This window comes from Andrena cerasifolii, chromosome 11 (genome assembly GCF_050908995.1).
Source record: "Andrena cerasifolii isolate SP2316 chromosome 11, iyAndCera1_principal, whole genome shotgun sequence".
Classification (NCBI taxonomy): Eukaryota; Metazoa; Arthropoda; class Insecta; order Hymenoptera; family Andrenidae; genus Andrena; species Andrena cerasifolii.
Genome location: NC_135128.1, coordinates 8,890,717 through 8,951,664, shown reverse-complemented (window position 1 = coordinate 8,951,664; position 60,948 = coordinate 8,890,717). Strand labels below are relative to the sequence as shown.

Here is a 60,948-nt window from a genome sequence, read left to right as displayed (position 1 = left end):
GTATCTATCACGCAATCGTTGCCCGGCGATAAAAATAAATCGTCCTCGATAGATGTTAATTATGAGCCTGTGCTTCTAATTAAGAGTTCCTTAAGCCGGGGTTAATTAAAATTAATAAACCTCTATCGCGAGGACTCTGCTAATTAATTTTATTTTCGTTTCTCTTTTTTTTTTTCTCTCTCTCTCCCTCTTCCCTTCGTTCCGCGCTGAATAAGACACCTGGGAGGAGGGAATATCTGATTTCGAGAACTCCCGTGGAACAAAGGGTCGAGTTCGATAACGCTTTATCTCGCGGCGATTCTACGAAGGTTACGATAAACTCGCGTATTTAATCGCCGTTCGAAAATCAGAAGCGTTATCTCTACGTGAGAAGAGGCATGTAGAGTTTGAAAGTTGTATGCGCTGTCAACACAGCAGGTGGTGGAATGCAGAGATGCTATCGACTTTGGGCTTTCGCAATGAAAAACACTGGGAGAGTCTTGGAAAGACTCACCAGGTGCCGGACTTACGAAGCTTTGAACGGAAAACAGGTTGTTTACTTGGACGAAACTGCTTCATTATTCAGAGTTCGTTATGCAAATTGGCCAGGCTCCTTATTCAAAGGGTTGATATGTGCTTTTACAAGGATCCCGGAGGTGCAGTTTATGGGCCAAATAAATGCGGATAGCTAAAAATTTACGTAATCCACAGAATTTTATAATTGAGATACTTCAGCTTCCTGGGCCGAAGAAGTAATTCAACGTTCGCCTTTGTGATCGCACAAAAGTGGTCGCAGGTATTCCACTGATCAAAGCTTTATTACTGTGCCGACAAAAGGAGCACAACTGAGTTTTCGTCATTAACAGTCCAGACAAAGGAGACCATTCGCCATGCATACAAATATTATAAATCTTACAAACGAGCCCCCGAAGAGCGAAAATAGGTGTAACTCGATTTCATCTCATTGTGGGCAATTAGTGCTCAAAGGGTGAAGTTTAATATCGCACATTCTTATCTATTCATAGCATTCTCATTTCCTGTGATTATTACGGACCCCCACTATCATTATATGAAAAAAAAATGGCCGTTCGAGGCGACGGTGCTTTGCAAATTAAAGCCCCATACGTTCGCAAATAACGAGTAGTTTTCAAGGGACACAGACACGAACGCGTCGAAATAAAATACCGCCCCCACAGCGGCGAATTAATTTATTCGTTATTCGGGCTCTTTCGCGAGCTCGTTTCCATTTTTCCCGGAAGCTGCGCCGGAATAATCTCGCCCCGTAATTAGCCCCATTATTGGTAAATAAATTATGCTGGGCTCCACTTTAATGCAAGCCAAAACCCTGACCGTTGATTAAATCAAAAGCAAATTGCTGGGTAAATAAAACGAACCCGTTTGTATATTCATCGGCTCCCATTAGAAATCAAACGGTTACGCTCGCTACCGGCGAACAGATACTCGTATTAATCTCGATTAAAAGTCCGCGCGTCCAACTTTTCATATAATCCCATTCGGGGCCGGATCGAATCTAAATTCAATAATCTGATTCTCCCGAAATTGCATTCCAATTTGCATGCGGAGTCTCGAGCGAGCCAGTGGACGAGCGCGCACCTGACGCGCTGGCGAACTTTTTTCGGGGGGGGGCAAATACGCGGGGATCGCTGGCGGCAGAGGAAAAAGGAATGACATCTGATTATCGGTGTCACGTACCCGGAGCTGTCTTTAATTAATGAGCGTCGGCGGTCACGTGGGCCCGACGCCTCGCGTTCCAATTATCTGCCTCGGTACTTCCGCGGGGAGAAAAAATAGAAACTGTTCGATATTGCGGCACAAGCGTGTTCCAGTCGATCGTGATTTCCTCAATTAGTATGACACTGATCGCGCTCTTGGATCATCATCGATGCTCGCTCCGCGACGATCCATCCGCGAGTCGTGCTGAATTATCGCGCCACTGTGCATTGTGCGTGCGTGGACACTGAAAAGGAGAGCGAGAAAAGTGTGCCTGTAATTTCGCGGAGGAGAACGAGCTGCTTTGGTGAGTCAACGAATCATTTAAAATTCCACGACGTTTTGATACTCTCGCGGCAAAGCTTCGCGGACAGACGAAGCCACCCTACATTTCGATATTAATTAAGCGCAATGCCTATTCGCTAGAGCAATTGCACGCGAAACATTTTCACCGAGAGTTAGACACGCGCGTAGAATGCATCTGACGATCTCGGGGAGGATTTTAGAGAGGAGGAAAGTCCAGACGAAGGAAGCGCGCTAACGAACGATATTGTGGACAAAATGAATCGAAATGAGCGTAACGTGGATGTGGCCCGCAGTTGCGCGACGTGTACCTACCCATCTTTCGGACGGGAGGGAAGTTGTTTATTTCTCTACCCGCTTCAATTTTCTCGAACAGATTATAACGACTGGGAAAGAAAATGTTCTGTTCACGGAGTGTCTTTTTTTTCCCCCCGGCAACATTTCCAGTTTCTCGCGGAGATGTACGGACCTCCGGCAGCGTAGGTCGCGCATCCTCCGACGGGATGATTCCTTGCGCAGAAATAAATCGAAATTGTGAACTAACTTTTTTTTTCCAAGCGAGTCCCCGCTGTCGAGGAAATCGGTTTCGAAAATCCCCTGGGTGCGGGTCCATTTGATTAAATAACATTTCCATATCTCCTATAGACTGGCATTTCTGCTCGATCTCGGGCACGGAAGTATTGGTGGTATCGATAGCAGGATACAGAAGAGCTCTATAAATCCTTTGTCGAATAGGGACACCAATTTACGGAGAAACATGGGGGGATCCTTCTCAAATTCTTCTTTAGTCGAGTGTAAGCGTGCTCGACGGATCCAGACTGTTTTTCTCGAAAACGAAGGAGAGCCGTCGGAGGAAAAGTTACTCTACGATTTCGATTTATTCCTCCACGAGGAATCACTCCGTTCCCGGTTGCACCGCCATCACCGTCGCGTGCTGTGTTACCGGGCAGGATCGAGACGACGGAGGTGCTCCTCGATCGGAGCGCACCGATATATCAATTATATACCGAACATTTCGAGCTCGAGCCCTTCCGCTCCCTTACGTCGCGCGATCTTCTTCGGGGCGCGGGATAGACGGACTCGTTCGCCGTTCCTTTCGATCAGCGGCCCCATTTTAAAGGGGTCAGTACCACTGTGCCATCCCAGATGTAATCACTCCGACACAAGCACCGAGGCGTGCTCCGCTTGTAATTCCCCTTATCGCCCCTTGTAATTACTATGGCAAAGCTGCTCTTTGGCCATTAACGGACCATTTCGATCTGTCGCCGAGAATCTTCCGTTTGATACGCGGCCGTTGAATTTATCGTATCTCGTACAGAGCCAGGGAAACCCGAGGCGAGATATTTTGGAGCGATACGGTGCCTCTTGTACCGATTAGAGATAGCTTCGAATATCGAGGCTCGTTGACGAACAACGATATCCAAGAATCACCGAGGCCAGCTTCGTTGAATAACGAATGACTAACGATCGTGTAATTGTTGCATGTTTGTAGAGGTTCCCCGGAAATGGAAGAAAGGCCGTCGATCCCGTTGAGGGGCGTGAAGGTGGACGTACCATCGACAAGTTCATCGAGCAGTGCCACAGATTTGGAGAATTCGCCTGCAAAACGGAGCATCTACAGTATATCCGTTACTGCGATGGATCTTGTTAACCATGTGCTCATCATCTGCGTGACAGTGTTCCTTTTGAGCTACTCGCTGCAGTCTTTCACCACGATGAATCTTCATGTTACCCTTTGCACTTTGGGGGTACGTATGTCGAACGTAATTGTAGAGTCCTTGTAGAAAACAGTAGTAAGTGCCAAAATTTAAAAGAAATAACATTCCACTTGCCCCGCTGTGGGGTAAATTGATACACTTTGCTTACATCCAATTTTTCATTTATTTTGTATGTATTTTCTCAAGCTTTCACTTACAATATGCTAATGAGGAAGGACCAAAGTATATTTTAGCCTATTTGTTATTAAGTAAGCCGTTCGAACAAAATGAAAAAATAAAAATCTGAATAACGTATCCACTTGCCCCGGACTCCCCTAATATTAGAGTATAGAATGTTAATGCAATTTCTCTTTGTAAATAAGTTGCCAATAGTGCTAAAAGATAAAAGAAAATAAGGCAAGAGCTAATTAGCTAAGGACAAACAGGATTGGCACTTACTGTGCTTGCAAATTTAAATAAATGGCAGATTCAGTTTTTTCCACAACTAAGAGGTAGCACACACAGGCTTTTCTACAAATGCAATTCTTTTTTCATGAATTTGGACTATATTAATGCAGAAAATAGAAGATTTTGTGATGCATTTGGGTTACTGTATACTTAAGCATATTTAGCAATCGAAACGAATCAAATTTCGTAAATAATTCAAAGTCAGGGAAGTTCCTTCTCTCCCCTGAAAAATTTGTTTTTTGGCACTCACACTGTTTTCTACAAGCCCTCTTCAATTGCGTGATATAAAGTGAAATATCTTTCAAAGTACACCGCGAGTTCCACGCACAGAACGGGAATGGGTAGCAGTCAAGATTTTCTATATAACCACTTAAAAAGTCAGGCCTTTATTTTACCAGAGGGGGTAGATTTTACTGTTCCCGTGCGCGCAATGCTATTGTTGGCCTTTGAACGTCCCAGGGTATGCACACGGAACACAGATACCTCTGAAAGCTCGGCACATGCGATGTGTCAATCGCAATATTTGTTCCCTTCCATCCAAACAATTTCATCTACCAGCATTCCTCCCCTGCCAGATAATATTCACCGGCGGACGCGGCGCTCCGCGTAAACTGCGAAATAAAATTTCTATTTTAGAAGGGAGGAGTTTTTCGCGTATTCATCGGTCGGTGGAGCTTCCTCGGCTGCCAAGAAAGGGAAAAGAAAGGAACAAGCTGATGGAGGTAGAAAGTTCGCGTAACCTTGCCCAAGAGCCTTCCCCGAAGTTGGAGGGGCGAGAGGGGCGATTTGCGCGCGATTCAAATTGCTCCATTTATTTTCCACTTGCACACTCTCGGGCCGAGGGGGTAGGGGTCGATCGCGAAATCGAAATCCAAGGATGACCGCGGGTCCCGCGCACTTCGCCCTCCGTTCTGGCCAGGGGGTGAGCCGAGGCTAACCACGGCGGCCAAAGAAGTTCTAACGACTTGGCCAAACGACCGCGGCTTCCACCCCTCTTCTGACGACTCGATCTTGCCCGTTTTCAGTACGTCCTGCTGATGTCGGAGGCCATTGTCGTGCTGGCGGGTGAAAGCATCCTGACGAACTTTCTTACGCGCCGTGCCAAGAGCCACGTCCACTGGGTCCTGCAGGTCCTGGGCCTGATCTGCACCGTAGCTGGCGTGGTGGTTATGTACCAGGTGAAATCTGTTCACTTCCGCTCGGTTCACGCGCTCCTAGGCATCGCCTCGGTCGTCATCATGGTCCTCCTGGCTGTCTGCGGCTACCCCGTCTTTATCGCCGCGAAACTTCGTAATCTGATTAGACCGGTGATCATCAAGTTCGGTCACAACTTGCTGGGTATATGCTGCTTCGTGCTCGGAATGACGTCGCAGTGCTACGGCTACAAAAAGGGCTGGCTGCCCAACGTCAGCAAGGTACCGAACGTCCAGTGCATTTGTATAATTCTCACCGCGGTGATTACGGTGCTGTCGTTGAGGGGAGCGCTGGCATCTCTCGTCAGACAATTAATCGCGATGCTTAGGTAAAATTAGAGAGTCGGTAGAGTCGCGTCGAAGTGTACCGGGGTAAAGTTAGCGTTTGTTAGGTCGCAGGGCGTGAAATGCGCACGGTCCTGGTTGGCTCGCGATTTACTTTTCGAATCTGCCCTTCGAGGTTTCCGACTTCAGCCGGACCAAGTAATCCTCGAGATCCCCTTCGCGATCTGACCCGGATCTGCAGTTAGAATTCTGAAATCTTCCCTGTCTAACTTCTCCGCGGGCTCCTCCTCCTTTTTTCGCTCTTCAAGAGTGGAACGCCTCGGCGGTACTTAACCTGCTGAAAGGCAAAGTAACGTTACAACTTCGCCTTCCTATTACAACTTCAGCATTTCTCCTGGAACGGGGACAGTGGAATCAAAAGGGGGCGAGTTGGTCCGCGATCTAACGCATAAAGAACCGTTCGCGGACAAACAGTGTCTTTAACCACCCTCGCGAGGATCAGGGAACTATCTTCAGGTACATTTCACGCGCTGCCGCCTCGGTGTTACGATTAGATTACGGCCTAGCGGCAAGTTAGAATACTACGACTCAAAGGCGTCTCTTCCATTACCACTTGCCCGGCGCGGAAACGCAGCGTACCGCTCCAGAAGCAAATATTGTTGTTCGTAGGGCATAGGTCGACTCTTATTACAGCATGCCGCGCTTATCTGTACACGGGGAAATCCAATTAGCAAGCGCTGGAAAATCCGCGCCGCGTTAACGAATGACGGGGGATCCGAGCGCGTAATCAAACTTCAATTATATAAAGTCATTACAGCCAGATATTCGGAATAACTCGTCGCCGTTTTAATCACGTGTCGCGCGGCGAGTCAAAGGCACGCGCCTCGCGTCGCGTCACACCGCCTCAGGGCAAAGGTGGCTGCAGGTAATTGTCACTATTGTTTCGTGCTTGACGCTGTAGCAATTAAATCGATTGTCGCGGAACAATGCAAAGATTTCCTCCACAGAGGAAATCGCTCGCGACGTGTATAGGGAACGGCTATCTCTATCGATGATAAAGCGTGACGCGATGTGGTAACGCGGTTTTAATTAGCGTGGCCTGTTTAATGTTAATCTCCCGAGTGGCAATCTTCTCGCTCGGGTGATTAATACGCATGTACGCTGACACCCGATAAATCGGATAAGACCGATCGCGGCGCTCGCCTAAGCCCGCTGCTTCGTATTTATTCGTTTATTTTCTGACGATCGAGGAGGAGCCTGAGACCGCCTGAAACTCGGGAAGATACAATATTTAGTCGCCATACACTACTGATTGCCACTGGCAAGTTCGAGACGCTCGGCGGACTTCTTATTCAAACACGCGCCTACATCTTCGCGGATCTGTAAACACGCGAGAGCGACGTTTACTCGAATCTAACGTGCAAGGATTATTTGAGTAATTCCCGAGTCCCCGGATTCTTCGGTTATACCGAATGCCTGGCTGTCTTTTTTTAACAAGTCGCGGGAAAGAATTGCTGGTAAATCGGATGGAGACTTTTCGAGTGGAACACATTCTATTTCTCGCGATTCCAGAGAAGCTTTCTTCCGGTAGATGTTTCTTTGCGACGCGGCTCAATGTCGAATTCCTTCGATCTTTCTTGCCTGATAAAGTTTCGAATTAAAGGCCCGTTATTCCGGGGAAACTTTTGTAAGTCGCGGTTCGCTAATGCTCGTTAAAAAATGTTTGCATTCTAGCGAATTTATCGACGCGCGAAACACTCTGCTTTATCCGACGGCAATTCTGCGTTTGCGTTTAATGCTCTCTGAAACTTCGTTTCGCCGTGGAAACACGCGTGTCGCTGGCGAGTATGAATTGGTCACGGCGTGGGATTCGGGAAACGTGATTCTAATTATCACGTTCAAGAATTCCACGCGGAGGTTTTCGCTGCTTCCAACTAGCACAGCCAGCGAAACATAAACGGAAATTTATTTTTTTTTCTCCGCCCGATTCAACGAGTTTATTAATTCTCATGGATTCCCACTTTTATCGCCGTTGTTTACATTTAATGATTGATCCTGAGGCTTAACTGCTCGCCGCGTAAAATCGTGGAGAGCATCCAGCGACAGAAATGGAACGATGAAAATTGTAACGCTTTTAATCTTTCGCGAATGGAAAATAATGAACTTTCTATTCAATGTTACGTATCCACTGTCTTTTTATTTACATATCGATGGCTTAGCGCACAAATATTTTATACCCACTTTTAGTAACGTAAGATTCGGGGACATGCAATGAATAAAAATATTATTTTTGACAAATTTATGAGGTGGATATAAATGTGATTTTTATACAACTAAAAAAAACAGTCAAAAACTATTTGTTGCATATAAAAACTCAAATGACACAAAAGAGGACATACCTACAATATTTCTGCACTAAGTCATCGACGTGTTCGAAGAAATAAAACAGTGTTTGCAGTGCTGTACCTGTACTTTTCTTGAAAAAAAAAAATAGAACGCTGTATCAAAAAGTAGAAATCGCAGGCTTCGCTTACACCCACGCTGAGCAGTGCACGGTGAAAGATGTAAAAATATAATTAGAATTACAGTACCTACAGGGTATACGCAACAACGAAGACAGAATAAATGCTTTCGCAATTACGACAGCACGTGCACCATCGTCGCGGAGCTATTATAAATATTAACGTTGCTCAAGCAACTGGAAGGTATGTATACGCGTATAGTTTAAACTCCGTTAACGGGGTTTCACGTATTGTATGAATAATTCACATCTTACCGCAAACTTATAACGCAATAAGTATTCAAAACGCGCCCATTAAATTCTTGGCGGACATTTGAATTTTTCATAGCACTAAATATTCCACCTGCCGTTCGCGGGAATTTTCGTCGATCAATGGAGACCGCCGGAGCACTGCGATTAAAATCACCTAGGAACGATAATATAGAATGATTCTTTTAGTAACTCCCAGACCTGAGGAATATTATAATTCACGAGGGGATGCAGGAATAATATGAATTTAAAGTAAAACCACCGTAAACTTAATGTAACTCCCGAAAGTCTGGACATTTCTGAAAACCAGACCCCGCGAGCCAGAATTCTTTAAGGTCCCCGCTCCACGGTCGCAAGATTCACTGCCCAGAGCGTACATATCCCGAAGCACCCTCGCGAAGACACACACATGTTCTGCTTTCCCTAAACCTGCGCTCAAGGGCCGGGGAGCCTTAAACGCTCCAGGCCGAGGGAATCTTAAATCGCACCCATCCCCAACGGGCCAGCTGACCACTAGCTAAACAAGTTCGAGGATACAAAGGACAATGTGATCCCGGTAACCGGTACGACGGACGTAGCGGAATGCTTGTACAAGAGTACCTACAAAAAGTTCCGCCGTAGCGGGACCGACGTGTAACCGCTGAAACGTGCCGAGCAAATTAATTACAAATTAACGGGCACAAAGGGTACTCTCGCGATGTCGCCCGGCGAGCGCGGGCCGAGGAGGTGGAGCAGAATTATTTCCACTTGGAAATGGGGTAAAACAAAACCTGGCGAGATAAAACGAGGGCAATTCGACGGGGCTTTTACGCGCGAATCTGAATGGTCCGGGGGTGTGCTACTATTACCACGACGCCCCGCGTTATAGCGGGCACGCAACGAGCCGACCGTCCCCCGCCTTAATCCACCGTTTCCCCCCGTGAAAAAATATTCACCTGCCTTTGTTCCGCGGCCATTCCTTTTTCACTGCTCGATGGCTCCATCGAATGGACGATTTATGCTGATGCATTTACGGCCGTCCGCCGACCGACCCATTGTTTAACGGCACGCACTGTACATCACCGTTCGACGGCCATGCCCGCGCCGCGTTGTATCTGAAATTGTAACGGGGGAGTTGATCACATTTTAATGCGTTCGATGCCATGTGAAATTTAAGGCTCTCGGCGGGGGCATCGAGGCCGGATGAAAAATTGCCTCCTTTCTCCCCAGCGTTGCTCGAATATCGTTTAATAATGTTCAGCTTTATTTAACAGTCCTTCGATTCTCGTATAGAGGGAGATATGTAGGAGAGTTTGTTTCGAATTATCCAGAAGGCAGCCTGAAAATCCGAAAGTGTATCCTTATAGGAACCACAGCGTGCGCGCGAGTAGTAACGCCCAGTATTGGTCAGACACAGCGCAGCAATCTTTGAATTTGATTTCCCAGTGAACGAAAGCCCCCACGAAAAAACTCCACTGTATATTTTCCACTCATTTTTACACAGAGAAGCTACCTCTTCCTCGACGCACCATAAATTCAAGCACGACTCTCTACACAGTGGGACAAAGTTCACGAGTCTGCGGGAACGATGAACATCGTACCCCAGCGATTTCTTTCGTCGAGAAGTATTCGTCCGCGGGCTAGGAGCCCGCGAAGCTCCCCGCGAAAGTTCGTCGCGGACAAACCGCGGTCATAAGTCACAGAAGTAGAAGGAGAAATAACTCTGCCCCATCGTCAAGGTGAGGAGAAACGCGGCTCTGAAGTTTGACCCATTTCTGCGAGCAGTCGGTGCGTCATGCACGGAGGACAGGGTGAGATCGAGACAGAAGGGTTTTATAATCAGTACGCGACAACGAAGTGGCGCGGTATCAGCCCCGAAACGAAGTCACTCTGCACGTACGACGGTCAAGCCGGGGGGTGGAGCGCGGCCGCGTAGAGAAATTCCGTGGTTCCGCTCTATCGAACGTAACTGCGTCCTGTCCCGCTTGTTCCTGCTCGCACCGCGACGGCGGTAACGATTCGGAAATTTCTCTGTACCGCGAGAACGGAATGTACATTGTTAATCCTAGAACGGACAAAATGGGAATTAACGGCAGGAAATTTCTCATCGGTTTTGGCTAGACGGTCCCTCCAATAAGTGCGGTTTCGGATATAGATAGCCACCGCGGGGTACACTGTATTTTAGGATATTCGTTTCGGCGGTGCTTCGAGGGCCGTGTAATCCTCGATGAAATATTTAAATTCCCGGGCAGCGCGGAGCCGCTCGAATGGGATTTAATTACACGCGAACAAGAAAGAAAGAAACACAGCGAAGGGAAAGTGGAGACCCTATGCGACGCATTATCGTGACTGGTTTCCAACGGATCGCGAGATTTGTTAATTAAACGAGCCTGTAATATATCGAGCCAGTGGTCTTTTAAGTCCCTCGTGCTGGACGATCATCAGTAACGATGTATTCGTTATCCTCTTAATTAACATACGTCGCGGCGCGTAATAAACGCGCTTTGCGCGGCCGCTGCAATATTGCAACCCCTGGTTGCCAAACGGATTCATTTTTTCCTCGTAAATCGCCCGCCCCCCTCGGTATCGAGCCTCCCTTTCCCTATACATATGCATGGGAGATCGAATCTCGTCATAGTTATCGTCCGTCCTGCCGCGGTATCGGGCCGGAATCAATTAATGTAAATCAAAAGCCGCGAACGAAAGCTGGGGCAATCGTTGCGCCCGCGAGAAGGGAGCCGCATCGGTTTGTATAGGCTGCCGACGTTCGCCACCGATATCTCGTGGACACGTACGCAAGATTACACGGCCGCTGGATTGGATTGCGTACGTGTGGCTGAATTATGTCCGCGAGGCCGCAAGTTGCCGGACGTAGGGACGATAGCGGAGCCACGGAACGGTTATGTTTCATTCGGCCACAGCCAGCCACTGCGGAACGCTCGCGGGAGGCCTATTCGGGGCCACGAGACGAGGAAATTCGTAGGAAGAGAGACGAGGAGGTGCAGAAGAGGCTGCGGAGAGATGAGAACAGATTCGATTGTTTTCATCGAAACGGAAAGGAATCGCGCGAAGCTGCTTTGAAGGGTTTCATCCGCGGATAGGGATCCTCAGCTGGCAGCCAGTGATACCTAGCGATCCGCGCGTGCGATTAATACGGTGGAAGGCGACAGAGGGATGATTCTGGGTCAGCGCCAGATTTTGAACTCGTTAAACACGCGCCGTTCCGGCAGACTCGAAACGCATATATCAGGTCGTTCCGCGTGTCTCGTATCGAGCGCTTTTCTGGGACATTCGTGCGGAATCACACAACACCCCGGTTATTTTCATTCGCCGCGATCTCTCTGTTCCCGCGTGACGGAATATTCGCCCTCCTCTTTCCGTTCTAACGCCGGAGGAATAGATTTAAACTACGGGAAATGGGGGGGTATAAATCATTTATACGAATATAATTCTTCTGCGGGGTAAAATACGGGCCTGTCCGTGTAACCATTGTCGCCTCGGGCGTTTCCTATCGTTTACAAAACCGCGGGGGAAAGAAAATTCTGCACTGAAATTATTTCTATCGTCAAGGTCATTACCTCTCCTCTTTGCCAACCGAGGCGTTTAATCAGCGCTGATATCGGGAAACGCGAGACTTCGGGGACACCCGGGGCATTAAGCGGGGCAGAGATTTTCCCATCGCGGAATCGTTATGTCCGCGGTATCAACAAGTAATATCTCGAGGAGGCAGTTAGAATTCACGGAACGCGCTCGACGGAGCTTCGATAACGACAGCGACGAAATAGCAGCGATTGCGATACAGGGGGAAAGTCCGGTCGGAGGAGAACCGGGGAAGCGCATTTTTACGAACGACCGGGGATTCCAGTTCCTCCGCGATCAGGCGCAGAGGTTCGGGGCGGAGGGGATGAAAAAAGGCACGATCCGATAAAGTTTCCGGAGCGATGTTCATTTACGTAAGAAGGAGGAACTTTTAGCTCCGACCAGTGTACCGTTTAAAATCAAACGCGCACGACGATCGAGTTCGCCAACTTCGACTGCGAGCCCGTGCTGGTCGACGGAACTTCACACGTGCAGCGAACAATTTTTCCTGCCAGTCTTAAGAGCCCAGCTCCCCTTTGCTCTCGAAACTTCGTTCCCCACCACCGAAATCCTGCCTTATGCAATCAATCCTGAATCGGGAACTTGCGGGAGGGGGCACGCTCGACTAGTGAGGAACGATAAAATCGAGGATTTTAACATTCCATCTCCCCTCTCTATTCGTGAGTTTACAGCTGCGATCTCTTAAGGCCGGCGAGCCTGGGGATTCAATGTTCTTTCGTGTTTATCGCTGGAGAGAAATGTGCGATTGAAAGATCTCGATGGTATTTGTGAAGTGGGGCTGCAAATGTCTCGGGGAGCGATAGCAGACGGGAGTTTGCCCCGATACGCGTGGTCAATAAAGCGTCGAGTGACTTACCCTTGCAGCAGCAGTTTTTCACGCAGCTCCAGCGATATTCCCGAGGTATCCTGGCATCGATCCGTGTTATCCCATTTCCCTTGCACGGCCAGAGCTTCGACTTTGAAAACTCTTCGTCGCGAACGACTACTTTAGGCGACGTAATGCTCGATAGGGAAGACAGTGGATGACAGACATCGTTGGTTCGAAGCGTTCATTCGTGATCGAGTTTCGCGGGGCGGCAGTCGTTCGAGAATATCGATCGATATTTTCGTGTGCGGTACAAGTAGGTTCTCGTGGAAGAAGGTAGGTAAGAAGCGAACGGGCTTAGCACGCGTCGAGCGGGAATTATCTTGTTCGGAAAAATAAATGCAGCTGTCTTAGACACGGTCAGATTGCCAATTGAAGGGGTGTTGAGAATTCAGCAGAGATTTTCTTCCCAGGAGGCATGGAGCGATCAAAACTGAATTGAAAAGCCGCGAGGATGTCTCGTTACGTCGTTTCTTCGGAATAGTTTGGAACAGTGAAGTGGAGCAGGGTTGTTGGAACCCTTAAAAACTTATACCTCCCCTCGATCATTCAGTTATAATCCCCGTTCCGCACAGTGGCACTAACAGCCCGGCTTCGGTCCGATACTGCTTCCCAGTTCCAGGCCAGCAGTGCAACGAAACTCTGTCGCGGCCCGAGTTAATTGTACTTCGCCGTGTCCGTGTACGGTACCATCCCCGCGATCCTATCCCCGATGGCAACACTCGTGCGACAGTCATCCATTACGATTAGCTGTTAAATATTCGTTAAGATAAGAGGCTCTCGTCCGTGCACGAACCTGCTCGTTGCACCTTTGTTCTCTCGATATCGGAGCGGCTCGGTGGAAACGTGCCGCCAGGCGCCGAGCCGGGGGAAAGAATTCTCAACGTTCGACGGCGGGGCTAAGTCTTTATTAAAAAGCTTCCATTTCCCGGGGAATATTCGCGCAGCTGGGAGCAAACACGATAGCATCACGGCCACGTATAATTTCCCGGATACATTTACAGGAAGACGTTTATTTAAAGGTATCTGCTTCCAGCGAGATTAGCTCGTCCTCGGCCGTGTGTATCCGGCCGCGCTCTAAGAGCGAAATAAAGTCGATGGCCGCGATAAAGTCGACGTGAAAGCAAACTTTCCCCTTAAATTTCAGCCGCGGTGCCGCCGCGCGGCGCAAAGCGGTGATAATGATGGCCGACACAAATAGCAGCCGCGGTGAAATCGAATTTCAAACCCGCCGACCCCTTCGCCCCGTTCCCTCTGTTGCAATTTTTGTAAGGCAGAAAATCCAATTTATCCGGCTTTCTCCGCGGGCGAAATTATTTCTGTACGGGGCCTCGATATAAGCATTAACGGGTCTCCCTATCGATCCTGGTCACTCCATTTTCGTTCCGCGCCACGATTTTTCAGCCGTTCTATAAAGAGCGCGCGCTCCGCGGCGAGCAAATACCGGCGTCTTCAGCGTGTACACGGTAATCCTACGAGTACATTCATGGAAGGGCATTTATTTAAGATGAAGCTGCCGACCGTACGTGAAGCCCTCCCCCCTTTCAAAGGAGTTCTCTTCTTTCTTTTTTTTTTCTGAGACTCGCAGAATGCATCCTGTCCCCGGCTACCTGTGCACGGGCGCACGTAGCCGTCGCATAAATTTTGGAAGGGAAATGGAACTCTGTTGACGTGCTGCAAATAAAGTACGGGACAATAAGCATCTTGGCCCGACGTCTGCTTCAACAATTTCTCTTGCAATCTTAAACTCTTGAAGAGTCATCGCATGTCGGTCAGATGAAAGATGCATCGTGTCGCGTAAAAATTGCAAGCTGTGTCTGATGCGATCCAGACGATTTCGACGGGAAACGGCGAGTTCCGAGGAGCCTTCTGCAAATAGCAAGTGCCGATGAAATTATAAAGCGATAAGTGATCCGGAATAAAAAATTCACCCTCGCTCGTAAAACTCTTCTCTTAATAATCCTTTATAGGGATTTACTTAAAGGTAAACTGTCGGCTGCGTCGCGGTCCCCTTTTAGAGGAATGTTTTCCGACGTTCAGCTGCATCCTGTCCCTTGAGTATATCACTGTTGCAGGGTTTACACGGCCCACGTACATACGTGCACACGTAACGGAGGCATAAATTTTTTGTTAAAATGCATTTTGCGTGGGCGAGACGGCGAGGGCATCACGTATGCATACGTGTATATTTCATACGGTGGATCATCCGACTGCTTCGTCAAAGTCGTTACGTCTCCTGCTGGATACACGGTATAATCCGGCGGCAACGGCGCGGAGAAGCTCGTGTTGTATGCATAACAGCGTGAACTTGTCAAGTAGAGGCGTCAAAACCATTTTATCCACCGGCTGCCGGCGAAATCTAATCAGCACGGAATGAATTTCCCTGGCGCGTGAAAGTATTCCTCCACGGGATCGAAACATGTGCGCGTTTCAATAATCCATGCCGCGTTGTCCCGTTTAAGGTACTGTCAATAATTAACGCTTCCATTTGACGGACGAATTGATCCGTTCCCGCTGTGCACTATCAATTTCAACGCTAATTGTAACGAGCACTATCAAACGGGAAGGGATTTCGGGCGACGCGTGTGTGTGCTTTAAAGAGAATTATCATTATGTTCCTTGATACTTCTCGCTTCGTGGCTAGCATAATTGTGATTATCGAGCGGTCTCTCCTTTAAGAATTTAAAGGGTTATACCTAGTCAGGCGAACGAAAAGAGGCGAGTGTTTGTGATTTTTTTTGAAAAAGCGGAAGCATATATATTTACAGAACTTTTTGCACTTAAAAGAGCAACATTTAAGGAACATTTGGTAATTTTTTTGAGGAAAAATGTTTAGGTTTATAAAAAACTAACAATCGACATCAAAGAAGCCTTTTTAAAAATTTGGTTTTGCGCCGCTGGGCGTCCGGAGATTTTTTCCAGGGAGAGGCAACTTTGGGATGACGGTGAAAAAAAATATACTCATCCTGCTTTTTTAACCCATTTTATAGTGCCAACTTAATTAAAAATTAAAAACTGAAATTTAAAAATATTCCCTTGTTTAGTATAAACTTAATTAAGATCAGTTTGGAAAAATAAGCGATTTTTTCTCAGAAGCCAGGGGGGGCAACTTCCCCTTTTGCCCCCTCCCCTGCGGACTTTTTAAATTTTTAAAAAGGCTTCTTGGATGTAGATTGTTACTTTATTATAAACGTAAAAATGTTTCTACGAAAAAATCAGCAAATGTTCTTTAAATGTTATTCTTTTAAATGCAACAAGTTCTGAAAATATAAATGCTTCCGCTTATTAAAAAAAAAATTCACAAACATTCGCCCCTTTTCGACAGCCTGGCTAGATATAACCCCTTAAATGACCCGTAATGTCGCGAGAACGGCAAGAAAAAATAACTTAAACGTTTGCAAATTATCCCCTTAGCTGTGAGCTTCAAAGCTGATGATACGTCATCGAAGAGCGCGAGAGGCATCCACGCAAGGGAACATCCCTCAACGTAGACCCGTTCACCAGGCTCGAGTGACAAAGCAAAGTAGATGAATAAATTTTGGAAACGCCTCTTTGAAGCTCGCCCGAAGAAAAACGACGTCCCCGGCGCAGCCGCCAGTCTAACGCGATGAAAATTCAAATGCTCGCCTATAGGCTCTCAGCACCCTGAAATATTCATCAAGAGGAGATCCAATATTTGAAGGCCTTTAAATACATGTTTTACCGCAATTACGTTACCCCATCTGAGTCCGGGCCTCGTGCAATTAGATACGTTTGCGCTGAAATTCCGCCCGCCTGTGTCCAACGAATCGGCAGCGGTGGTGGCCATTTACATTTTTCATAGAGCCCCCGGTGCTCCCGTCGACTGCCACGCTTCGCGATTACCCTCCTTTTTTTCCCCCGGTAACAACGAAAGGTTCCTGATTTTTAAAATATACGCCTCGGTTGAGGATGGAACGGGCGTGCATTCAGGAGCGGGGGCTATTTGCATGTTTCTCACGCCTCTTCCGCCTCCCTCCGTGCCTCCAGCCAGGGAACAGAGCCGCAAACAAATTTTTCTAAACCTCCGATCGATGCTCGGCTGCCTTAAGTGGATGGACGCGGCCGAAGCGGCATCCAAAACGAATTTGTCCTGGCCAGCCGTGGCAGGCCAGCCGCCTCGTTTGTCGTATATAACAATCAGGGCTTATCACGGCTCGTCAGTAAAAGGCTGACGAGGCGTGGGTCAATCCCAGGGCTGGTCGATAAGGTCATCGAGCCAGCGGCGGCAGAGTCATTCGCCCGACACTGGCCAGGTATACCGTGGAATTATCCACGGTGACGAGCAGGCCGAGATTAGTGGCCGCATTAGGGGCTCGAATTTCTTCCGGAAATTCCCGTAAGCTGCAGAGGAAACGCGTCTCCCCGGTGGAGGGCCAAGGAGCAGAGAGATAGTGGACGCTGTCAGCACTGGACTGGCCCAATTTCTGGCGACTCTGATTAAAATTTCCAGCGCCCGTCCACTGGGATGAATGATGCCGCCGGATCGAAAGCTGCTGCTGCCCTCTCTCTTCTATGACTTCTGCGAACGCATGTGACGGGATACGATGATAAAGAAGGCGATTCTATGACGGAGGGGAATGGCTCTCGGGACCGTTGAAATTAACGAATGAAAATGCTGCGAGAAGCTTCATGAATTTTCAATGCTCGTGGTTGGTGAATAATGGCGTGGTTATTCGTGAGGGTGGTTATGAAAGTGGTGTAAGTAAAAAAAAACCCTAAAAATTCAGATTCCCCTTGTTTTATGTTATAAAAATATGAAAATATCAGGAAAATTAGGAGGAATAGTGGCAAAGAATGTATTACCAAAAAAATGGTAAAGTTGTTAGTTGTTATATAAACAGCTTTTGTTCGAAAAAATGTTTGAATTTATGAGGTTGTGAAACATTGTCTGAAATAATAAAGAAATATTTTTCAGCACGCCCAAACGCAACAGTCTAAATATCTCGAAACAAAAAATACATGACGTACACCACCTTCGAAATCACCGGCACATTTGTCCCATTTACAAGTAGTTTTAAATATTTGCCACGCTCATCGCGCCATTGATTTGAGTGGCGTTAATTGGAGGACCGCTCTACGTGGCATTCAATAGTAGCAGAATTAATGCAGGGTGCCGCAAACTCTTGATATAAGCGGCTTATTAGTCCAGAGCATTAGTGGAGACTTGTTAGCAGAAACCTGGCACGAAACAATTTTATTCTATACCGGCGCTGCAGGTCCATCTCAATAGCGTCGATTTGGGCATTGCTGTTTGTGCAATTCAATTGTAGCGAAACCATGGAGGAAACCGCAAGCACCCGGCATAAACAGTTTACTGGGACACTCTACATTATTATGCAGCGGCGGGTTGGTCAAAATAGGAAGTTAAAGGCGGAATAAACAGGTGTAAGTAGGAATAATGAATTTGCGCACAAATAACTAGATTGCAACGTGCAATTAACGAAATTAAAATCGTTATCGTCATCTCTAACATTCATTGCCATCCGAATTGTTTGTTTCGTTAGAAATTCTATTGTCCCTCGGTAAACGTCACATTCATTTCTTTAAAAGGGAACATGTGGGTTACATCCAGGTCATTTTGGTCTTGTCGACAACGTTTGTTCTTAAATATCTGCACACTCTCCTTCTCGTGGACTGTTTACTTCCCCAGCGAAGCCGAGCAAGTAGAAGCACTCGGTACGTGGTCAGACACGAACCAATAATTCCCGCTACGAACGCTTCTGACGTTACAGTTCAAATTGACTTACAAATTCCCTCTGACTTCAACGCTAATTAGTGATTTATTATTCGAAAAATTCACTCCTCCCGTTCCGCAGCAAGCATCGCCTCGTTTTCGGTGTCCTGGGGAAAGGGAGCGAGTGCGTTTATGGTGGCGGATATGTGGATGCCAAGTGAATGACGAGCGGAGATAAAGTTTGAATAGCCCTTACCAGAATCGTCGTCTAAGTGCATTAAAACTTGAGGCAATTGCCAACTGGGATTACGATGGAATGTCCTCCACACCCACTGTGGCTTTCGATACCGGCAGCTTCTAATTCGTTAGATTTATTTGACGATCCCGCATCGATCTTAGTCCTCGCTCCCCTGTTTTCTTCGCCGCGCCACGGGATACGTGGAAAATGGGAGCACGTACGAACGACGCCGCGGCGGATTGCGCGGAGGAACATGCGAAATCGATGACGCCGCCGAGATAAAGGATGGGGGATAGGCATTACCAGAATTTCCATTTAATTTTATAGCAACTCCGAATAGGTTCCGGTCGAAGTCAGGCGGATGTACATTGACCCGAAGCTGCGGCTTCGCTCACCGACTGTCTCTCCGTTCTCGCTCATCATCGCTGAATGATTTCGCACCGTCTGTAAAATTTTTAGCAGATTGCGGATCGATGGTGACTTCTGTCGAAATATTTAAAACGACGAAATAAAGGCCCGTGCAGAAACGTAGCTTACTCGGAATTATTCCCCAGATTGGCTATGTTTCCCTCTAATTTAACTGGACTATAAAGGATACCCCGCGCAACAGCGGGGACGTGAAACGACGATGGCGTGAAACAAGAGTGCACCAGCGGCATAGAGACTCCGTTTCCGGAAAGTGAGAAGACTCATTCATGTCGTTAGTAAGCTCCCGCTAGGTCCAAGTGTCGCGTGGCGGGTTGTCTGTCGCGCTCGGAATTCATAAATTTAAGATGGCAGATGGAAGGGCACGTGACGTACGGGATAGCGGGAGGATGATACCCTCTCGCCGCTAATTCGAACGCCACAGAGCAAGTTTGTAATGCGGGGAATATTGCTGCGGATGCAGATGGAATCGGACCACCGTTGCACGGGTAACCGGGCGAAGTAATCCCTATCGAAGACACAAATCAGAAACGGTGCAGCGGGGTCTTGCATCGTTGACGAGGCGGGCGGGAATAGATTAGAGTCATCTTTCTGGAATAATGACGCCGGTCCGTTGGTACACGATATTAACGATTCAAATTTAGCACGAGCTCGACGGGGGCGCGCTGATTGCGGGCCAACGGCGGCTTCGAATCCCGAGGAGACCTCCGAACCGGGTCAACAGGAAACGGTTCCTTGAAAAAAAGGACGAAACAAACTTCTCCTCAGACGATTTCTTTGCGCTTCTAAGCTGAACTGGACTCAGCGCCCTGTTTCGCCCAGCCTCGGTCTCTGACGCAGTCCCAAGTGGAATTCCTATGCTAATTACGTATAACTTTCAGCATTCACAAATGCTGACCTCCTGTAGATAAGGCGAGCTTCCTGGAGCCTCTCCTTAAAATAGTGCAACTTTTTCGGGCAGCAAAAGCCAAGGCGGTGGAGAACGATGACTGGATGGAATTGAGGCATTTGATGGAAAAAGGGCACATACGTCCAAATGCCATTTCAAGAAAATCGAATTCAAAGTTTTCATTATGGTATAACTTAATAAAAAGTAATGGAATTAAATCCAATTTTTCTAAGGATGTAGTTACCGTCTCCTTCAAACGTTCTGAAAACAGAAATCATGATTTGAAAATGATACGTGTCTTTATTTATAAGTTTCAAGCAAGTGGTTTATGTGCCCTTTTTCCGTAGATGTGGTAAATTCGTAACAACATTGCTTCTTTGTTTAGTTATTTAAATATAATTTTGTTTACATACTTAGTTACACGTTTTTATACATTGTTTAAATAAAAAATACAAAACGAAGCATAAAAATAAACAAAAAATTTAATGTTTTGAGTAAATATTAGTTTCTTCGATTCTTTACAGCAAACTATCTTGCAACTTAATTTTTTCTTTCCCAAATTAGCTTCTTTCCTTGCGGATTCGATACTCGCCCCACTTTCCATATTTCCTCGCTTACAGAAAATCCTCTATGAAACAAAAGTACTTATTGCACGACAGCACGACCGCTCGGCGACTACGTAGCTGCGTGTCGATCTTTTACGTAACAAAACAGCATCCAGCTGATCTAAACGCGAGAGAAGTAATGTCCTTATTATATTAAATATATAACATATACCTGAGTCGATTTAAACGATTTAAGAAAAAAGGGCACAGTGGTCTACGTGCCATTTTTCCATCAAATACCTCAATTGCTTGGTATATTTTTCTGCACCCTCGTCGTCAAGTTTTGATAAAGCTTATATTCTTTCGAGTGTCTACAACAGCTGTCAAGAGTACAACGCGTATCCCCACGTTCCCTTTTCCTTTCATTTTGCATCGGCACCGCGACGCTGCGAATTCTACGATACCTCTGCCGTTTCTAATGGAGACAGGAATACCACAGGGAGTGAAGTAATCACAGCTGCGGGCGATAGGCCTTTTAAAAGCAGGCTCGCGCAAACACACCCGAAATTCCTGCTCCGAACGCGTTGCGAAACAGTAATTCCGGCTGAATGTAATTTTGCAACAAAGTCGAGCACCACCGAGGCGAAATCCCGACTCGGCCGCGTAACTCGCGATGCATTCCAGTTTAGCATTGAAGCACGCGATCAAGGGTGTTCGATGGGAGTACGTGGTGAACATAATAGAGTGTCGATTAAAACCGTCTCCGCGCGGAAGTGGCTTCCTAGCGGCGTCGCGAAATTTAGGTCCTGCGATATTCTAACCACGGGCGTATTTATATTCCCGTGCAGCCTCCTCCCGCGCTCTTGGCCGCGGCGAATAATTGCAGAAGCAATTACCGTGGAATAGAAACAGCGAGCCTTTCCCCTGGCAACTAGCGTTCAATTCGCCGGATGTACCTGTGACCGATTAATAGAATTGTAATCCTTGAATAGACCCGTTTACGGGCATAATAATCAATTAGTGCCGATCGAACGGGACGGTAATTTTAATGCGGCAAACAATGCCATTAGCATGCAGCCATTACCAGGGACTGAGGCTCGAACTGTGTCACGGCGAAATTATTCCCTCAAGAGAGATACGGATGAAAGTGCTTATGCGCCATGAACCCATCGCATTCCGCTGGTATTTTGCTTCAATGAAGGGAGCGGTACGCTGCGCTGTGCGGGGAATGAAAACAATGTTCATCGCCCCGTGGAAAAGCGTTCGGGGCCGTTTCGTTACTTACATTTTCCAGGCTGCAATCGTTTCTTTTTTTTCTCTTCTCCGCGCCGGAGAAACGCGAGTCATCACAGGTTCTGGACACTGAAATAGAATTTCGAGCGGAGAGATGATCGTGCTCGCTGTTTTTAGGAAATTATATTAGGGAGCAGCTCTGTATAGTGTTCTCCCTCGGCGGAGAATGGTCTGACGTAAAAGAAGGGTAAGGGGAAAAAACAGGGAATGTCGCAAAGTTTTTAAGGGGTAATGACACTGTAGAGCCAGGAAAGGCAGCCTGATTTTGAGAATTTTTTTAAGCGAGTATAGTGAATGGAATACGAAATCTGTTTGAAGGGCTTTATTGTACATACCTTGAGGTATGATCACAATTTTTTAACAAATTTTTTAATACGAAATGGCGACGCCACAGCTCAACAAATGAAGCTTCTTCTGAAAAACAGTGTTCCGCGGCCGGAAAGATTTCTCCTCTAATTTTTGACTTAGAACAAAAAGCCGAAAATTTTTTAGTTCTATATAAAATTATCTCGGGAAGTACACGCGGAAATTAAAAATACTGTTTTTTGTACGAATGGTGCGTGATTGAACAAAACGTTTCAACAATTTCGAGGTTGTGGCAGTTCCGCGTTTTGTTCAATCACGCACCATTCTTACAAAAGTCAGTATTTTTTAATTTCCTCGTGCACTTCCCGAGATAATCTTATATAGAACTCAACAATTTTCGGTTTTTTGTTCTAGGTCAAAAATTGAAGGAAAAATCTTACCGGCCACGGAACGCTGTTTTTCAGAAGAAGCTTCTTTTCATTATAATTTTCTTCTTAAATAATTTCTTGTTTTACCTCGACGACAGAAGCTTATCTAATGACAAAGAGCGGGGACATTCCATACTCTGTTCCAATCCAGAGTAGACGTTTCCTGTTTTTAACCAGCATACCAAATCTTTAACGTTATCTTACAGTTGCCACCAACAAAATATGCTATAAATCACAAAATCACGAAAAGTAGACATTCCTGGTTTTATCTCCTACGGCGATAGCGAAGGGCACGTGGTTAATGCTTCGGAAATGGTGACTGCGATGGTACATACCGAAAGCAGCAATCATTCGTGGATCTGAAAGGTATGTTTAATCATGGATACATCCATTACTACGCAGAGGCCGAGCCACGTGAATAATTAAATAGCACCGTTATGCCCGGCGTCAAAAGTCGAATGGAATTTATATGAAAACTTTATTCAACCGTAAATGAGATTAACATTGTGCGACGTTCGTAACATATATATATATACACGTACATGTAACAGACAGCGACGATATACTCATCGAACATCACATTAAATTATCCATCGTTCTCTATGTAACTTATTTAAATCGAGCCACTCGTCACGAGTGGCGTACGCACGGGAAGAAGTATCGTATATGTATAACCGTTTAAATTTACTATTACCACCGATCGAGCGCCCCCTCGCCCAATCCATCTCCAATTATTACCGGGATTTTCATTTAATCAGTATCTCCCGCGGGACCGTCGCGCCCGCTCTCGGCAACTTTTTCATTCACCGTCCCTCGTAAAACGCGGCCGCCGTCGCGTTTATTATTTCGGATCTGATTTATCATCGTCGACGGCGTGCGTACAATATGTGAAACGGCTGTCTACTATAGTGGATTAGCTTCGAAACATGCGACAATTCTAACGCTGCGATATATCGTGGTCCAGAAGATCGTACTCGCACTTACCCCCTCGAGCTCGGAACGGGAAACCCCCCCTTCAAACCCATCTACGATATACCTTACCGATAGCGATTAACCGTCGTAGAAAATATATGTACAGTAAAATGGAATCCAACGAACGATGGCAATCGGAAACACTCGTGGCACAAACGAGGACAATCTCACCCCCTCCTGATAAATCGACACCAGCGCGTTCCCCGTTCGTCCCACGTTCACCTTCTAAATATTAAAGCACGCTCGCCGGGAAACGTCCCCAGCGCGCGCGTCCAACGATTTTCCAAATCCCACTAAGCGCTGCTTCCTTTTACGAGTACACCTGAGCGTGGTCATTCTGCGGCGGTCGGATAGAACTAATTTTGGCATTATGAGCAAGGTCATCTGTGCGGAGCAAGGCAATAGAAGATAATGTCGTTAGGCTGTGCTGCATTACGCCGGGATTATCACGATTAATTACGCGCACCTGTACGTGTAGGCCGAGCACGGAATATTCTGTTATAATCTCGGGGAAAGTTTGTCGGTTTCGATGCTAAGCCCGACAACGATCGAGCTTGTCGAACATTGTAATCCTCGGATACGTATTTGCCCCTCGTTTCTCCCTCTGTCTTTTTCACCGGAATAATGAACGCGCCGCTGCAAAGCGCGACAGCTTTCGGGCGCGACGTGCTACCAATCGCGCGCGAGTAAAGTCATTAAAAGATGAAACGTCGCGAGAGTTTTTGGTCGGGCGGCGTGGAGGGGTGGAGCGCGTCGCATCGCGACAGGATTATCGCCATTAATCGTGTCACCCTTCGCAGACAGATTACACAATTACAGTTCTATTATCGCGGGAGTACACATAGCTTACGTTTACACATATCACAACGGTTAATACAGCGGCGTCGGTTCGAAGCGCCGGCTTGAGCAACGTGGATACCGAACAACGCCCGCGCCCGTCTCCGCCGCGAGCAAACGGTTCCAGCGGAGATGAAACACCTTGGTTTTTCCCGTCATTCGACGACGATTCACGTTACACGCGGGATAGAGGGTGTACGTGATGGTCGTTCGAAGTGGCTACTTGAGCATACGTGTGCGGCCCGAAAACCTCGCGCCACCCGTTCGCCTATTTACAGAGATATAATCGTACCGGCTCGTTACAGAATGTTTGATTACCGGCGCGTAGGGGGCGCGTTCATCCCGCTTATCGAAAGTTACGATCTCGCACCCTTAACGCTATAAATAACACGTGTCACGGTAACGTCCCTCACCTTTCGACGATGCTATCAAAGTCCCCGCGATATCCCACGTACGATTCATCTGGCGAATCCCGTCGGTCGACCGTCTCTCCCCCTTTCCTCCACGAATTACTAGCTCGCCATCGCAGCCGTGCCCCCCTAGTGCGCCCGGGCGGCGCGGGTGGCGGCGCACGATGGTCAGTTGGCGGTGGTGGAGTGTAGGACCAGCTTGAGCGTGGTGAACATCATCAATAGCGCGCTGCACGCCATGACGGATGGGGAGGATGCGATGCTGTGCTGCATAGCCGCCGGATTATCTCCCTTGAACACGTGCACCAGGACACGGGCCGGTTGCGCGTTGCTGGCGTCGCAGGTGTAATTTCCGGAATGGCGATCGGAGGCGTGCGGCACCTCTAGCCAGCTCTCGCGGCCCGTCAGGTCGGTGCTGACATTGACCCCCTGATCCACGTCGTAGTTGATCATCCGGAAGTTATGGTACCAGAATAGATAGGAGGGCGTCTCGGTCGACTTTTTCACGAGGCAGTGGAGCTGCAGGGTGCTGCCAGGCCTCACGAACTTCTCCGAGGGTCCGGCTATCTCTGCTCTGGCCTCTGCAAATGGCGGAACGTGACGCGTCAGACGTGACCAGCTTACCGACTCGCCCCTCCCGTCCCGCGTATTGTTTACTAGGGTCCGAGGCGGTTATGAGAGGCGGCGGGAATAGGGGATGAGGTTATGCATCGCGGCTGGTTAAAGGTCGTATGGGGTTAGCTTACGAAAGCTTCGTCTCCGCGCTCCCTTTCTCATGGACACCTCGTGAAACGAGGCAACCTATCTGCCACGCCGACAGATCCCCGAGAATTTTAAGTCACCCTCAAGAGTACGCCGATCCCCACGCTCCTCCCCCCTCCCCGCTTGTATCCTTCCGTTTACTCGGCCGTGGGGTTAAATCGGCCGTCTGTTTCGCCTGCTCAATCACCGACGGCGGCCTGACGCGGCGGCCGTGAGGCCGTTAGAGGATCAGGTGTGACGGAGCACCGTAAACACGGCGCAAAACCTCCGCTGCTCCGGCCTGGACAAGCTTTTGCCCGTTCATCCAGCACCCCTCGCGCGACCCCCGGCGACCTTCCGTTTCCAGGCGTCACGGACGAACGCGCGTGAACGGGACTGTGCGGATCGGGTTTTAAGCGCTCCACCCCGCGACAACGGCGCGCTCTTTTGAAGCGTGCACGCTCCAAGTGATCCTCTGCCGACGCGGCGCCCGATCCGGAGGCTGGTCGAAGTGTTGTCGTCTCTCTTGTATCGAGTGGGGAAAATAAAACGAACGGTGGCCGAGCCGTGACGTGTTCGAAAATTTATTAAAACGTCGCGCTCCGAGAACGCCGAAGGGTTGATTGTTCGTTTCTCGTTTCCATATCCGGTGATACGATTTTCCCGCGGCTCGAACGCGAATTTTAATCGACCACCCCCCCCCCCCCCCTGGAAACGATTGCATTGTGTTGCTTATACGGTTCGACGGGGCAAACAAAAGCTTTCTGCCTCTATTTTTCTCGTATCTTTCTCTCTGTTATTCCTCCCCTTCCCAGCGGCGCGTTTAATTACTTCTCGACCGAATTATCCGTGATCTATTTCGTAATTTAGTTTCTTAATTAGTTTGCTTGGGGCGAAAGAAATTCTCGCGGGCGTCTAGGGTACCCACGGCGCGGAAATTGAGAAGCTTATTAAATGTGGTGCGATGTAACCCCTCCCATCGTGTTGGAAGTTTTAAGGGCGATGTAGTAATATCGGATGATTAAAATTAGATCCGGCCGTCGAAAAAGTCGACGCACGTCCACCTTCTCTACCCTCCATCGCACAGTGGGGAAATTTTGCTATTGTATGGCCAAAACCACAAAAATATATTTTTCAACTTGACAAAATAAATAAATGTCAATTGAAGAACTAATATGAGCGTCAAGTGCCTCCAATTTTACTGTTAAATGTTTTAATATAAAGCTCGCGCAGACTCTCAAATATTTATGTTCATGTCAGGTTAGAACGATCGCAAAGAATTAATCCAGATTTTCAAGTTGCTTCGAACACTTATATTGTGTTATCCAAAGATCTGAAAATAATTTCAAGGCATGGATTCAATTCCTGGTGGTGCGTAAGATATCTTTTTGTCCTCAAAATAATTTTGGATTTTAATACGCAATTTATATAATTTTTAAAGTAGTATTTTAGAAATAACCTTTTCATATAAGAATCAATTTTCAATACATAAAATAGTTATGAATCCCATAATATCCTGCAATGATTTTTATTCCTATTTTATGTTGAACTATTCTGTTTTTTTTGTCCTCAAAATAAGTATGTTTCGGTTTTTAACCCTTCTTCTATGCCCTGCTGCACTGTAGCAGAGGCATGCTCTGACAAAGAAAAAAGCGATTCCGACTGGGAGTACTAGTTTTAAGGTCATATAATTTCATAGGCTTAAGTGTATAAATGTAAATGATAAAAAAATCTTTATGGTTCGTAATTTTTGTAAGTGCTGTTTTTCGGATAATTTATTTCCTCATATATCAGAACGTAAAAGTGCCGAATTTTATACATTAAAAATAAGTTTCGAGGTTTTCACCACGAAAATGGATATAGTTCTTCAATTGACATTTGCATTAATTTTGTCAAATTCAAAAATTTCATTTTTGTGGTTTCGGCCATAAAATCGCTAAATTCCCCCACTGTGCATCGCGGGAAAAAGCGATATTTATCCGGGACGGATCTTTATATCTCGAGCCGTCTAATTACGATTTAATGAGACGTCATTAGGGGCCGAGTTTGAAACTGTCTTTATTTCGGGGGACAATACCGCGATCGCATCGATCCGAAAGTTGAAAGTAAATTCCTTCCAAGTCGCTGCCTTCGTTAAATACGCCTTTACCAACTTCTTATTCTCGGTAATCCAATCTGATATTCAAACGCGCCGGGGGAACTCGCGAAACGCGTGTATTCCGACAAACTCGGTTCCCATTCTTCCCGATCCCGTCGTTCGGCTAATTAGGGAAGAAGCTGCGAGTCCAATTTTTCCAAGCGATCCTTGATCATCGGGGAACAATGGGGCGCGTCTCGCGAATCCAAATTCAATTAAATCGAATTAATCAGCTAATCGCGTTAGTAGTCACGCGCCGAGCGCCCCGGAGTTTTGCCTATTTACGCTGTCCCGAGTATATTCGTCCACCGTCGAGGGGGCAGCAACATCAACAACGCTAATTAACAAGTTGATTTCGAGCCGGCCACGCGTATCGATTTCGTTCGAAATTCCTAGTAGATGACGGAGTATCGTGCAATGTTTCAAGTACTGAATGTACGAAAGGCTGACAGTGTCATGGAGCGCGACTAATGTTTTTTTTTACAGTTTATAGTATTAAGGGGTAACACCACTGCAGCGGCACAAAAACGTAGTGTAACTTTGACAATTGTTTGTGGGTAATCAAAGAAATAAATGGAAAATCTGTTTAAACGCCTTTATTATACACATCTTAAGAGGACTAGGCAGTCAGAAACTCGATTTTTTTATTGTTTTATTTTTCGAAACTACCACCCTTCCCGAGTAAAATGCCGTTTGGTTTATGTTAAAATTTGCAAAATTAAAGATTTTACAGTCGAAAAGGTGGAGCGCGTCATAAACCGTTCCTGCGCGCACGCAGGTAGAGTAATTCCTCTTTCGAAGCTTTAAACGCCTTTTTTTCGGAATCATATTTCCTCTTCGTTTTGCAGTGATTGCGAAAAAACGGAGGTACAAATCGATTTGAAAAAAAATTCACATATGTGAAGCATGTCTAGTTACGACCTAAACCTAAGCATCAGTCTGGGAAAACTCCTATTTTAACAAAAAATTAATAAAATGTCTTTTCTCTCAGGCGAAAAATCACATTTCTTTAAAATTTGCTGTTTTACAACCGCTATACTCATGATTTTTCTTTTTTTTCTTTTTTAATGGGTTCAGGACAGAATGGGGGCCAGGGCAAAATATCAATTTCAGAGGATATTTCACAATTCAATTTCTTATGCCCAGAATCACTGCAAAATTACAGCGGCTTCAGAAAAAACACCTATATATCAGGCAACTGTAGCGCTGTCATACATATGTATATATTATTCAAATAATTTTTGTTTACTGTTTATGGTATTAACAAACATTACCCAAAAGTAATAGTAACAATTTGTATTCATCTCCTTGTAATTAATTCGCAAAAAATACTTGATTTTCGAGCGATCTGACTGCCTAGTCCCCTTAAGTAGTTTCGAGCTATTTTGTTATTTTCAAAATTGGTACGTGTAACGGAAACTACACTGAAATAGTTCATAAAAAAAATGAAATTTGATTTCGGACCTGCTGTTACATAGTTACACATTCGACCAGTTCGCGTTGAGGGTCTAGAAGATTACTAAATATATTAAAATTTATACATGTTTTTCTATTTTTTTGTATAGTCTCTTAGGACAGCTTACTAAAGGTAGGTAATAAAATTTTTCTATAAAAACTCTAAATTATTCCTGAAAAAAATTCTTAAAAATGTCTTACTTTTCCGGCTGTCACAGTGGTACTCCCCCTTAAGCTTACGGCACACTACTCTGTCTACCTTTGAAACAGTCGTATCTTTCAACTTTGAATGGTTTCTCCACGATTCCTCCAAAGATTCCGGCGCGCGCACAATGGGATGCAATTTCGGAAGAGTTCCTCAGAGTGTCAGCCTTTTGATACATTCACCTTATTCCCGCCCTGGCCGTTATAAACCGTCGTGCTCGTTTAACATCATATAAAATGCTATAATCGAAACGTCCTGCCGGCGGATCCCGCTATATATCATCCTCAGATCAGAAAAATCTCGGCCCATGAATTCTCAGCCCCGTTGGAAGAAGGAGCGTAAATATTACACGTCCCGGATTCAAAGAACATAAATATTAAAGAGTACCTGAGAAAGGCTCTCGTACATATCCGTCAGATGTCACGCGAAAAACACCCGTCCCCGGAAACCAGGGCGAAATTAGATAGCGGCACGCGCACAAAAGACACCCACGTAGGCGCACGCGTGTACGTGCGCACACGTAAAGCCGGCATACCTCCAAAAACTGGGAATCTAAATGCAAATACACAAGCAGGAACTCGCTGAAATCGCCAACGCCCCGGGACCGGTCCGTAATTCACGAAACTTCTGCCCCCTACCCTTAGCCCCCCCGGAGTTCTGATAAAAAGCATTTTCTCGCTATTGATCGGCCGGCTGCTTAATAAAATCCAGATAAAACTGCTCGACTTTTCGAGAGCGAAGGGCGAGAAGAGGGAGGGTCGCAGGCCGCGGAGGGTGTGCGTTTAGGTCGACACGTGGAGCTCGCCTAAATAGGGACGAAAACGTAAACGCTTAAATCGCGGCTGGAGCAGCGAGCTCGCAAGGAAAACGAGGGAAATGAAAGGAGAAGAAAGCACGATCTAAAGAGTCGCACGAGTTCTTTAGCTCTTGTCCCCGAGCTGGTGCATAAGGAGAGCGCGTTCCCACGATATCCGAGCGGAGGCCTCTTATCAGGAAGCAGGCAAGAAGGTGACGGAGCTCCAAAGTACGGAGACACTCTCGCCGCGGGGGGAAAAAGAAACACTCCTCGCTACCTATCGTTTCTCCTTCGCGCCTGTGTGTACACGCGTGTCGACCATTGTCCTCGCGGCGCACCGTTTAACGTGCCCGCGTTTGTACGTAATATTCGTTATTGCAGTTGACGTAATTGCGAGCGCGGCGAGTGGGCGAGCGGTGGGAAGAAGAGCGCAATAGAGAGCGCGGCGGGGTAGCACCGCTCGGTACACCCAGTCGATTTTACAGCGAATATCAAAACCCGGACGCTCGATGTTCGAATAGAAGTAATATTTTTCGCCTCCGGCCCGCCGGTGTACGTGTTTTTGTCCGCGGATCCCGTGAATGCTCTCTCTCCCATGCGTTTATTTCAATTTCATTAACCACTCAGCAAAATAAACTAGAATTTAATTTATTCCATTCGAGGGCCCCACCTTCCTTCCGCGCCGTTGGCCCGTTCCGATTCCGGGTGCGTGGAAGCTCACGCGCGCGAGACGCTGAAACGTATTAAAGCTCTGCATTCGGGAGGGTAGGCGGTGGAAAATTGTATCCATCGCGCGGTACGAATCGCCGCGATTCAGCCGGATGTGTATCGGGTATCGGGTGGAAAAAGCATCGGGGCCACGCAAATGGCTTGTGTATCGGTGGTTAATTTCACGCTTACCGACAACCTCGAGGAACAGAAATATACTGGTGGGTGGGTGGGTGGACACTTGGCACTGGTACAATCCGGCGTCTCTCGGCTGAACGTATTTTATTTGAAGAGTCCAATCCTCGCTGTGGTAGAAGTGAATCGCCTCGAACCGCACGTCGTTGGCGTACGTTGTCAGACCGACGGTCAGTAGCTCCTGGACGTTCTTCCGCTTGATCCAGGACACCTGGCAGGGTGGACAAGCAAAAAGTCTCGTTAACAAGGATGATCCGTCGCCCCCGGCCGGAATTGGTCATGAAGCCATTTCGGCGGAGGATCCGTCTTCCTAATGACAGGCGCCAAAGTAACTGTCCGCCCTCGGATCCTGTTAAAACGTCGCGCGCAGGGAACGGGACGCTCGTTCCCGTTTATAAAGGATCGAATTTTCATCGTTTGTTGCCGGCGCGAGATTGGTAGCGGTTGCTGGTAGAGCTGGAAGTAATTTACTGGCTCTAATGCCTCTTATTGTGGCCCCCGCGACGAATGTGGCCACGGTTACTCGACCCGAGATTTTAATTAATTGCTCGAGGTGTGTGCACAATAATTCGTGACCCTCGGCGGGGCCGCTCTGTACACGTAGCAAGGATTTTCTTCGAGACGAGGTACCTGATATTGCCGGAGGAGAGGGTGGAACAAATAACCGCCGCCTGCTCAGGACGGTCACTATTCACTTCCCTGTAATATCGAGCCCCGGGGCGGCCCCTGCCATTGTCTGTCTATTACGGTCAGTAACTACTGTGCCAGCGTTACGAGTGTCGTGGCACCGATCGTTAGTCAGTACTTTCTATCCGTGGGCAATAGCCGGTGTCCATTTCGCAAATGGTCATTAATTTCTAATCCCACCGGTAACGATCGATCCGTCTTGATTCTATCGTAGAAACGGCAGCCCCGCAGCCGGACGACACGACGTTGCCTCGTATATCCACCGAAAAGCTGACCGTTCAGCAACTTTACAGCGAAACTACCGGACGCCGGCTGCGTTTTGTATTTACTTAACGAATCGATTCTCGATGTATCCACACCGCGGGGCCGGGGGGTTTCAACCTTTCCGAATGGATTCATTCGTCGGACGGAAAAGCTGAGCCGGAAGGGCGACTACCAAACACCGATAGCGGCAACTGCTGGAAAACTAGAAACGGCCAGTAAACACCGTACATGTATGGCGATCGCCGTGAATGTAGTACGTCGATAACGATCGGTAATTGCCGGCTACCTCCGCCCTCTTCTTCCCCGGGGCACCCTCGCACTTCGTTCGAATCGACGTAACTGAGAGTAAGCAAGAAATGCTCACGGTCAGAATAATCCCAGGACTGTGACACAGGATGATTGCAGAGCTCGTGACCGGAATTGATCGCGGCGGCTATATCGGGCAGCTCCATGGGAACTTCTCTCGCTAGTGACTCGTATTTATTCGAAGAGATTTCCCTCGTATTACCTGTATTTACTTAGCTGCGGATTTTCTGTGTCTTAATTGCACGGCAAATCCCCTGGTTACCTGAGCGCAGAAATATTTCAGTGTTCCTGGACTCGAAGGAACTCGTGCTCCTGCAAAACGATTCTTGCCCTCGTCGAAGGTTTCGAGGAGCGACAGATCGACGCTAAATATTCTCAGAGGTGCTCGTTGTAGTAGAGCAGGAGTTAATATTCCACGATCTCTGGCGAGAGAGGAACGCTGGAAGCTTGAATGGAAAGCGAATGGCCGTTCCGTCATTTCGCCGGCTGGAAAAGAAGTAATATACGGCAGGTTGTCGCGGGATGCCTACGAGTCCGTTCGGTTGATAATGGAAGAGTAATTGCGACGCTAGTAAATACAAAATTAGGTCAGAGAGCGGCGTGGCGCGCGGCGCACGCATTTTTCTTCACCGCCTCGTAACTCGGAAAAATGAAGCCTGGCCTTTTTGTATTCATAGAGCACTTCCTCCTCGTTCCTCGCCCCAGATTCAGCAGATTTCCTTACCCCGCTGTCCCGTAATATTTTACGCCGGCAACTCGATAACCGCCCGCGCGTCGCAAACTTTTGGCTTCCGGGAAGCGGGAAAACTAGTATTTCGAGCGAAAGGGTGGATTTCAGAAGCATTTGTCGACTAGACACGTTGAATGATTGTCCCGAAGTTTCCGCCGAAGTCCCCGGCTATCCGTCGCGTTTCTTGCCCAGCTCGCCGAGCATTTAAAAGCGTGAAAGCCTATTGCAAGAAGTGCTATCAGCAGGGATGATCCGTGGAGCTCGGTGCGGGATGATGGCGCGGGGGATAGCAGTCGGAATTGGCCGTGAAACGTGGGAGGGAGAGAACCGCCACCCCCGCGATAGGATCTCACCTCTGTGCGTCTTTACGGTGGGCATAAAGTTTAGGCACCTGGTAACGAGGGAAGCGAGGCGCGATGAGATTGAATTCTCGGTGTTTGTCCTCATGGTGGCCATTAATCTTTCATGGCCGGGCATCGGTTGTCCCCCCGCGGGAGTCAGCCAATTACATCTTTATACATTTAATCCTCCAATTTATCGCCGGAAAGTAAAAGAAAAGGAGCCGCGCCGTCTAGCTCCCATCCCCGAGGTGGGCCCCGTGGAGCGGGGCGTTATCAAACACTCAACAAGAGATTAAATGGAACGATCCGGGTTGGCACGCCGGCGCAGAAGAGAGATTACACGGCTGGCGGAAGAATTGACCGTGGAATTGGAAAGAGAGAGATTTGTCTTCGACGATAGGATCTCCCTGGACTTTAAGACCATAGTGTCGCGAGCACACTTGGCTGGGAATGGCTCTACTTAGCACGCTTCGCTCCCTTAATGCGTGTCCTTCATTAACATGTTACCCGCGTAATTCACCGGCGACGATAGCTCAGGCGGCCCATTCGCTCTCGGGATCCGTCGCGATCCCGTCTCCGTCGTCGGCGTTCGCGGTGGTCGTTTTCCTCGCCCCCGGGTGGTCGACTTTTATGCGGAACGTCGCCCTCAGACGCCGCGGGTATTTAAAAAGCGGAAAAGGATGTCAGCGAGCGAGAACCGTCGGGGCGATTACCCAGGCTGTGGGCGGCACTGGTCGTCTCTCAAAGAATAAGCAGAAGCGACAGGTAGAGAGGTCTGAATGGTGAACGAACAGGGGGAAGAGAGACGCGCAAGATTTTTTGTTAAATAAAATTTCGAGTAACGAAGAAAAGTTACAAAAATTATTCGTCATGTGTCGAATGAAGTAGACAAATTTGTTCGACGCTTTTGTTGAAACACTCGGCGAATAAAGAAATTAACTTTGTTCGTCGAGTAATCCAAAATGAATGTAACTTTTATTGAACTCGTTATTTAAATAATATTTTATTCGGTGAATGCCAGAGTTTTGGATATTCTGTCGCGAAATAATAAATTTCTTCGAGAATGAAGAGAATCGATGGACGAATTTCATTGGAACGTAATCGTGGTAAACAAAAGGCAATGCTACAATATTCTTGCCACGTTCAGCCCTTAAACTCTCGAGGCTATCGCGCCCTGCACCGAATCGATTGTAGTTCCGCACTTGATTAATGGTACACAAATCTGTAAACGATTCAGGAAGCGCGGAATGCGTCGCCTAAGCGTGCGCCAGCGAAATCGCGAATTCCAACCGACCCCGCTCTGCGCGTTTGCTTGCATCGAACGGAAACTGAAGCCCGGTTGCTTTGGCCAACTTGGGGTCGGGTTAAATAACCCATTGAACGGCAAATACCTCCAAGTATCGTAGCCGACGTTATGCAGTTCCAACTTCGCTGCCTTGAATCAATTTCATTACAAAAGAAAACGCGTAAACGTGATATTCAGTAAAACTGGCATTTACAAACTCGAGCCATTGATGATTAAATCGTTTGCGTGGCGCTGCCGGGTCTTACTATATTAGCGCAGCTCTAAATTAAGCGATTCCTTATGGAAACCACCCACGGATATTAAAACGATCCTAATGAAGTCTTCAAAGCCGATTCTCTGGGAAACGAAGGCACACAGGAGAAGTTTTCTTCCACAGTTTCTCTCTTCAAAAGAAATCACACAGTCACTTGGCCATGTCACTATTGCCACACGCTGCGCGGACTGAAGCAACGCTTCGTCGCGGTCTATTAAGGGGTCATGCTCAGTCAGGAGGCCGAAAAAAGGGTGGTCTTTGGAAATTTTTTACTCAAAAGCTATAACACATTTCTCAAAAAATCTTTTTTCCTTTCAAGGATCGCGTCTAGTACCGTGCATCGTAATTTTTTTATTTAAAAATATTTATCAATAACTGAGTTATTGTCTATCACTCGAAGGTTCTCTAAAAAAAAGGCTTCGGCGGTGACCACTGCTGCTCGAAAGTCGATCATCTAAAATGAAAAATTCAAAAGAATTTACTTATTATATTGTATTGTCTAGGATTTGAACGAAGGTTTTTTCGAAATATTGATTTGGGAAAAAATGGCTGGTGTTTAAAGTAAAAGTTTCAATTTTTATCATAAATCGTGCCTGATTTTCGTCAATTAAAAGAAAACTAAGCATCGGATAAAAAATCCTTCGTTCAAATACTAGATAATATAATATAATAAGTAAATTATTTTGAATTTTTTATTTTAGATGCTAGACTTTCGAGCAGCAGTGGTCACCGCAGAAGCCTTTTTATAGAGAACCTTCGAGTGATGGACAATAACTTAGTTATTGGTAAATATTTTTAAATAAAAAAATTACGATGCACGGTACTAGATGCAATCCTTAAAAGGAAAAAAGATTTCTTGAGAAATGTGTTGTAGCTTTTGAGTAAAAAATTTCCAAAGACCACCCTCTTTTCGGCCTCCTGACTGAGCATGACCCCTTAATCCGGTTGCCGCCCTCGGTACCAGATAAATACGCATATCCGTTTTATCAAAAACACGGTTTTAATTAAGCCACGCTTCATTACGCGACGCACCCCCGTCGCTAGCGCCCCGTCTTCCATTCGATTTATGTACATCGCGTTTAAATTATTACAAGGTCCGCCCTCGCGAGCATAATATATGAGCGCGCCGACGCGAAATAACTCTTTGGAAATTTAATGAATTGAAAATGAGATGCAGCGTGTAATGCACGCGTTAGCATTCACGGGTGTACCGTGAAAGGAACCGTCTGGTTACGTGGCAACGTTTCCCCCCCATCCCCGACAAAGACACCGAGTCGCGAGTTAAATCTCTGCAGCATGCCATTCCGAATCCTGTCCATTTACGTGTCTTCGGCTCGCCGAGCCGTTTGCGCGCCGTTTCCACCTCGGAGATGCCTGTTGCGTAACGAAATTTCCACCATGGCGTTTCCTTCCGCCCCGCGCGCGCGCGCGCGCGAGCGCGCCCGACGTGTATCATATTCCTCGAGCCCCAGCGCCGATACGTCTGCGAGAGCTTGTTCCGTCGTTTGTCGCCCTTTCGAGTCGACGATGTTGCCGAGGACAATGTACAGGGTGGCTGTGAAATAGCTGACTGGCCTCCGCTGGTTCTATACAGAGGCCGAAGGATAAAAAGCAGCCGTATGAATAGAGGCCAGGGAGAGCTTCCTTTCCGCGTTACAAACACTCCAGCGCGAAGAGAATCTTGAGATATGCTGTTTACACTGCTCGAGACTTCCGCGAGCGGGGGCTTCCGGGGTCTGGGGACACGTTTGATGTACTTGGGAGCCTGGGATGATATAAGCTGCGAGGCATCGTCGCGTCTTCGAGCCCTTGATGAAGCCACCCGCTGCAGAAATGTCGATACACTCTTCCGCGACACTGCAGGAGTCACACTTGGAACTGCGAACCGTAGGAAGCCAGGTCTCCAGAGCCTCTTTCTTTAAGACTTTTCCTATAAATAAAATCAGAAGAACAGCAGGCTCTGCCAATAGGTTCTCCTTTACCATTCCAGAACGCCGCTGTATTTTCTTCTAAAACAAGTGTACTTCCTATTTCTCAGGATGGATGGTCTACTCTTAAACTCGACGAGATGGGACACGTGAACTGCACTTCGCGGAACTCGCTCCCCAAGTTGTATTCCTTTCGGGGCGATCTCGAGCTGGCTGCATGTTTTTAAACACACATTTGCCAGAGGGATGTTCAGACAGCGGCGTGACGTTTTCTTTTATGAAAGGCCGATGTGTCTGTTCATTTTTATCTGACCAGCAGTTGGCGGGCGATCTACCGAGCTCGTATTTTCGCACCGCCACCTAGCTGCCAGTGGAGACGGTCTTAAACGGGCACGGTTAAAAAGCATTGAATTTTTTATAACTCGTAAAAAGTAACGTCCCCAGGCGCGCGCCCCTCGGAATTATCATCCCCGAAGCGGGCAGAGCACGAGACTTAAACCTGACGATCTATTTCACGAGCGGAATCACCCTGTACGTTTGCTCGCGTCGAGTTGCGCTTCTAACGAGCTTCGCGCTTATCGAACAGTTATAAACGGCAGTTGCAGGTGCTCGAACGTCAGAGGAGGCTCGAGAGGCCCTCCTCTGCTAATCCCCCGATCGGCGGTGACTGTTGCGAAGAAACTCTTGAGCGGTTAAAATATCCACGAGCACCCGATAACTGGAAGCCCCTCGTGCCAATATTCGCGCTGCTAGGTATAACGCGGCGACAGTTTGTCCGGCGATTCCCGAATCACCGTGTATGCCCGCCTGTCCCGAGACACCCTTGTAACGGTTCACGCTTATTGAGCAATTCCCCGGCTTGAATGCAGACACGGCCCCGGTGCGCGATGCCTTACATCGCTTTCACGTTCCCTCCGCTCCCATCGAGGTCGTGCATCGCGAGCCCACCCAATTACTAGGATACAGATCGTTAGCGATATCCAAAGAGGCTGCCCCTGTACAATGCAAACTCGGCCCGAGAACTTCCCTACCGATCCACTTTCCTCGGGGGTAGCGCACGCTTTCACCGGCTGGCCCGGCAACAAATCACGCATGCACAACGCCCGGCAAGGCGCAGCGCACCAGCACCGGCCCCGCGATCGCTCGGAAATAGAACGGCAGCCTCGTAAAATATGATATAAAAGAGGCAAGTGGAGGAGCGAGTTACGTAAAGGTCGCGAAACGAGCGGCTCGGAACGCTTGGAACGCACGCGTCAAAGGCGATCGTACTTGCTTTGATTCCGACTGGCCGTAATGATGCTGCAAACACGCTCCGCTTCAATAAAACTTTTGTCCCCTGACTACCCAGCCAATAGGAAACGCACGCCCACGCGCGTTCCATTAAGCCTGCGCCCCGCTTCTTCTCCCTGACCCCGCGGAGCCCGCGGTATCGATCGATAATCGGCGATTGTGGGCCGCATCGCGGATGCTGCACGGCCCGGAGTCATTCCAGACGTTAACAAACAACGGCATAATACCGCCGATATGCTCGAGAGCTTCCGCCTACGCTCAGACATTCATCGCGAGGCTCGCGGAATTGCCATTTTCTTGCCTTCAAATCGTGCCGCGTTATTATTCATGAACTGTACAAACTATGGTATTGTCTGCGACAACGCGCTCCCCGTCGGCCGACCCAGTGGCTGACTCGCGCTACTGCCAGCCCCGCGCTCCCGCTCCGAGCCTTTCATTCTCCTTCGGCTGCACGTTTACGGGGTTAATGACGTTCCAGGGTGCTCCCGGGGATCTCATTAACGCCGGCAATCCGTGCAGTTTCGTAATATTTTGATCGGGAGGCTGTCCAGAAAACAGGCAGTGCGGGCGGAGGGGAACGGCGGCGGTGTGCCGCAATCTGACTTGCCCCGATATAATTAGATTTACGTCGTTTCGGTTCGTCTCACTTGAACGGATTCCAAATATTACTGTAAATTACGGGGCAAAAAGGCGGCCACGACCCGATTCAACGTTCCCGCGATTCTATTCCCGATGGTAACCCCCTTTTCCGTCGCCGTTGTACCGCGCTAGCTGCTCTCGAGCTGAAACCGTTGGAACGCGGCGAGCGGGGCGAGGCAGGGTTGGGGGAGAAAAAATGGGCAACCGCAACGACACGCATTCATAAACGCGAAAGTTTCGAGGATCGCAATCGGGATAAAAGCTTCAAAGACCGGCAAGTGCTGTCACGTGGCGCAATGGAACGCGGATTATCGGAGGGCCGTTTAACCAAAATACCCATTACCGTAATGCCGGCTGCATGGTACGGCGGCACGAAAGAATGGGGAGCACACGCTCGCGGGAGAAGAGCCAGGGGAACGGGGGAACGCTGTCATGCTTATTATTTCGCGTCGACGAAATCCGTGACGCTGGAAAATACTGGGGACCGCTTTCGAAATTACGAGGTTTAATTGAAAACTGTGAACGAATAAAATGTCCCGTTGCTCTGGGTAAATATCGAGGAGCTTTGATGGCCTGTGTTTCACGGAGGAAAAAAAAAAGAAAGAATAATATATCGATTGACCTCTGCGTTGTTAGTATCAAAAAAAGCTCGCCCCGGTGTTTGTCGCGACGAAATGATGGCAAGTTTTCTCTTAAAAAATTGGACGAAGTACCGGCTGCAAGTTATTGTGACGAGTTCGACACAGTACGACAGAAGCTGTCCATAATCCTGCCTGGTTTTAGTGAACCGTAAAAGGCCAATGCTACTTTATACTAACACAGAGGCTGCACGTGACAACGCAGACCTCCGAATAATTCAAGCAAAATTGGACTGCGAAGTTTCTCTTCGTCCGCCTTACTTGCCGCCTGGTCATTTGAAAGTCTGCGAAACTCTGCCAAAGAGATGCGTCTGGTTAATCAAGAAAATGTGGAAAATACATTCAAGCAGTTCCGCGGAGACCGGAGAGGCACAGGGCTTTCTAATTCGGCCAGCGCACAGTGGGGAAATGCTGCGATTTTATGGCCAAAAGCACAAAAATGAAAATTTTGAATTTGACAAAATTAATGCAAATGTCAATTGAAGGACTATATCCATTTTCGTGGTCGAAACCTCAAAACTTATTTTTAATATATAAAATTCGGCACTTTTACGTTCTGATATATGAGGAAATGAATTATCCGAGAAACAGCACTTACAAAAATTACGAACGATAAAGAGTTTTTTATTATTTACATTTATACACTTAAACCTATGAAATTATATCGTTTTTATCTTTGTCAGAGCATGCCTCTGCTACAGTACAGCACGGAATAGAAGAAGGGTTATCGCTTCTGGTGACAAGCTTTTTAATTTCTTATGGGGAAGTTTTCTTAGATTACTAATTAGTGGATTTGACGATAATAGAAGCCAATTGAAAACATCCTCCATAGGTTTTTCCCTTGAGCATTTTCGAGAAAAATTTTGTCGGTACTTTTTAATATCCTTATTCCGTGCTTCTTGAGCTTCCTCCGAAAGCTGTCCAATTTGAAGGACAGAATTTTCGATTATGCGAGGACCATGAATTAAAATTTTGTGTATAGTAGTAGGCATCATGTTATTTCTAAAACACAACTTTAAAAATTGTATAAATTGCGTATTAAAATACAAAATTATTTTGAGGACAAAAAGATATCTTACGCACCATCAGGAATTGAATCCATGCCTTGAAATTATTTTCGGAACTTTGGATAATACAATATAAATGTTTGAAGTAACTCGAAAATCTAGATTAATTCTTTGCAATCAATCTAACCTCGCATGAACATAAATATTTGAGAGTCTGCGCGAGCTTTGTATTAGCACATTTAACAGTAAAATTGGAGGCATTTGATGCTCATATTAGTCCTTCAATTGACATTTGCATTTATTTTTTCGAATTGAAAAAATATTTTTGTGGTTTTAGCTTTAAAATCGCGAAATTTCCCCACTGTGCAGCGTAGAAATGCATGGATGCTGTTGGCTGCCGGATACTTTGACTAATAAACAATTGACTAAGCCCTAAGTATCCTACTCCCGAAACACCTGTGCCATGAATCTTTTTCGGTGCCCCGAAACGCAAGTGCTTGGAAAAAGGGAGTTCACGTAAGTGCACAGTGTCATGGCTCGAAATCTCCGCAGCATTATTTAGTTTTAAATCTGTTTAATCTTACAGGAAGGCGGGAGAGGGAATGCAGGACGCGCCTGCCTAGGGGTGAGTAACAGTATACGGTTGGGAGCAAGTTTAGTTCAGAGAGAGTCGCGCGACAGAGGAGCCCGAGAAAATTGAGCTGCGAATTGCGGTCGGCTGGTATTGTGAAAAAACACGGACCTCGTATAATATTTCCAGTTCAAATAATAGCCGTGCTTTAGCAGTTGCTACTGTTTCTACCGCTCCCCCGTGTTCCCTATAACCTGCGCATCCCTCGTTCATTCTTCTTACCCGTGGCAGGCAGTTGCAGGCCGTGTAATACCAGCTGCAACTGGTAGCAAGTAGCAGTACGTTCTAAACATCGATACCACGTATCCGAGCTTCCTCTGTTCGCCTCGCAGAGGCATAAAAGAGATCGCGTATAAAGGACAGCAATCTTGAGGGGATAAGTCCGCCTGTACATAGACTTCTTTCAACCGAAAGACGTCCCGCATTCAATTAGAAGGCGGGCTCCGGGAAAATTACGAAGGACTCAGCGCGATCGTCTGATGCGAAGGCTGACGATACCGCCCGCTTTCATTATCTCGTTCGCCCACCCCCCTCCTCTACGGAGCATGCAATGAAATTTTATACGAGAAGGTCCGCCGGGCACGTAGCGACAATAGAAGTAGCGTGCGAATTGTTCGACGTCGACCTTCCTATTGATTTCCACCTGCGTCGATTTAACCCGACCTCGCCACCACCCTCCTTCATCCCTCGGCCCTCCGACTCGCCCTGCACTTCCCTATCGGAGCTGCGACCGCACAATTATTGCGTAACGCGGCTGCTGGGTCGAGCAAGACAAACAACACGGTAATAACTCCGCGAATCTGACGAGGGAGAAGAAAAAAAGAAGCGAGGAACGATCGTGAATCCAGGCGCGCACGAGCCACCCTCCCCGTTCTCGCTCTAGCGTTTTTCGACGACCGATGCGATCCCCGCGCTGAAATAGTTTTCAATGGTGGCTGCTCGGAAGGCCGTGATATTTTTGCACGCGTACGTGACGACGAACAAACGGCCGGCATCTCGTAAGATTGGATGGGCAAAACGGGATCACCGCCGCAGCTTCTACGCTCTGATTTTTCGTTGCGGGAATAACGACGCTTTAATGGCATCCATTGTCGGCCGCGGCACCCACCCCGCCTCTTCCATCCTCGTTCCAGATTTAAATCACGATTACGAATTGTTATCGTACCCCGTATCGCGTAATGTATCTCGATGATATTAATACTAACGCGACCCCGGCCCGCTCTCGCGCCACAGCCCCCTCCGCCCGTCTATTCGCCGAGCTAATTGCGCGTGACGCGGAATGTTTGCCGACAAAACATATAGCCAGCGCGACGGAGCTGTGGAAACGCGGCTTAATGAAACGGCGCGCTACACACACTTTCCGCTCTGTTGCGCAAACTTTTGCTACAGCTTCGTATTTATGCGACGCCACCTCTGTACTTATGCATTATGGAATTTCGTTATGAAGCATTAACTCGTAACGAACTATTCCCGCGCGGTTCCGTCTTCGCCCTTTTTTCAGACTCAACCCTCTCCGTCGCGGCGACAATATCGTTTCCCTTCAATTTCATCCGCGCCGTTAAGTTACGAGATCATTCTCGCGGGGAGCCACGGCCGTGGAAAGGCGCGCTGCTGAAACGAGACTCGCAGAGGCGAGCTTGGCTCCCGCGCGTCTTTCCTGCTGTCGCACAGTGGGGAAATTTCGCGATTTTATGGCCAAAACCAGAAAAATAAATTTTTCAATTCGACAAAATAAATGCAAATGTCAATTGAAGAACTAATGAGTATCTAATGCCACCAATTTTACTGTTAATTGGTTTAATACAAAGCTCGTATAGACTCGCAAATGTTTATGTTCGTGCGAGGTTAAACCGATCGCAAAGAATTAATCTAGATTTTCGAGTAACTTCAAACATTTATATTGTATTATCCAAAGTTTCGAAAATAATTTCAAGGCATGGATTCAATTCCTGGTGGTGCGTGAGATACCTTTTTGTCCTCAAAATAATTATGTTTCGGTTTTTAATACGTAATTTATACAATTTTTAAAGTGGTGTTTTAGAAATAACCTTTTCATATAAGAATCAATTTTCAATACATAAAATAGTTATCAATCCCATAATATCCTGCAATGATTTTCGTTCCTATTTTACGTTGAACTATTGTGATTCTATAAATGCAGTGATTAATTGCTAATAGTTGAGGCTGGTTCACATGTTATACATTACAAACCTTTTCATTCTTTTTTAAACGACTTTATTCAGCTTCGATCCTCTGTTTGTTTGTTTGTATTGTGTATGTTTGTTTGTCGTCAGACGCGATAACGCTTCTGCTATGCCCTGCTGGACTGTAGCAGAGGCATGCTCTAACAAAGAAAAAAGTGTAGAAATGTAAATAATAAGTAAAACCTTCATCGTTCGTAATTCTTGTAAGTGCTGTTTCTCGGATAATTTAGTTTCTCATATATTAGAACGTAAAAGTGGCGAATTTTCTATATTAAGAATAAGTTTTGAGGTTTTCACCACGAAAATGGATATAGTTCTTCAATCGACATTTGTATTAAATTTGTAAAATTCAACATTTTCATTTCTGTAGTTTTGGCCATGAAATCGCAAAATTTCCCCACTGTGTGTCGGAGCAAAGTCTCGAGTCGACGGGCACACGGGGGAAGCAACACAAGCGTTGCCGAAGAAAAGCAACCACCGACTAACGAAGGGAAACGCGAACATTTTATTTCGCGAGTTCGAAAGTTGCCGAGGTCCAAAGGGGCGCGCAATTTTTCTTCGACTCTTTTCACCCCCTAGCAGTCTCCCTCCCCTGCAGCCGCTCCTCCAATTTCGTTAAAGCAATCGCACGACACAGGCGTTTCCTTTTCGTTTTGTGTGTACGATCCCGCGTACCAATTGCACCCCTCATCCCCTGCCGACCGCCCGGCGAGGGAGATAAAATAGCCAGATGCACGCAAGCATCTCTCAATTGCATTGGATATAATGGAAAGTTATTAGCATGTTATCATGAACCGTGAAAAGCTTCCGTTGCTAACAATGCCGGCCGGGGAAACGGTTGAAGAGTTAAAAATCTCGTGTCGCTCGGCTCTCCAGATTTTAATTCCATTTTATCTCCATGCCCGGCGAACAGTGGCGGGCCTTCTGTCGGATCGGTCTCGCGAAACCCCGAAACGAAACCCTCTCGGCTCTCCTTATTTCAATTAAATTTTACTCTCCGCCCTCTGGCCCCCACCCTCGCCCGCCAAATCCACTCGTCGTCCTCCTTGTACGCGTCTTCCCCGGCGCCCCCCGCTCGTAACGATAATAGCGGCGCAAAATTAAAAAGATCTATACCGCGAATGAATAACGCCCGCCGATGCGCGAGATTGGTCCCCGGGAAACGTTTAATTCGTACAAAGCCCGCCCCGGGTTCAGAAAGACGGCTCTTTTTAAACTGTCTAACCCTCCCGCCCTCTGCTCAGGCCACGGCTATCCCTGTATCCCCAAAGGCCACCCCTTCAGGTATTACGTTGATATGATAATAACTTTCCGCGCTCTTGGGAACCACCCCCCGCCCAAACCGGCCCAGCACCCCCCCTCGACCGTTGCCAAGCCCCGCAGGTAATGCTGTTTCAAAAACTTTCTGAAGAATGTTCCCCCGGACGAATCTCACCATTCCATCCCCGAGATTATGGACGACGCAGGGCAGCAAAGCCGTGGAGCCGGATTGCGCCGAGATCACCGTCGAATTCCCTGTGCCAAAGGTCATCGGCAGGGTAGGAGGCAGGTCGATGTCCAACGGTTTCCCGGTGATGCTGGCGTCCAACGTGTTCGCGTTCGCAGCCACTATCTCCGCGGTAACCGCCGCCGGACACTCTGAAAAATAGGCATTAAATCAAAGGAGCCGTTACCAGGAGGTCGAAGGAGGTTTAAGCGGCCCGGTGCCCAGAGCTGCGCTACCACCGGGGAATCCTCGTTAAGAGGCTTTCCTCCCTGGACTTTACTTAACCCCCTCCCCGCCCGGCTATCGCGCCGTCGTCCTTAAATATTTATGCGCGCCTCGATTCCCGGATAGCCCTCTCAAATCTTTTGCGCCGATTGCGCCCCGATTTCCAGTTTACTTGCTGCCTTAGACGGGACAGAAAGAAACTGACGGCTGCACTTAAGATTAGTGCGCGATCGATGCGACGAAGAATGATTTGACGCGGCGTCCGTTAATTCAACAGAGGTGTGAAAAATGATTTCGTTAATATTACATCGGTTCAGATATCCTGGGGGTATTTTGAGAAGTTGTGGGATGACTTATGTCGAACTGTGGGGGAGGAAAGTTTACAGGCAACAGCTTGTGGTATCCTTCCATGCGTTATGCTACCACGGCGTTTCTAATTTTTGTTATCGGAGTACTCTTTGGTGCCGAGCAATCTGGCTGAGGAAATATTGAACCGCGCTCCATCAATCTCTCTCCGCGCGGCACTTTGTAGTTCTAACGCGCTTCCTATTATCCGGCGTACGTGGAGCGATCGAAGTATGAATTAGAACAAATATTGATGAACGATGACGGGAACACCTCGGTAAACGCAGGGAGATGTCCAACTGTCAACGGTGTACATATGCGCCAAGCTCTGCGTAATTTCTAACAGCTGTGGACCAAGATGGCTGCGTGGCCCTTAGAAAGGTCGGAGGTCGATCCTTCGACCAGGATTCGCTCTCCTCAGGCGTCGGGAAATATGAGAAACCGCCCTAACGATAATTTAAAGTTTGAGGGAAACTCGAACTTTGTTGCCCGCGCGAACTTCGCGGAAACTTCATCTTCCACACTAAAAAAAAAAAAAACCCTTGTCACGACAAACGGCCCCCTTGACTTATGCTAATAGGTCGTTCGAGGTTTTCATACCGGCGTCGAGTACATTAACCGAAGAGATTAAAACGGGAGATTGCGGGGACTCTGGCGTGTATATTAATTAGATTACTCTGCCCTCTGCACTTATACCCAGCCTCGCGAGCCATCAATCTTCCACGCGCATTTTTATGAACGGCGCCGTAAAGGCAAATTAAGAATTGCAATTTTAATAAGACACCCCGAATAATTACGCGTGTCATTTAAATCCCGTCCGGCCGGCTCGTACGGGGATTTAACGCGTTCGCGCAGGTGGCGTGCAGTCGTGGCAGATATGCGCATATAAAATCGCAAGCTAAATGTTAAAAAGCTCCCGTCCGTGTCAGGTTAGCGTTAAAAACTGTCCTCCCGCGGGAGAAGCCAGACTTTCCTGCGAAAAGTTCCGGGCGAGCAAAAGTTAGCGCGGCAACAAAGAAGCTTGTAATAAAAATGTTTAACGAATAAAGCCAGGCAAGTTCTTCCTCTGTTCTGTATTTTACGACGGGGCCGTTATTCAATGGGCCATCAAACTGAGTAGCCAGAATTTCTCTGCACCTTTGTGCCGTCAGACGTTACACAGGATGTTAATAGAAATGTGGGATATTCCCTCGGAAATATCACGGACCTCAAAGAAACCATATCGAGTGTACAGAAAAGTGGTGTGCTTTGAATTGAAGATGAGAACAATTTCTCTCGCATGAATCGTTATTAACATTGCTCGCTCCTCCCTCTGATGATAGCTCTTGAGTCTTCACGCTACCCAAATTACTTGTATCGGTCACGCTACTCCCACAATGTATTATTATTCCCGCCCTAGTCTCACGATATTCGTACATTACCCCTGTACCAAAGCTATACACGTCGTGCACTATTCTTATGCACTTTGCGCTCCATTCCTGCACTACTTTCACGCTGTTCCCGCACCGCTTCTCGCGCTTTATGCACCACTTCAGCATCGTTGCCGCTCCCCTGTACACTATTACCGCACTACTTCTATTCATAATGTTGCAGATCGATTCCCGCCTCGCTGGTGAGAAGGTAACAAAGTCGCGAGCGGTTTTCGATATTATATTCGACCCCCACCGAACCGTGCATATTTCTCCCCAGGCATTTGTTCGCACCTTCCGCAGCGGTAGACATCTACGTGTTCTCATTTACTTGCCTCAACCCGTATACACACGGGAAGCCCTGCCGGTAAAAACAAATAGCGAAACTTCCAAAGGCTATCTGGAAAGTTTCATTATTTTCGAACGAGACCGTGCCAAGAATTTCTATTAAAATAATAAGAACTTAAACGAGCTGCCGTTGTTATGAAACGTATAGCGGAACGCTATGAGAGTAATTCGAGCCGGAGAGAAGAATTCTGCGGCGCTTAAGAGAAAATTTCGTTTCGCGCACCAATTTTTTTTTTCCGCTCCTTTATCGAATGCCCAGTGGAAATAAACATCCCCGCTTTTTTTTTCCACTGGCAAATACACTGCTCGAAATAATTATAAAATTTACCCAAGCGAGAGCTACTCCCGCAGGGTGGCCCGTATAAAAGGTTAAAAGTTATCGCGGCAAAGTTACGAGAAATAGATGATTCGCTTGCAATCGCGTAGGTACATTTTGAAAATCCGCGTCCGCCGTCATCCTGCTGTTAAAATATCAAAATTGTACGTCCTGGCGTGCGGTGGTTTGCGCACAAATGACCGTTACAAATGAATTGCCCATATCTCTGTCAGCGTTGATTGGAAAACCTATTCTGCCCCTGAATGTAACACAACTCCGCGCAGCTTTTTCTTTCACAATCTAACGCAACGAATCCTGTAATCACTTCGAACAGCATACTGCTCCGAAATCGATCTTTATCGCCGCGAGAAAGAAAAAAATCAGCGTAATCCTGTTCACCCTTGTCAGAGATAACCTCGTCATGAAAGATAACGACTCGGAGGTGTCGTTATTACTCGGGAACTTGGGAAATGAGATACTTGCGGGCTTAAGCAACAGCAATATTCGTAAATTCCCATGCGCTAAGCGTCTTTCGGGGCAATTTAACTACCAACTTCGCCCCGATGGCCCGCTAACGCTGGAAATAAAACCAGCGAGATGCGTCGGGACCATTTGTTTCGCTGTAACTTCGGTGCCGCGGTCTCTCGCAACTTCCCCGGTAGCCGTGCAAATTTATTTCCTATGCCGTGGGACGCGTTCGCGATGTAAGAAGATCGCGGGATCGCAAGCGAACGCTCCGAAGCGTCCCGCCGGGACGAGCCCTCGCGATAAAGTCGCCGTGCTTTATATTATAGCGTTGTCAAACGCTAACCTAGCGAAAGAGGAGTGTATTTTTTCCGGGCACGGGATACAGCGAGCATCGAGATAAATTCTCTGCAGAGACGCGAGGTGTTCCCCCCCGCTCGATGCAGGCGAGCGGTGTTTCTCGACAAGTTTAATAAGTATCATAAGTTACAAACACGCGCCCGCGGCGTGTGGAGACGCGCCCCGCTCGGGGCATGAGCCCCATCGGCCACCAGTCACGAAATTTATCGAACCCCGCGGTGTTTCTCTCCCGACCGTTGCTTCTGTATAAACTATTTCTCGGGCAGAAATTCCTCGGCAAATAAAACCAGCGCGGGCCCGCGCCAAGCGGACTCGCAGCTGGCCGCGGATACAGAATATGAAACTCTGCACGCGGATCCGCCCTCCGTCGCCCCTCGCCCCGCTGGCTAAGTATATTTAGCGGATAGACTGATGAACTCCCGCGACACTGAGCCCCCAGTTTACCTCGCGCCCATCGCTTATCTTCTCTTTTTATTATCCCGTCGCTCGGTCCTGTAACGCTAAAAGCAGGCCCTCGCCGCGCTTCTTTTCCCCGCAAGACTGCTCGCGCTTTTTGCCGGGACCGCGGGCGCGATAAATTGCGTGAGAACGGGCCGGAGAGCGGGATAAATTATAAACGCGTCTTCCCGTTTATTGAATTTCAGCTTACTGTTTTGTTAGCCCTGCTTTCTATGTAAATCGCGAGCCGCGCGCAGCACCGCGGAGCTGCATTCCCGCGGGTTAAGCGTGCGTCTGAAATTTGCATGAGTGATACATCTCCCCCTATGTTGCTAAATTGAACAAGTAACTCTGCCAGTATCCGCTTCGCGCGGGATAGATTGAATCGAGTTGCAGCGAACCAGCTAACGCGAGGGTGTCCGGTAAATCCTGGCTCCTCTGACAAGAAAGTGACTCCTCGTGGAAGATAACACCGGCAGAAAAGCTGCGAAGAATCTAGCGAAGCATGTGTCGGAATATTGATCGAGTGTGACCGGGCACGAGCCGGTGCGAAATAATTCTGGTGCACAGAGAAAGATTCCTTTGCAAATGTTGCATGACGTGCCACTTTGCAGCATCCAGAGGGCTGTCATGTCCATTTGTCTGAGAGAAGCGGATGGCCCAAGAGGATCAAACTCGATTTAGCACAATTACGTAGGAAAGATTCGCAACAGTGACCGCAGTCGTGCTCGATAAATTCTAACAAATTCGAGAGGGAAAGATTCCGTCGATCGGATTGCTCGACCGAGTCCTCTGTTTGCCGAACGAACTGCTTTAACGAATTAAGCTGTCCGGGGCTCTTTCTCCCTGATTTTCGGAATGGCTGCCGCCTATAAAATAGTGCCGGAATTTATGTGGTCCTCGAGGGCGCATAATCTAAAGGGGATTCTGCAGTTTGTAGCGGGTTCCTAGGTCTTGTCGCCTCGACGCGCAATAAAGCTGCGCTCTCGGCTCAACTTAACGCCTTGCTGCGGGAACACACAACACGATCTACATTAAAAACCAGGGATCTTTCGCGCGAAACTACAGTGCCTGCACTTGACCTGTGGCCTTATTATTCGAAGGATATACTAGTGCTGCAACACAGCGGCAAAGTTATGATGTATATGAATCTGAGCATCACGAGAAGGGCGTTGAAGAATCACTGTCTAATGAAGTTTATAATTTCACGGCGGTGAACTAGAAACGAAGATTATAATTTCTGAAATGAAAACCTTCCAGCAAGAGGGGTGCAGCATGTTGTTTTTAACAGTTTTTTATTTATGACGTGTAATATACGTAAACAAAATTCTACATCGTTGGTGCACGTTTGATGCAATTCCGATAACAAATGCGCAATTTATTGTAAATAAATAAAAATAGAAATATTAATATTGATAGATTTTAACATTTTTTTATAGAATATTTTTCGCCAAAAATAGAAACAATATTAATATTACTATTAATACTTTTATTACAGAATATTTTTCGCCAAAATATTAATATTAAAAAATATAAAATATTATTGTTATCATAGAATATTTTCTGCTAAAAATTTATATTAATATAATGTCTATATTAATATAATGAAAATATTAATATTTCTATATTAATATAATGAAAATATTCATATTTCTATATTAATATAATGAAAATATTAATATTTCTGTATTAATATAATGAAAATATTAATATTTCTATATTAATATTTTCATTTTGAATATTTTTCTCGAAAATAAAAATTTTTAGCAGAAAATATTTAAAAATACTCTATTTTTGTGTCAAAAATATTAAAAATGAAAATATTAATATAGAAATATTAATATTTTCATTATATTAATATAGGAATATTAATATTTTCATCTTGAATATATTCCGCCAAAAATAGAAATATTAATATTTTTATTATAGAATATTTTTTCGCCAAAAATAGAAATAAAAACTTATCAACTCAATAACTACAACTTATTATGTGAAAATATATATTTTTCAATTAGTGTCCTCTTTTTAATGTTAAGTCAAAGCAATAATTTTACAAACAGATTTTTCTAATTTAACTCAAAGTTGGTAAAGATGGAGCTGCACCCTTATTGCTGCAAGGTGCTCAAATCTGAACGACTATATCCGTCAGCTTCACGAATATTATTATTACTATTACTAGGTCTTTATTGCACACAAATTGAATATTCCCCGATTTTACCATAATCCACTGGAAATTCTCCGCTAATATCTTTCGTTCTGACGCAGGGTAGTGTACAACAGCAAAGAAGTGTATTTGCACCGTGGACTACGCTCACGCTTGTTGCGTGTACATACGTTGCAAGAGTGGATGCTGCAGTTCCCTGCACCTGGCGAGCTTGTTAAGCCCGTCTAGGAAACAAATCAATGTATAAGATAAACAGAAGTAACACGTTGCGAGGAGCGAAGCAGGAAAGTTATGTGCAACGAGATTCCATGGTGTAGCGAGGCGCGAACCGCACCGTGCTTTACTACCGTGCCTAAATGTTACACCACACTCATATGGCATAGTTAGTCACGGAATGTCCACTTTCAGCATCCGCCCGGTGAAAATATTTACCCGGGTGCATCGGCTCGTGCATTAAACCACACACCTGCATGATTTACGGCCTCGTTGCGTGCGTGTTTTATTTACGCGTGCACAATGTCCCATTTGCATCGAGGAATGCCACGTCGTCGCCGAGCCTCTCGACGGTGTAAAATAAAAGCTGGCCCTCCGCGCGATAATTAAACGTAAAAGAAGACGATCGAAGCTCGTTAACTGACTCGTTGAAAAAGCGAGCGAAATTAAAACGAAGCGTGCCGCCCCGAGAAGGGAAGTGACCACCCGGGTGCACAGGCACTCGCAGCGAATCATAATGTGCTCGTTAAAGTATGGTACTTGAAATTATCGAATTTGACGTTCAATTTCGGCTGGGCGGAACGATAATTCGATAGCAATATAATGGTCGCGCGTCAAGAGTCCCACTACTAATCGACATCGAACCGGCTACTCTGCCGTCCCGCGCAAATATTATAATCGCCTAGCTTAATTCGCCAGGGCCTTCCCGCTTAATTGCGTGTTACAGCGCAGCGCGTAATTCCCGCGCGCAAAGGCTTGCCTTCGAATCGCGTCCAACGTTTGATCGTTCTCACAGTGGTCTTGTAAACGCGCGAAATGCACGGCGCTAAGTTACGTTGCAAAGCGAAGGAGAAAAGGGCGCAATAAGCAGCGGGCAAAGTCACTATTAATGTCTGATTGATCAAAGGAACTGTACGACAGGCGTTAAAAGGGCGCAAAGGGAATTCTCTGCTAATGAAATACCGGACGCTGGAAAGAAAACGCGCGCGCGGGGCTGGAGATCGAAAAGGTCGGAAACTACTTAAAACAAGTAACAGAGGACGAAACTTAGCAGACCGCATTAGCACGCTAAATTGGTACATTAAGAACTTTATAGTTAATTCAGAGTGTTGTGGTGCAGCTATTGCTTCCGGTAAATTTCATCGCATCCAACGTCCCCGGTCTTACCGTTCTTCATAAATGATCGATAAAGTACACATCCTGCACGCCAGCGCGAGGAGACGCACCGCGAACTTTCAGAAAGCTGTATATATTATTCATTAGCCCAGAAGCCGCATTCGATGGGAAAACAATCGATTATACGGGTTTTGCAAGTTTCGCCAAGTAACCCGGGGATATTCCGCCGTATAATAGACTGCCAATTAATCAGGGAATTAATATTCATCTCGCTAGATGAATGGCGAATGGTTCCGATAGAAGGTCCGCCAATTTGAGGAACTTTTACCCCGCTCTATGGGAACAGTATTACGGGAAAGTGATTTAACGAAGTCTTAGTTTGTTGTCGCTTGTAAAGTGGTCCGAGTGTATTTAGAAAGTAGAATTAACCATTCCTTAATCAAAAGTAGTGCGCACCTAATAATGTTCCGTGGAGTTTCTGGCTGCACAATATAATTTCCCCGTCACAGCTTCGTCGGGAATAGACCGTAACGCGGCAAACTTTGCGATTGGTTGTTACTCAAAGGTAGGCGAACTAATACGCGAGTCGCTACAGCCGCAACGTGTCATGACAACTCGGACGCGCAAACCGCTCGAGCTTCGACTAAAATTTCGTTAGATCCAAAGTAGGTTCGTTCCGAGAGACTCCCTTCGGATTATTGCACGTTAAATTCTTTACGGCTGATTGAAGTCGAAGCGACGATATCATTACGCCATGGTCAGTAAAAGCGGATATCCCAGGGCCTGGCGTGTGCTATCCGAAAGGGTCTATAAAAGTGATCCCGGGCATTTCAGCAGTTCGATTCCTAACGACACTGTACAGAGTATAAAATTAACAGTGTTACAGGCTAATATCTCTGGAATTGCGCGGTCTTTGAAGGAGATTGGTCTCGAGGGGGTCGCCATGTGATCAAGTTCTTTGTGTAAGTGATATCGCGGTCATAATGGAATAATAATACCGCGCAAGGTGGGCAAGTAGTGGCGCCCCGTATGTGGTCAGACACCGGCGAACAGTTGCGGGCCCCTCACTGTTCTCGCCATGGATATGTAGTGAGTGGAAATCGAAATACTATAACATTGTATAATGCATCATTCGGTAGATTTTTATATAAGAAATAAGCCCACAAAATTTCAGAAAGATTGGTGCAGTAGTCTTTGAAATATCTTGCTCACGGTTTTTAATAAAGGCTTCTTGGATGTCGTTGTATTTTTATTATAAACGTAAATATTTTTGTACAAAAAAATCACAAAATGTCGTTTAAATGTTGCTCTTTTAAGTGCAAAAAGTTCTGTAAAAATATATGCTTCCGCTTTTTCAAAAAAAATTCGCATCTTTTCGTCTTCCTGACTAGGTATAACCCCCTAATGTATACATCATTTATTAATAAAAATTCAATTATATAGTTCACGATATTGATTCCAACTCCTACTTCATTCTGAAATTATTCATGACTGGTTTGTAGACGTCTTCAGACGTCTGTTATCCCTCCATTTAGAAGAAAATTAATATCACAAGGCGCCCGCCCGAAGAATAATTTAATCCCAAAGGAACGAATGCCTGAAATCACTCTACAAGCTGCACGCAGGTATCGCCCATCAAAGCGACGATGACAACGCTCGTGCGTCACGGAATGGATTCGCCCTAAGGGCGAAACGTTACAGTCGCGGGGCGCAAACACTCGGGCTCGGTTATACTAAGAGATACAGCACGCGAGAAGGAAATCGAGAAACGTGTGTACTCACCAGTTCGCACCAGCACGTTAAGTAGGATGGATAGGGCGAGGGTGGTAGCCCGGTATCCGTGTATTATGATCATCAGCCACCTCGATACGTTGAATCCCGCGTCGTGCCATAGACCGGTGCCCTCGTGTACCATATTTTTCCGCCTCGCCCTTTCTCACCCACCGCGCCGCCAATTGCCTCCTCGTCGCCCGCCCTCATTCACCGTCGTTCTCGAATTCGACGCGACCCGGTGTGAGGATGGCGAACCCGTGCCACGAGCCCTTTTCCCAGCGATCGAGATCGTACTCGAACCGAGAGACCCTGCGTCCCGACTCGCAAGCTCGCCGATAGGGAGGGGAACTCACTCCGCCAGCATCAACGCCGCCGCCAGCACCAGCAGCCCGGTGTTCGACATTCCGTAAAGAGAGGAAACGTTTTTCACGCCGGTTGCGGGGCTGGATTGTTGCTCGCGTCGCGGTCGGATTGATTAGCGCAGCCCGCGGCAAGAGAAAAGTTTTCAGTTGCCGTGGAAACGCGGCACCGCCGAGAGCTGAAAGATCTTCAGCGCGGCCGGGCAACTTAGCCGAGATCAATCCAGGCCGAGCAGATATTGCCGGAGTTTATGGAGTTTCCGCGGAGGTGAACCGTTTGGCCGCGAAACGCGCGGCACCGCTCGCCGGTAACTATCGTTAACGGGGAATATAAAGTTGCGACCGTTGTTTCTGGTTGCGCGGCGATGCTCGGACCAGGGTCTTACGACGAAGCCCAGTTTCCTCCTAGACTGTCTTATCGAGATCGGGGGAAAGGTATAGGTCACCGAACGCTTCAAGCCCCTGGCAAGTTCTCTCCTCGACGTCTGTAGTCGGCTATTGTTCCATGGCTATAGATTACGCCTCTCGAAACGTTGCCGGAGACACTGCGGAGTCCCTTTTAGCCCGGATGCGTCTGGAGAACGAACTGGAAGATACACGTGTCGAAATGCCGCTCGAGCAGAGTTGGCTGTTCCGCGATATTGTTGAAGTTCGCAAGATGTTTGCGGCAAGCCGTCGGGCGATATCCTTTGGCAGTAAAGTTAATAGCGCGCCCCTGGCTAAAGGACTTTCTTGCTTACCGGCCCCTCATTCAGTTTCATTCACGGATGTTCTTGCTCGCAACGTTACCGGCTTCTGTACGTTATCAGAAATACAGGACGCCCCAGGCCACAGAGCGAAACGTTCCCCGGGCTTGTCTCTTCCTCCCTATTTCTCTTTCTCTCTCCTCGCTACTTCTTTCGAGTGGCTTTCAGCGTTCCGTCACTACTGCTCCACAGCCAAAGGCTACTGCCGCCCGTAGAAATCCCTGATTCTCGTTTTAGGGAGCGCAGAGACACCGACTGAGAAGCATCCGCGTTACGGTTCAAGTACTAAAAGATTTTTCACCGCTCCTCGGCCACCGGCACGGTTTCCCAGAAATTCCCCGGCGATGCTGCCGCAAAGCGTCAGGCATAAACAGCTACCGTTTAATTCGCAGCATTAATATTATCTCGCGGGGAGCCCGTTGCCGATGCGATCTCCCTTCATGCTCGTTCACATTCGCCGATCCTATTACCGTAACACGGACTCGGCTCCCCTGCATTAACAGAGATAACGAGTACACGCGACGTGTCCCGACTGTCTTCCCAGCATCCTGGGCCCACCTCTCGCGGACCCTCGCGCCCCTCTCGCCTTTTTAATTGCAGCCACCAACGTGACGGAACTCGAAGAAGGGACTCCGGGAGCTGCAGAATCCGCCCGGTTCCTCGGCCGCTAAACGTCGCGGCAATTTCCCAGGATATTACGGTCCGAATGCTACCGTGGCGAGACACCGCGACGATCGTTAGGTGACACGGCTAATATTCCGCGCTCTGAGCGGACCCTTGTCTCGCCTACTTTCTCCTTCCGTTTCCTGGTTCACGGATGTCTCGAGCGTTCCAGCGTGCCGTCACTCGACAGCGGAGGCAGCGCCTCGTACCTTCTTCGAGTCGCTTTCAGCGGTGCATTCTCCCGCGCACAGTTTCTCCCCGTTCGCGCCACCTCCCTATCTCTCGGTTCCTTCTCCCTTTTATTTATTTTTTTTTTTTTTTTGCGCAGCTTCAAACGTGCACACACGCGCACCGGTTACGCGACGGCAAACAGGGGAAGATTTGCCAAAGAATTTCGCGGGTTGCCGGGCTTGTGGATATTGCGCAAGTTTGCGGAATGCTGCGGCAAGCTCGGCCACCAAGCTCCGCGACTGTGTCTTTAGCCGGCGGTGGTGTTAACCGTGCGCTATCCTTTCGTCCCCTGGAACGTCCACCTGCGTACACGTACACCCACGCACGGGATGGCACACAGACGTGTCATGGGGCAAGGTACACCCACCGTGGCGCGTGTCCGTGGAGGATCTTCGTGCGGTTAACCCACTGCTTTGAGGAATTTCAGCTGTCTCGCGGTCGGTATCCGTACAAGGCCTGGGCCGAACGCGCCGCCTCGGGGATTAAGGACGACTCGCTTCCTTAAGGGCCCGCTGTCACTCTGCTACTCCCTGAAATTCAAGCAGAGTAGATATAGTTCGCGCGCAGGTGATCACGTCTAACCGCCGCGACAGAGCACTCGACTCTCGTAAAATTTTAAGGGTAAGCTCCTTTTTATTTAAATCCACCCCGAAAATCCCCGGAGTCCCTGAACGGGGGAGATGAAAGAGACGGATCGGGGGATGGGGCAGCCTTAATTTCGACGATGGTTTCCCGGCGTCGCCCTCGCGAGTATTCGCGTAGACTCGCGCCCCACTTCGCCGCGCGCCCGTCGAATTCGTGGGTGAATCCGATACAATAATCGCGGGCCGCCGGCGCGCGAACTCAAGAAACTTGGCTGCTCGTTGTAAAACAATGCTGCCGCGATGATAGAGCATGAATTTCCCGGCGGTGAATTAATTTAAGCGAATCTGTTACCCGCGGAACGCGAGAATTTTGATCGCCCGGGGAATTATAAGCTTCCGCGGCCGGGCAAACAGTTTAACAATGCAGCGGGGATAAAAGTGCATTTCGCCGCTTCTGCCGGGCGTTTGTATTGCGGTGGAGACCCGCGGGAATTGCTGGCGGTGTACGCGGGCAAACGTTTTCGACGATTCATCGTCGAGGAGAGTCTCCAAGACGAGTGGACGGCACGCGAGAAATCCCACTTCCGCGCGCGGAGTGGAAGGACGAAAGAGGAGGGCATTTATTAAAAGATCATCACTTATTAGAGGATCCTGGAGAGCGAACGGAATCGCTGCGGCGCGCCGCGCCCCCGCGATACGCTGCCCCGAAAAGCGACTTTTCCCCGGCCACGAGAGCTCTTCTCCTCCTATCTTTACTACGCCGAGCGTTAAGCTCCCGGAAGACGGCGCGAAATTTAACGAGCGACTAAGGTCGCGGCGCGAGTCGGAGCAATAAAAAAGATGAGGAAAAACGAGGCTGAGGCAAAACGGGATATAAACGATGATGCGACCGCCCTGGATACGCCAACCGCCCCGGCAGAGCCAACGGAAGCACTGACGGTCGCTTGAAATGTGCGAGATAGAAGAAACGCGAAGGGTCAGTGAAATTATTGATAAATGTCTGCTCGCTGCAATAAATGCTGAACTCGACCCCTCGGACAATCTTCCTCCTCGCAGCTCCGCGGACGTGAAACAACTTTTCACTTATATTTCCAACTGTTTCTTCTTGGACATCTATATTCTCACGTCCGGCAGACTTCGAGGTGCCGAACCTAAGCTTCGGATGCCGAAGATGAAAGCGAGGGACGTTTACCTAATATCAAGCGACGAAGATGTGTTTGGCGAGCACGTTATCACGAAGTCACGGACCTACGTATCGCCTGGAAAATATGGTGGATCGAGGATTTAAGATCGAGAGAAGAGGATGAAGGGTGGCGCTCGACTTTATGAATACTAATTGGTATCTGGGAGAGAACGTTTGCCGTCGGAATTTATCGGGTTTATCGGACGTGAACCCTCTTCATATCTCGGCGGGGCTCATTGAAAAGGGACGTCCCCTGGCGGATCGGCCTGCCGAAGGACGACGAAAAACTTAATACGGGACGAAGGGGGTCCGCATTATGTAAAGAAGCTACGGAGGAGACGGTCGCTTTGAATAATGGAGATCCCTTTTCGCGTAAACACGTATCGCGGCGTACGTGAACGGGATGGAACAATTTGGCCTGGATTTGGCATCCGTACTTGGTAATTAAGTTCACTCTCCTCCACGCGGTGCACTGTGTGCGTACAGGTTTCGACTGCCGTCCGTGTCTCGGGGTACACGAAATTCCGCCATCCCCGGTCCCGATTAAAGTGCCGATAATCCCCGAGCATTGATTTAACCTATGGCTCGGTATCAATTATCGGGTGAATCGTCGTCCGATGCCACGTCCTATTTGGCCACATGACTGACCGGAAGACATTTAAATGAAAATCGTTGCCCTTTATCGCCCGTGGTGGATCGTGTGTAAGCGCGGGGGCGGCCGGACGACGCTGTTCGCTGGCGCACAGTGGGTCGGATTTAAAATTTGCCGCCTTTCGGGTCTTTTTTTTAAGATATCGGAATAAAATTCGCGCCCAAAAAATAAGAACAAATTATTCCTCTCTAATGATGTATAATTTAATATTTCTTATATTTGTTTAGTTTTCAATTTTTTAACTTATTTATGATAGGACGAAGTAGGATGTGGCTTTTACATAATCATGTAGAGGAGGGTGTACTGAAAATATTCCAATTGATTAGAAGTTGGGACTCGTTGGGACTTGAAAGATATTCCTTGTTAATTTTAAAAATATCGGAAATTTCCTCACTATATTCAGAATTATTTTTCAACGCATTATTTAGATTAATTACTAACAGAAGATGATGTTTAGCGCAAAAAATTGGTCTTCAATTTAAACAAAACGATATTTGGCTGCATTCATTTATTATTCGACTGTTGCTTATTACTTGGAAACGAAACGATTCCCGAACATTCCATTTAAACTACTGAAAAGGGCATTAAATAAGGTACCAAATAAACAGAATTCATTTTTTTCTATCGCAAATAAGTTAAAAAAATTGAAAAATAAATAAATAAATAAATGTAAGAAATATTAAATTATACATCATTAGAAAGGAATATTTTTGTCCTATTTTTTGGCGCAAATTTTATTCCGATATCTGAAAAAGAAGACCCAAAAGGCGCCAAATTTTAAATCCGGCCCACTGTGTGGCGGCGCGAGCGTAAACGAAACGAGAGACGGTACCACCGGATAGAAGGGCGGTTAATTGAAAATCTGTACTATCCTGTTTGGTATTCATTCATATCGCGCGGCCCACATTATACGCCCCGGGTATCGATTCGTATTACGTATGTGCATAATTCCGCGACGCGTGCACGCTCCGCGGACCAATGATTTTTCGTACTCGGCGGCTCCGCGAGAATTGATTAAACTCTCCTTGGGAAGTTTCGACGGGCGCGAAGGCGGGGGGGCGTTAACGGGGCGACGTTCGACGGAAATTAATGGGGAACGGGAATTTAAAAACGATAGCTCCATCGCCGCCCTCCCCGCCGGAGTTAATAAAACACCCTCGAAACGACGAAGAACGCTGAGGAGACCGCTCCTCCGCGAGGGCGCTTTGTTTGCCGCGGCTTAGCGCGCAATGTCTGGCGATACAAAGCTTTGAAAAATAATTCCAAAGGCCCCGCGCCACCGTGGAAAACATTCTGGCGCGGCATTAAGCGTGGCTGCGCATTGTGCGGTTATTAAATGGGGAGAAAAGTTTAGGATGAAAGCGCGAACAATGTTTTGTCTCCGGGAAAGAAATACTTTTCGCAACGGGGCGGGGAAAAGAACCGCTCCGCTAGAAATGCCAGCCACCTATCGAGATTTACCCGAGAAACTGTCCCAAGAACGGAACGTTTTGTGCCTGCTATTACTTAAACAGCAATGACGCGGGTGAGCGGGCATGACGCTTGATTAAAAAGTGCGGGGCGAAGAGTTTTTTTTAGCTATTTACAGGGAAAGTTGTAGTTAACATCGAAATATGTTACGCGATTCTAATCGATTGTACCTCGGAGCACTGTGTATCGAGAGAATATATCAAATTCCGTGCGTTCAATTCCAGCAACCACAAATTGTTAGTATATTTTCCACCGCCGATGAAACACAACCGTTCAATTATTTGGAATACAATAAAACTCGCTAATGGCCCAATATTTATTCACCCATGTTAATATTATTGGAACGTAATAAGCGGATTTCAATTACGTTCCGGTTAATTACTCCGAATTAAAATTATCGCCACGTCATGCGACGCGATTCCTTGCCCCGTCTCATTCACCCGTTTCGAAACGATAAAGCGACGCATCGGGATCGCGGTCTCTCGCCTGCGAAAAGGCGCGAATCCACGATGTGATTTTACATGGGACTTTCCTATCACGAGACAAAAATCTCAGCAGCAACTAAGTGCAAATAATGGAGATAGTGGCGAGAGATGATATTTTTGAAAGTATATCGCGAAACTTGTCTTATGAGAGTCTAATTTCGTGAAATTAATGACAAGATAATTAGAAAATAATAAAATAATGAGATAATTGTCTCGTGCGATTAAAGTCCCGTGTGAGACACGATATTTTTGACTCGTCGTGGAGTTGCACCTTAATTTCGTGAAACGAATGACAAAATAATTAAAAATAATAAGATAACGAGATAATTGTCTCGTGAGATTAAGGGGGTTTGCGCCTTGTTGGGCCGAAAGATAGGTGATTCTCTGTGAATTTTTTTTTCAAAAACGGTTCGAAAAATTAATTTGTGGTTTGGCAGGCTGTTTTATTGCGTCTTGAACTATTGTTCTGAATTTTTGTGTGACAGTGAAAAAGAACGTGGCAGATACAGAGGGAGCGTTGAAAAATAATCGGGTGGTCCTAGCGTTG

At 47.3% G+C, this 60,948-nt stretch overlaps 2 protein-coding genes across 2 annotated transcripts; one reads left to right on the top strand and one right to left on the bottom strand.

Moving 5' to 3' along the window:
- The first annotated feature begins 1,824 nt into the window (after positions 1–1,824).
- LOC143374487 (transmembrane reductase CYB561D2) lies at positions 1,825–8,117 on the top strand. Its single transcript, XM_076822645.1, has 3 exons — positions 1,825–2,017; positions 3,506–3,761; positions 5,204–8,117. Exons 2-3 carry the CDS (start codon positions 3,519–3,521, stop codon positions 5,702–5,704), a joined length of 744 nt encoding a protein of 247 aa, XP_076678760.1. The 5' UTR covers positions 1,825–2,017; positions 3,506–3,518; the 3' UTR covers positions 5,705–8,117.
- Positions 8,118–22,263: 14,146 nt separating this feature from the next.
- LOC143374499 (uncharacterized) lies at positions 22,264–56,105 on the bottom strand. Its single transcript, XM_076822656.1, has 4 exons — positions 54,038–56,105; positions 44,806–45,008; positions 31,144–31,357; positions 22,264–25,490 (listed from the first exon to the last, which is right to left on the bottom strand). The coding sequence occupies exons 1-4, from the start codon at positions 54,168–54,170 to the stop codon at positions 25,078–25,080; spliced, it is 963 nt and encodes a 320-aa protein (XP_076678771.1). The 5' UTR covers positions 54,171–56,105; the 3' UTR covers positions 22,264–25,077.
- Between the last annotated feature and the right edge of the window lie 4,843 nt (positions 56,106–60,948).

What these genes read in the sequence shown, in the direction of transcription:
- LOC143374499 (XM_076822656.1), bottom strand. Translation starts at nt 54,170, where the DNA reads ATGGTACACGAGGGCACCGGTCTATGGCACGACGCGGGATTCAACGTA. An exon ending in TAACGTGCTGGTGCGAACTG is followed by an intron (nt 45,009 to 54,037) that starts GTGAGTACACAC and finishes CCTATTTTTCAG; the next exon opens with AGTGTCCGGCGGCGGTTACC. An exon ending in TCTGTTCCTCGAGGTTGTCG is followed by an intron (nt 25,491 to 31,143) that starts GTAAGCGTGAAA and finishes CGCCATTTGCAG; the next exon opens with AGGCCAGAGCAGAGATAGCC.
- LOC143374487 (XM_076822645.1), top strand. Translation starts at nt 3,519, where the DNA reads ATGGAAGAAAGGCCGTCGATCCCGTTGAGGGGCGTGAAGGTGGACGTA. An exon ending in TTACCCTTTGCACTTTGGGG is followed by an intron (nt 3,762 to 5,203) that starts GTACGTATGTCG and finishes GCCCGTTTTCAG; the next exon opens with TACGTCCTGCTGATGTCGGA.